Here is a 72,089-nt window from a genome sequence, read left to right as displayed (position 1 = left end):
ATCCTCCAAGTTTTGATCTATTCTTCACAGATTCCTCTTCAACATCTTTGGGAAAGTTGTCAGGTTTTTTTATATTAGACAGAGAACGAGTCAGACAATTGATCATATGAACATTAAGAGAAGTGGAAGGAAAGAATGGAAGCTCTCCCTCATTATTTTAATTTCTCACTAAAAAACCCTTCTCAATTCTGTTTATATATAGAACACAAGTGTTACATCTGGGTGTATTAATACTGATTATAGTCTGAACTGTTTAAAGAATTTTGACCCAAAGTAGAACTTTGTCTGTCATTAATTTGAGTTACTGCTACTTGTGTCAGCACTATTTAAAAAGAATCAATGAAGGTTTCTGAAGGAAAAGCCTTGTCATCTACTCCCAAATGGACTAAATTAATTAAACTCTTGGAGCCAAATCTATGACATGTTTTACTTTATTGTTATTTTTTATGGATTTGCTACTGACATTGATTGGATTGAGAGGATGAGCTTTTCTAATAGGACAAAAAGGAGATTTTATAAAGGGTTTTGTTTGTTTGTTTGTTTGTTTGATTTTAAATGTATTTGTACAAATTAACATCAAGGAGATAAACGGTAGGGCTGTCCTAGCTAAGCATGCGAAGATTGTCACACCTTCAGAAGTAAGGTGGGAGAAGATTTTTTTAAAAAATCTTTATTTTTATTTAATATATCCATTCCCAAAAGCAAAATATGTGGAGATGGCTCCTTCAAGATATATGTTAATGTGCTGAGATCAAACCCCTTTTTGACAGGCAATATGCTCCCAGACACAGGTTTTCCTCCTGCAAGGGACTGTAGCAAAAGTGTATGGAAGAAGAAGAACCATTAATTCTTTAAGTGTCACAGTTAATAGAGAGGAAAAATATCCATTAGCTTAAGCTAACCTGCATTGTAAAGCTTTAGGAAGAGATACACAAAGGCTAAGTTTAGTCAGTGAACTTAATCTCCCTAGGCTTCTTTCCATAATAAATAGAGATAGGGTAGACTGGGCTGCTGCCTGGGTGAGTTCAGATCAGTCTCACTCCCTGAGCCCCCCACTGCAGAGCGATTTCTTCCCTTGGCAGGGTGGGTGAACCTCTGGGAGGGAGGCGTCAGGGGCCATAACTGTACTGAGAGCACTCCCAGGGAATTATCCACTCTCCCAAACGATCCTGCAGCTGGTCCAGGTTTAGGCATCAGTCGGGTTGCCATCCAGTGCCTTATGTGAAGAAAAATGATCATCTTTGATGACATTGCAGCTGCACAGTGACAAGAGATGAAAGGAAGAGCTCCAGACTCGGGGGGTTCTCGTTCCCCCAGGGCAGCCCGGCTCAGGGTGCCCTTCCTGCCCTCACAGCACCTGAGCCTTCTCAGCCAGGCTGGTGGCCAGGGCCATTCCAGTCAGCCTTTTACCTCCACTCTTATGCAGGCTGTGGAGTTCAAGAGGCAAGAGGGACCTGAACTGTAACAAGTATTTCCATTATTCTTGCAAAACCATTAGCTGTTTCTAAGTTATAGGCAGTGGCAACCACTTGGCCGGCATCCAAAAGCACAGGCCTAAATCCGCACACCGTAGTGGAGTAGGATCTTGGCCTGTGACTCAGACACTTAGGCAATGCAAATAAATTAAAAACAAACTTTAATAGTGATTAATAATTGACTATATGAGAGACTTTGGATTGTATTCCAATTTACAATAAAGATTGGGCCTAATAAAGATGCTCTGGATTGCACTGATGTGCTGTAGCTTAACCAAAAAGAGGCTTCTAGCCCCTGTACAATTGTCCCAATGTTCTTACTGAAGATGCGCTTTTTTCCTGTGACTTTTTTTCAGGAAAAAGAATATTTGCAGCCATGGAATGCCTTGCAAAAGATAACAGGAAAAAAAGAAAAGAAGAAAAATGAAAAAGAATGTAAATGTCCACTTTAATTATTTCCATATCTTTCGACTAGATAGGTTTGCAGAGTTAATTGCAAAAATGATTAAGACAAATGGTATTAGTCACCATTTAAATCCTTTTTAGAATAGGAGAAATGTTGATAACAGGAACAAGCTTGTCCCAGGCCAATGCATTTTACCAATAATAGATTTACTGACTAGAAGGTAAATGAAGGAGACAAAAAATTGAAGAGCTGTTAGAGAGTGAAGTCAGAGCAGTTCTCCTAACACTTAGAAGAAATGGGAGAGAAAAATACAGGTTGAGATTTCTTGTGTTTTGACCTCTTTTTACAGAGAATGAGTTATATCTGGAAAAAATGTTTAGTTATTTTCTAATATGATGTTCATTTTCAGATGGAAGTGTATTAACAAAGCAAAGGCATCAGTGCAGGCATCCAGGTAAAGAGTAAAGGAGAAGGTATCAGTTCTCAGTTTGGAGAGGACGGAGGAACTGTTTTTCCTGGTGCAGATTCTCCTGTTGCCCATGGCGTGGAACAGCACTCCTGTTAGTTTCCTCTTGTCACTCAGGGTACAGTGACCCTCAGCTCAGGTGGCTTTGCCAACACAAAATGTCAGGTTGTTCAGGGATAAATGATCATTGCTGATATTAAAATTGTGATATCATACCAGGAAGGGAAAGACATTGCTTTTCTGATAAGATCTGGGTGGATCCTTCTCTGGAGTGTGGATCAGGGTCCTTTAGCTGGAATCTTATCTAGAAGGGAAAGACTCCAAAACTTTTCTTCAGGATCTGACCTGAGTGACCAAAGGCCAGAGTACAAGCTGTGGTGTCTCCCTGAAGATGTTTAGTGTTTCAGCATCTGTTTCTTCAACTATTTTCTCTTTTTCTACTATGAATGGGTTGGTATCTATCCAGAGAATGTTTTTAAATGATTTTTTTCAGACTTGCCAGATGTAATTTGGTCATGTTGATTTTCTCCCTAAGGCCAGTTGTAAATTGAATTATAGCAAGAAAAAAGACATTTGTAATGTTGTCAATACAGTAGGAACCTGCTTAGGTTTTCAATTTTGGTGGGGTTATTTTCTGGTTGCTTTCACAGGTTGAAAATTCCTTTGCTGATATTCACTGCTGTAAAAACTGACTTAAATGGACCCATGAGCTTCAGAGGGTTTATATCGGCTTTCCAACAACAAATCCATGTCATTAAAAATGCTAAAGAAAACAGAGATTGATATAAAGCTTCAAACATTTATTGGGTGTTTGTATGGCTGATATGGAATAATAAGTAGATTTTATTTTCCCTTCTTTTAGGCATCATGGACTGCGACTAGGGTTGGAGTTTTTTAAATTAATTTTTATGGCTTTTGGCATTTTCTAAGTAGATCAATAACATCATGAAGCTTTTAACGTTATTTCTGGGAAAGCTGCTGACACTTTCAGGACATTCCAAGGGAGGAGTTTGTGCATGACCAGGTTGTTTGTCCATTCACTGTGAATTCAGAGGGAGGAAAACCAAGACAAACTTGACATTTTTGGAGACTATTGTGCTGTTTGTCTCATAGAGAAAATAAGGTTGACATTTTAAAGCATGCAGTGAATGGTATGTAAGTAATGCTGTGCCACTGATTTACTGTGCAATCAGCCAAAGTGATCTGTTTGATTTTACAAACAACTATTTCTGGAGACATGGGCAAGGCACGATAAAATGTTCTCACAAGCTAATAGACTTTCATGTATGGATTAAAAATGTTAGGGAAGTTTTCATAGGGTTGCTAACTCTCTTTCTTCCTCAGTCCTAGATTGCCAGTTTAGGAAGACTATGGACGAGTGTGAGAAAAACTTCTTTATATATTTCTGCCTGAGGATCTAATGCCCTTCCCTGGGAAGGAAGGAGAATGGAAGCTGAAATCTCTGAAACAGCCAGCAGTGTGGGAGTCAGAACCTTGTTCATAACTGAATACATCTCCTTTTTTTCTGTAAGAATATTAAACCCAGTAAAAAATACCAAAAATATCCAGTAGAAATTAATCTAGATTAATGCCCTCAAACACAAATGTAAGGTTCTTATGGCAAAATTTTGGCTTTGCTGTGTCAGAGAATAACGGTGAAGGAAATAGAGGGGGGTTTACTGTTTTCCATTTCATGTAAATTGTCCTCATATCAGTTTGTCATAGATATTCCCACTACACTTTTGCTAGGCAGTTGTAACGTTATTAATTCTGCTCCTTTTAAATTTTTCTCCTTTTTGTCTTGGCATGGTGTTAATCCTGAGTGGAACAAAGAGAAAGTAGAAGCTGCACCACCTGTGTTACTCAGAGTACCCTTCTGTCATCTTTGTTTAACCTCTGGAAAACAGTGCATTTTTCCTGGGAAATCCACTGGTGCTAGTATTTCCAGGCTTGGGACTGTGTGTCCTTGAGAACCCTCTTCCAAAAGTCAATTTCCTTGTACATGATATGAGAACTGCTCTGAGAAGCAGTCCAGCCACAGCCCTCAACGCTTCTTACTGCAGACTGAATTCTTGACTTTGAGTAACTGCCGGTTCACTCCAGACCACGCAACTGCAGGATCACAACTCTTCACTTTCACTCTGAGAGTCACTGACACATCTGAGAATGAAAATATTTGTTAAAATACTTCCAGCTGGGATGTTTTTTATTATTAGAGGTGGGGTATTTGGAGGCATTATCAGCTTCCTCCCTCCAACCAGAGCCTTGTTTGTGAGTAAGAAGCATGAATGGGTTTGGATTCCAAACATGCTCCCGCCCGCACGTGTGGGGAATCTTAATTAAGGAGTATGCTGCCAGCCCCTATACATTTAATTTTGCTAAACATATTCCAGAAAAATCTAGTAGGTTTATAAAGATTACCATGCCATTATATCATAATAGTGGAACAGAGTTTTTACTGAACCAGAAAACAAGCAAATGAATAGAGGCAGAGAGATGACAGCCTGCTGTGAAACCAATGGATACAAATTGGTTTCCTCTAGTCACAGTTGCCTTTAACTGCTTTAGATTCTCAGCAGCTTTTCATTAAGAATCTCCATGTGCCCTTTTAAAAAAGAAAGTGCATGACTCTTATTTTTTGGAATTCAGGTACAATAAGCATAATATCAGCCTGAGATTGGTAAATTGGTAGATTTTTATTTAATGTCTTTTGGGCACTGGTTTCTCTACAGGGCTAGATGGATTTTCAACAACATATGAATAAGTTACACATGGCAGTTGTTTTTTGTGGTATTTATGCAACTTGTGATTAAGGCTAGTGGAAAGGCATTTAAAATATTTTATAAGCTTTGGTTTGTTTTGGGTTTGTCCCCATTTTTTGTTTTGTCATATAAAAAATCCCCAAGAAATACCTGCTTCAATAAACTGAAATAATTCCTGAAAGTGTTATTGTCTGAATCAATATTTATCTCCTGGGTTGTTAAAATACTGAGTATTCAGCTTGAAATATTGCATAGTTTTAAAATTTCCTTGGTTCATTGTTTTATTTTCTAAATCAGCTTTTTTCTTGGGTTTTTTTTTTTTTTTCATAGAACAAAAATCATTTGCTGATAAACACCAAGAACTTGCTTTTTCATTAGCAATCAAATGCCATATTTAAAAACATGTCTCACAAAATCATCACTGATATTCAATGCTGCTTGCAATTTGGATCTGGTCCAATTATTGTTCACTGCTATTCAAGGAAGTGGTAATGGGAAGAATTTTCAGCACAGAACCACAAATGGCAGTAATCCTGTTTTGCTGGAAATAGCTGTTACTCAGAGATTTCCCCAAAACTCTGAGGTTAATTTTTGGTTAAAGAGCCTCATACTTAGTAGCTTACCTAAATAAACTAATCCTGATGTTACTGAAATTGGACAGTAATACACAGAAGTGAATCTTTCATCCTTAGCAGGATTTATGGTATGGAAATTGCTGAACACTTCACAGTGTGCTAGTTTGTGACCTGGGGTTCAGAAGTACAAAGGAATTACAGAGATATATGATAATACAGGACAATAGTTTAATTTCTGAGGTTGTCTGAGAAGCTATAAAGTTAATATCTCATTCCTTCTTCCACCATCTACTAACCCACAAGATCAAAGTGGGTCGTGTAGTCCTGGAAATAAGGAATTGCCTAATAGCTATGGACTTCATTCCCTGAATTATCTCTACGGGAGAATAAGGCTTGAAGAGATAACGACATATGTGATAGATCAGACACAGTTCTAATCCCAAGTTTGGGCAATTAGACAAGACCTGAGCTAAGCACAGAACTCTCATCACTTTCAGCTACAGGGGTGACCTACTTTCTGTGTATTGATTCAACTCCTGAAATTCAATATTCTGTATGAACAGAATTCATGCAGAATTTGAAATGTTTTGGTCCAGGACTCCAGCTGATGTACGTCTATCTGGGTAGATCTGCTAGAGGAAGCAGCAGTTTGAATCTGACCATGTATCTTCATCTCAGCGCCTGGTATTTTGAAAGTGTGTTTAACTTAATAAGTAAGCCTTTGTGTCAAGTTTCACTCACTTGCATGGATTTCAAGGTGTTTTGGATCCTGGCCATATCAGTCAGCCCAATAAAGAAAGGAAACTCAATTCAGGGGACATTTTAAAGCATGGTGCCTAAGCACTTTGAGAGCTTATCCAAAAGCACAATAAATTGATCTCTGTTTGGGTGTATGTTTGCCTGGACTTATCACTACTGTAATTTGAACCAACATCATCAGCAATTTTCTGCAGCTGCTCTAGTTTGACAGAAACCCAGGACTGTCACTGAGATTTTACAGTAGAGCTGCTCTAGAGATCTTAATGCTTCCCTGTATTAAGATCCTTGTTATCTCTGTTAACTTTTATTTACCCCACATGTCATAATGCCCTCAGCCAGGCTAAGAGTGTGAAGGACATTGGGAGCCCACAATGCTCTTTTGTAGTCTTGCCTGGTAGGAACGTCAGGGCAAATCTTCAAAAGCAATGTTCAAAAGAGAGGCTGCTAAAGAAGCCTGAGAAATGCAAATCCTATTTAAATAAGGAAATGATGTTCTTCAGTGATCTCAATAAGACCAGCTTGAGCAAGCCAGGAATGCAAACGAAATCAAAAGACGTACAGTCTGGCTTGACTGGCAATAATACTGTATGTGTCGTGGAGAAACTGTAAATGACAAAGAGCCAGAGTACCTCAAAGTTTTGACGTGAAAGGGACCAGCAGGGTGCGATTTGGTTGAGGATACCATTGGTTCTGGGCCACTGAGATTATTTAGGAAATGAACCATCCTGCCAGAAAGGTTTGTGAGTACAAGCAAAGCAAAGTCAGAAGGGAGAAAACAATCCCTGACATTTACGCTTATGCAGCTACTGTATAAACTGAACTCATTATGCCATGATAGGGGGTTTTTGTTGGGGTTTTTTTAGGGTTTTTTTTCCAAAATATCTGTCTCTCATTCAGAATAGTTCTTTGAGGGCTGCTGCTGTATTTATCCAGGCTACTGGGCCAGATGCATGAATTCCAACTCCCTCATCAAGAGTGTATAAAACACTGAATGAGAATGGGAGGAACCAATCAAATAATGTGGGAAGAGCTGGAATTCATCCTAATTTGCTACATACCCTAGCCTAATTAATGAAGAAAGAATGGCAGAGGATCAATTGGTACAAGAGGATACCAGTGAAATGGATTAATATCTGTGAGGCAGTTTCTGCATTAATAATCCAAACACCAACAATTACAATTCCTACTGTTTATTATCTTTCACTGCTTATCTATTATATTTGTACCCATTTCTGAATGAAAGGCCTCATTGTGTTAGGCAGCATACCCGTACAGATGAAAGCAGCAGATCCTACCCAGGCATTCTGAGTTCCTGTAACGTGCAGTAAACACAGTGACTGAGCAAAACAGACACCATTGGCTTTGATATACAAGGGCTAAAGGTTCCTTTCACTTGTTATAAAAATGTTGTTACAGACCATTACGTGGGTATATAGTAATTGAAAACGACAGCATATTAAGCCATATTTCACTACCCAGTTGGTAACGATTTCTGATGATGTATTACACTCCTTAAAGTCATGTACTGGTCTAGTTTGGGGAAGGAAAAATTGTATCGGGATAACAATCTTGGTCATTATATTTTCACAATGTTTTGGTGGCACTGATCAAAATAAAACTTGCACGCTATTTCAGTTTCATTCCTGTGCAAACACTTTAGCAGGAAAGGTGTTTCTTTTGCCTAATTGAGAAAAATGTAGGAGAAACTTAAAAGATAATGAGATGCACTAGAATTTCAAAGTCTCCACCCGTACAGATTTTAAATAGTAAGTGGAATATATCATTAATGGCTATTTGAAATCCTAATAGAGTTCAAAAATATTAGAGACAAAGTCCTGGAAGCCTGTCATTTTTCCTCAGCTGAGGGCATGCTCCGTGTTCATTGGCTTGATGGTATACTAAAAACAGAAAAGAGAAATATTCTGAACTCTAATTTTAAAATATTTGATGACAAATATGCTGGGTTTTTTACATGCCATAATGCAGTTATGCCCATTATGGAGGCATTCTGATTATTATAAGTATCTTTTTAAAGATGTGTATCAATTTATTCCAATAGTAAATCCTAGATTTACTAAGATGTTCACAAGATCAATTGTGCAGCTTTCTAAGAGGAACGAGTTTTAAAGAGTTGATATCTCATACAGTGCCTGCAAAGATTAGAATAGCTTACCAGTGTACATCAAAGATTTATCCACCTTAAGCTCCTACAAGAGAAGTTATTTTTTTCACACTTGCACATGCTGTGCATGCATAAGTGAGTAATGTTAAGCTGAGATGAAGGGGAGGTGAGGTATATCTGATGCCAGCAAAGACAATATACAGATGAGTAAAAGCTATTTTGTAGCTTCTAGCTGCCATTTGCACAGTTAACAAATGTAGGTGGAAACATTTCTGGCTTAATGCAGGAATATTTATTTGGCTTTTTTATCTGTCTGCTTTCCTTGTTCACCTTAATGTAAAAATGATTGCAGGATTAGGTGACATCCTCCTTTAGATGAAAATAAGAAAATCTATAAATTAGTTTTATTCATCACTTATTTCATTGTGAAGGGATTTAAATTAAATTCATGTTAACAAAAAATATTTAAAGTGTTATTGAATACAGGGTATTTAGTATAAAATCAGTGACAGATTCATGGATTACTGCTACACTTGAGCAAATGGGGGACTTTCTCACTTTGAGAAAGAAATGCTACTTCTAAAAAGAGAAATACACTGCTGACAGCAGAGTTTGTAGAATATCTTGAGGTCAATAAGACCCATCAGGACCTTCAAGTCCAACTCCTAACCCAGCACAGGACTACCCAAGGTCCTACCATGTCCCTCAGAGAGTTGTCCAAACACCTCCTGAACTCTGGCAAGGCTTGCTGCCATCACTTAGTTGGTCCCTTCTTGTGTTTCAGTAGGTCTCTCTTTATGCTAAAGATTTTCACGAACCTCTTATAAATGGAAGGATTCCAGATGAATCCAGTGGGATAGGGCTGCATCCCAGAGAAGGCTCACTACATAGGTACTTCCAGAGCTGATTTTGTTACCTGGGGAGTGCTTTTCTCATTAAGACACCTGAGCCGCCCTCTCCTATGGAGGCCATTTCTTTGTGCTCAGCCCTCAGATAAAGGATTTCAAGGTCAGGCATTTTTCACGATAAAGTTCAATACGATGTACTGGCAGTGCCATTCTTATTGTGCTGTGAGACAATAGAAATTACAGTTCCAGGTGTCTCCATCAGAAAAATCAAGCATAACTGAGCATTTGACTGTTTTTCCCTCAGTTTCTCTGAATCAATTCTTTATTTATCCCCTTTGAAAAACAAGCTGATATCTATGGTATAAAAAAAATGCATACAAAATATTTTCTGAATTCCTGAATTCACCATTCACTGTATTTAAACTCTGGGTTACATTTTCATCGTACAGCTTTTCTGTACCCAGAAAACCCAGAAATATACTAAAGGCCACTGCTGCATGTGTTATGGAAAAAAAAGACTGTTGGTAGCTGTGTTAACAGTAGGCAACAGCTACTGCTACAGTCTGTTTCCAGATTTTAACATTGCTGGTAGGCATTAAGTTAATGGCAGTCATGGTGAAGTGTTGGCCTGTGATTTGCCACAGGACGTGACAAAGCAGATTTTTAGATAAAGGCAACATCAGAAACCAGGGTGAGAGTGGCGGAGAAAGGACTGTATTTTAGAAATCAGGTATTCATTTCTGGAAAAAGCAAATTTTAAATAAGCAGCCAAGAACAGCTGTAGAAACAGTTTCCAATATTAAAACAACTTAATCAGAAAGAAAGTAATTCTTAATACTTTTTTTTTCAAAAGCTGAGGGAAAATTGGAACCAATACTTTTGTGAACCAACCACATACCACTGATATGTGAGGAAAGAAAAATGTTGCTCATTTCCAACTTTAAGATGATTTACTACAACTAAACTAATGAAAGTCTATGTAAGCAGAAGTTTCATCTTCCATACTTTCATCCTCAGACCCCAAAACTCATCAATATTCTATACTGAGACAAGGATTCAAAATTTTTTTTATTATTCTTTTCATTGCTAACCACTTTGTGTCAGCATTAGAATAAATTATTAGCAATAACTAAGGGGTTAATAGAGTTTTGTACATCCTACTGATTTCTTAGGATAGCAGGGAATGTATCAGTTTTGGTAGAGTTACTTGCTTTCCATCTACTAGAGATGGTAAGGTATTGAGGCAGCTAACTGGAGGTTAGACACTCTGCTTAGAAAAAACATCTGATTGTACATGTCTGAACTCAAGTCATGGCTCTCAGTGTCTCTCTCCAGGCTATGGGAGAAGGCAGTCTTTGAATATAACACACTCTTGTAAAAATAAAAAATATGCACATAATAATGAAATTTATTTTCTTGTTTTAATATACAGAGGTACATCAATACCTCAGAATTATTCAGACTACCCAGTGTCAAACTTAACGTACTGAATAGAAACCTGATTTAATTTCAGTCAATGAATGGTTTAAAAGGTATTGTCACTGGTAAAGGTGAGTAAAGGTTAAATGCTGAAAATATTTTGTAGACAATAACACAGGTGAGTTGAAAACTTACAGTTATTATCTAATACTTTCTTAAGTAAATAAGCTGATACTTACTTTTGCTTAAAAGTTATTGATTTACCTATCCATCCTTGAAAAACTGAACGCAAAAGTATTTGTAGAGTAGAAACCATAATGAAGAAATTCAAAGACAGAAGAAATAGACTGATTATTTTAATCACTCTTGGCAACATAAGAACAAGACTAGAGAGTAAGATATAAAAACCCACCAAAATTTCTTTTCATCTGAATATTAAAAGAAAAGCACAAACTACAGTGTGAGTTTTCGAAGACATTATACTAATTAAACCTTAAAAAATATGTTCTTGTGTCAAAGATAATATCACAGAAGGAGAAAGCAGCTAAAGCTACACTCAAACACCTTACATTGTCTTTGTTATGCAGTCCATGTCCAAGACCATCCAGACTCAAGATCACAGCAATTAATGACACTTGCTTATTCCTGTGATTTCCTGCTGATAATTGTGGCACTCTCAAAAATAAACAATACCATTCAGCAGGATTTTAATTGAACTGGCTACAATACAGAGCTGAAAGATGTTCTCAAGGGAAGCAGTATGCATGGCTCTAAGTGAAAGCAAGCAGAAGAGGCCAGAAGCTCTTGCACCAAGACTCTGCATAGCCACAATAAAAACCTTCTGTTTTTAATAAAACCTTCTGTTTTTTAATAAAAACAATGCAACTGACTTTTCTTAGAGAAACCCACCATTCCATCGCTTTTTTAGAAGCCTGTGCTTTTTTTCACTTAGCAAGCCTTGTCTCCCCTTCATGCCTCATCCCTCATGCCTCTCACTTGGCTTTCACCTTTCAGATTCACAGCAGTGTTTGCAGATGTGCCCTTCACATATCAGGCTGTGTTCATTTTGGGAAGTAACATTCCAGTATTCTCCTGAGTTCTAATGCAGAAATGCAGGAATTCATTTAAAAACAAAAACAAAGACCTGAGTGTGAAAAGAAATTAATGTTCTTTTTTCCTGCCTTCTGTCTCTTTTCCTTTTTCTCAAATTTTTAAACTATCAGCAGGATCATATAAGTATTTATGATAAAATAGCTTAAAGGAAGAACAATACATACTCTTTTAATAATGTTTCATTTAGTCAGACTTAACCTTTTTGAAAGGGATTTTTGCTACACAGAACAAAAACAGATCTTATTCAAATCAAGGACCAAAAAAACAACAACCCACCACATTAAAAATTCACTTTATAACTATCACCAAGTCAGATGGTTTAGTCTTGATATCTTGGCACCTTTCTGCTCATTTATATTCCTCACTCCCCTACTCAAAACCTTTTGTAATTGCTAGTATCTTTTTTCTTATCAGGATAGAAGGTTGATTTGTAAAATCCTCACACATGAGAGGAGTGAGCAGAATATCAGAGCATGAGCCTGCATGTCTGCATTGGAATCAGAGGCATACAGGGAACTTTTGACTACATGGCTTTTATAGAGTACCTTTGAAACAGTTCAGCAGGAAAATACTAATTACCATGATGACCCATAAATAACATCAAGCTTAGGATTTCTGTGTTAAAAAAAGCTGCCCTGTGTAACACAGAGAGCATCTGGCACACTGAGTGGTCTGGACTACCCTGTGCAGTGATCTAAAGCACAGTGAGAATCAGGTGGAAAGGTTTATATGCTGCTGGCATGTTGTTGTCATTAACCATAGATCTCAATTTTGCTCTGCTCAGGGAAGATGTACAACATGCATAATTACTCATTGCTTATTCTGCACACTCAGAAATGTTTGAAGTTTCTGCCCTCAGCTGTCCGTGCCCAGCTAACCACTCCTGTCCTACAGTATACGTGATGGAATATAATTTCTGAGTATGTATCACTTAAATCCAAGCAAAGACAGACAGCTGAGCTTAGACCTTCATGTATCTAAAGACCTTCATTTCATCTACAGGTAAGAGATGAACAAGTGTGCATCTACATACAGACTTGCACTGCTCAATTTAAAATAATGCAGGTGCCTCCATGAACATTCTTTCTGTTAAAAGTAACTTTTTCTTCTTTAGTTTAAATGTAGCTATAATCAGGGGATGCTTGGGCAGGGGAGAATATGAGCTTGCTGCATAAAATCCAGCACTGATTTGTCTAAATATGTTGAAATTTCAAATTAAACCTATATAACTGCAAACATAGACAAGCCCCAAAATTGATGCTAAAGCCAAGATAGCTGAAACATTGAAATATTTTAGTATCCAAATTAAAATTAGTTATATCGTTTACACCTGTCAATTTAAGGAAACCAATTAAACTGTTATAATTTGAGCTTCAGTCAGAATGAGAGTTTCCACACATGGTTTTACAGTGAATTAATTAAAGGTCTGTCTGCATGGGAAATTTGACCAGAATAGCTCTCCTATAAGAATGTGTCTCTTTGAAGATACTCCCATTCCAGAAATGCCTGTTTGGTTTTGTTGTGGGGTGTGTTGTTTTATGTTGTTTTGTTTTATGCACCCTTGAATTAGGAGGAGATCTGAGCTTTCAGGTTGTTTTGAAATGCCTTACTTTACAAGAAAAGATTCCAAGCAGACAAAGCCCTTAATGCATCTAAAACCACACTGTCACTTAACTCAGTGTATAAGGCAAGGAGTGTTTTTGGCCTGTATATCTATTTTGCATATTCAGAGTTTGACCACAGAAAAATATTTCAACGGTTATTCAAAACTCCTTTGACAGAGAGGAAAGCATAATTTATCATGCTGTGCTGGCTGATTTACTGTACATGTAAGCTCTACTTATCACTTTGAATAACACTGATGGATTTAATTCCAGACCACATGAATGAGCCAGTATTTTTCTCTTTCCAGTTCAGTTGTGCAATACTGTCATGTGATAAGAGTGGTGAACTCAATAAGGCAAACTGCAGGGCACTACAAGGTCTAGAAAAATCTAGCCAATAACTTAGAGCCACTCCCTTGGGAAGAAAATTCTTGTAGTAAATTCCATGTATAATTTTGGAAGCTTTTTAGCTTCAATAGTTGCAAGGAATCTGTAGTAGAATGGGAGGATTTTGAACAGCTGTGGCTGGTTGCAAACCAACTGTGAAGGAATGTCAAATTAAAGATGATAGTCAGAAATGATAGTCTGATATCAAGAACCTTCTTCTCAAATGATAAATTCCTGCCATCAGGGAATAGTTTTTACCAGAGCTTAAGAGTGAGTCAGAATGAAGTTTCACCAAGATCAGTGTTCTGTTTCTGGCAGTGGGTAGTAGGGGATGCCTAAAAAAAGAGCACAGAAATGAGGCAAACATATGGTTTTCCCCTAGTATGTCTTGGGAATATGTTAGTATTCCTCTAACATCCAGCAGTTTGCTGCTTAGGGGCTTCCTGAACCAGAAATGATTTTGTCATATTAAATTACCTTCTCAGGATTTTTATTACACAGATGTGTCTGTTAGACCCCATGTCAACCCTTGGCCACCATCTCTGCTTTTAACCTGCCGCCTGCCTGTTCACCTGATACCCCCAGTTCTTGTGCTAGAAATGAAAGACTCCACATCTCCATCCTAATCCCTCATGGCTACAGTACATAGGCATTCAAAATCAGCACATTGGTTTACAGCCATCTAATTTAGTGTAAAATTCAAAATAATATCATAGCTATCAATTTTTTCTACCTAACCTTATGAGAGTTAACTATATAAACATCAAAAAACAACTTTGCTATATAAATGCCATATACATTTAAATTTTCTGGCACAAACTTTCCCTACTGAGCTGAAGGTTTACTTTTGTGCCTGAAGCGCAGGAACTTTGGCTTGGCTGACTCTGTAAGTGCTTGTTTAGCAGAGCCTATATCATCTTTTCTTAGGTCAGAAAAGTAGCAAGACCTCTCTCTTCTCCCTGCCCTCAGCAACACAATATATAAAGACAAATTGCTGCATTTTAGAAAAGGAAAAAAAAAAGGCACTGTCTAGAGATGGTAGAAAGCTCTAGCAAGGAACTATTCTGGGATGCAGGTCTCTTCATGGTCCAGTTGCTCTCTGGGCACCACATTGCCTAATGGAAAGTAGTAAATCCTCTTATAGCTGCTGTCTGGACTGTGTTGTCCTGTTCTTTTAGTGCCTAAGTGAGACACAGACTGTGAACTTTTCCATTTTGTCTGAGGTGGCAGGGACAATATCAGCCAGCAACTTTCTTTGAGCTGTTTGATCAAGGGAAGGAGCAAGTTTAGAAGGGCCTGTGTATATACATATGGTCTCAGATTGCTTGCTGCTCTGAACATGCCATTTCAGTCACTAGGGTTGCTTTTTTGTTGTTTTTATGTTAGTTTCCAGCTAGGTCAGTGAGCTCACCTGCCTCATCCTGCAACCAAACAATCAGTACTGATGACACAAAGGAGGAAGAAAAAATTAGAGAGGAATAAAAGGGACAGGGGAAGACTGTTGATGGATTTCATCCTGCCTGAGGCACAGACATCCTATAGTAGTTTTATTGTGATTTGAAACCTCATCTAAAAACTGCTTAGACACCATATTAACACTTGTGTGACTCTCTCTGCAGCCAGGCATGCATTTTAGCAAACCCATGGACCTGTGTAGAAGACTTTAAAAGATAGAGAAGTCAATAAACTCCAAGAAATAGCAGTGCCATTCTTATTTGCATTCAGTGCTAATTTTCTTTTCCCTACCCCAGATTTTTTTGATTTCAGCTTCCAAAAATGAAATCTGATCACACACATTTCTGCTGGACTAAGAACCAGCTACAGCCTGGTATCCTTAATTTTGTAGCTACATCAATAATCAGCTTGGCAGCTCTTGGATGGAAGATTAGCAAACTCCTGAAACACCTCAGTCTTTCATTATAACTAGTGTCATCTTCATTGCTTCTCTCTCAATCACAATGATTTGACAAGATTTTCCCTCACTGTGTGGGACATAAGGCACAGCCACTGCCTTGCAATATCTCTGCAGGGGAATACAAGCATCACATGCCTGTTTGATATTCTGGTTTTATGCACACACCAAAGCTGTTTTGCCCTGTTGGCTGCAGCATCACACAGAGCTCATGTTGAGCTGCTTTGCTACCACATCTGCTTTGCGGATTTCAGTGTTTCAAGTCCTACCCCACAGCTTGCATTCATGGCCTACCTCCTTCTTTCCTAAAGGTGTGTCTTTTCATGTGTTTCAAATTAAAAGAACTGCTCGAGGAATTGCCAAATTAGGTCACAGAAATTAATCATCCTCAGTGTTTACTATACCACCCATACATGTCATCTGCAAATTTTACTAGCAGTGACTGTTCTCAACACTACAGATAAGGATGCTATATAGCATTTGGTCAAGAACAGATTGCATTGGGACTAGCTCCATAGTATCGTGATTCATTATTATTTTCTTTTGAGATTTGTCAATTAAGTAAGATTTAATTAGAGAAAGTTTTTAATTAGAGCTGGATGGCAAATGATTTTTCCATATTGCAAAATCTTCAGGATTTAATGTTTTTGCTTCCTTTCCTGAAATAGACCAAGAGCCTGAAATTTCAAATTCATGAGGGTGAAGGAAAAAAAAAAAAAAAAAAAAAAAAAAAGAAAAAAAAAGAGAGAAAGAAGGAAGGAGAAAACTGCATGCATAAAAAACCTTCAAAGCTTGGATCATTTTTATACTTACATGGATTTTTATTTTAATAATATTTCCACTACTTTTCTGAACAGCAGCAATCAAAATTCCTGCCAAAAGAAAAAAAATCTTCCACTGAAAAAATGGTGAGATACATGAAGAAGCAGAGAGAACATCAAAATTTAAAAATAGCTAATCAAAAGCTTCTCTCCTCCTTACAAAGGCTGTAGTTTTGGCCAACTGTCACTTGCCAAACCGAGTAAGTTTTAAACTATTTAACAGAACTTCACTGAGTTTTGTATAGTGATAATTTTATTTTCAGAATGTCATGCAGGACCATATCAAATATCTGAGGAGCATCAGGGAAATTGATGCTTATTGAACTGATCAGGTACCTAATGTGTCATTTATAACCTGAAGTTCAGGACAGCAATTCACCAGAATTCAGACTATTTCTCCAAATCCTACAAGATGCCTTGAAATATTTCCTTTGTTCAATTAGTGCCAATCAAGAGTTCACTCTTTTTTCATTTCTTCCTTTGAGTTTCAACTGCTTACTTTTCAACAGAATTTTGTTTACCATTTTCTAAATCAATGTGTGGTGTTTGGGATTCCTGCTGGTAAGAATTCAGCTTTTTCTCACTCAAGGTAGAGACATACCTGTGCCTTGAAAATGTGATTTACAGAGCTAGGGCCTAATTTTCAGCTATTTCTGTCCTGAACAGGACTACTAAGTCTTGTTTTGAATTACAGCCCAGCTATTGTACCAACACTTACCTTTGACAACCATACTCCAAGTGCCATAAAATCCCCCAATATCTTGTTTTTTCTGACAAAGACAATTTTCTACACACAACACTGCCCCAGTATTATTTACATTTCCTGTGCTACTAGTCTGTAAATCTTTATGTATCCCTTATCAGTTTTTTTTGTGATTATACCCAAGATTCTGGGATTAGAATCTTAACATTACTTACTCACCTTTTTCAAAACTAGTTTAACACTTCTGTGTAGACAAGGTCTAGAACAAATTATATTGGTGTAAGCTGGTTGTAGCTAGATTTAAAAATTAATTCCAAAAACAGTCACAGCTTTGCATAAATCAAAACATTTCTCATTCTTTCCTTGAATTTCCCTCAGAAATGAAAAACACTCTCCATGCATGAGAAAACTAATTCTTGCATGCAAATTCTCCCAAGGAGAAAGTTGATTATTTCAAACAGATCCTCAAAGCAGGAGAGAATGGCTCTGGCCCAAACGTGCAGAAAACAGAGTGTGCTGCTATGTGCTGAGGACACCCTGGACACATTTCAAATGCAATTAAACCCATAGGTTTGAGATATTGTGGGCAGCACAAGAGAAACCTTCAAAGCCTTGTTTTGAAACTGTTAAAATTCAACGACAACATTTGCTGCTTTAGAGTCAATGGCACTATACCAGGAATTAATTAGTTTAGTAAAACTGAAAGAAATTCCACACCCTCTGAATACTATCTGGTTACTCTGCTGTCCCAGGACATCAGAGTGAGTGTCTTGTAGCTATGACTGTATTTACCCTCACAATATGCCTGTGAGGTAGGGAGATATCAATACCCTACTTCTACAGATGATTAAATAAAGACTGGGGAGACCTATTTCATATCCCTTAATAGACTTCCTGAGTAGTAATCTATAACATGTCTACTGTAAATACTATATATTTTATGCCTTTATGCCTTCATACAAGTTTATTTCTTTTACTCAACTCCAAATATTCTATCAGGACAGGCTCAGGAAGGAAATATTCATCATCAGAAAATTGGGATACCCCCAACTGCAGCCAGGCAAGTGCAACAGCAATATGTAGAGCAATATCAGAGCCCAGAAGTGAATTGAAGTTTATATACATTGAAACTTTCCAGGAATTGTTTATTCATGATCTGAAAGGGTGAAAACAAGGAAAGCCCCGTTTCTCCAAACAAAAATCTGGGCCAAAAGTAAATTTTCACTTTTTGAAATAGATGTATAAATTCTAGTATTCTTACTCTTCCCCAGATAAACTGGTTACCCTACCACAGTTAAAGAGCTAAACGTCAGAAAACGCCCTCAGAAACTAAGTATGTACATGCTGGGTAAGAAACCTTAAACATGGATAAAGTCTAAATGCAGAACATGGAGATTGTCATAAACAGATATATACAGCATTAACAGGTGTTTTGTGACCCTTTGTAGATGAAAAGTTTCTTCATACACAACAACCAATGTCCATGCAGAGTTTATCCATGAATATAGCTCAAATGAAAAGCGTTCCAATAAATCTAACAAAAAAAGGACAAAGAGAGAAAGAGATGAGATGCCTCTGATCCAATGAGTAGGGCCAGGTGCAGTAGCTGGCAGATAAACACCTTGTCACCTTCCTGCATGTCTTTTGCACATGACTTTTTTAGCGTGTGTTGATTGACAGAAGGGCCATGGCTGTGTACCAGTGCCTCATGAAGGCAGAGGCTCAGCCATAAGTGGGGCAGAATACAAATGAGGTGCTGTCTGGTGCACTTTGTCTAGCCCTAGATACCTGCTGTTGTGGAATGCTGCTGTCACTTCACTGAATATCTGACTGCCCACAGATTAATAGAAAATGTGGCAGAGAGCAAGGAGTTCCCATCAACAGAAATATTGAGGAAAAGGGATCTGACCTGAAAAATTTACCTGAAGGACTACTCAGAAAAACCTTACAGACAGTTAGCAGATGGTGTTGTCCTCTTAGATATGTTTTTATTTTTTCCATTGCTGTTTGTATTAGCTACACTTGCAAACCTTTTCTTCCACTTTACATGATCGTCTATTGAAATCATAACACTGAATTTGTGACACCACAATTATTTCCATGGCAACTGGCTATTGTCAAACAGAGGCACTGTGAGGATGGCAGCACAGGACTGATACGATCAGCAATTTTAGTCTGTCCATGAATTCCAAGCTGCTGGAGAGGGCACATGGTGGCAGGAAGGCCAACACAAAAAGCCATGCACTAATCAGACATGCTTGTAATGAAAGTAGGAATAATGATCTTCAATCATCTGCAGTTAATGAACACTTAATTTGTTACATCCTTCAAATAATAATACATTAAAAGAAACCCCACTTTGAAACAAGAGTAGAGAACCATAATAAAGCAAGTTTTGGGTTCCAGCCCACCATAATGAAAGCAAAGGGGAAATCACCCTTTTGTCCTTGTGTCACGTACCAATCAACATAAATTCAGCTGGAGACGGGTTTAAGCAAAAACAATTGACTTTCTGTCCATTCCAGAATGAATTCTGATCATTTAGCAAGAAAGGATCATGCTGGGATTTAATAAAATACATTTAAATGTCACATAAAAATATTGAAAGTCCACAGTTTTGGTGGTGGTTTATTGGGTTTTTTTCAATTATTACTTTTTGTTTTCTTTTCTCTTTAATGGTGGTCTCCATTACAACCATTTGATAAATAAAAAAAATAATAAAGCACAAACAGGGAGGCTTTGTATCCACCTAAATTATGAAAGTACATAATGAGAGAAGTGTAATTCCCTTGATTACAAATGTAATGAATTATCAAAAACTGTCAAATAAGATAGCAACAAGAATGACATCTTATTTCTTCTAGATATGTCATTCACATTCCAGCTCCATCTTCAAGTACCCTCTGCACCCATCCTTAGACTGATGATGATCTAAACTCCTAAAAGACAAATATGTGAGCTATGATTTATCTATTTTTGCCCTTCCAATGTTCTGTAAGCCAAACAGGGATCCTTGCTGCTGTTGTAGAGGTCGAAGGTTGTTGGTGTTTTGTTCATGGTTGTTTTTTTTTTTTGTTTGTTTTTTTTTTTTTTTTTTTTTTTTTCTGTAAACTTCTAGAAAACAGCCTGCTAATTATGCCTTGAGTACTGTATTTGGTTTGTTAACAGCAAACACTTTTATCTGGAACCTAACTGTGCTTCTGCATGGCCTTTGTGCTGTGTGACAAACAAAACTAAAAAGACACAGACACTACCTTGATAATCAAGATCCTCAGCAGCTGTAAGTGGATGTCAGAGCTGAAGTTTTGCTGTTTTACACCAGAGGAGGAGGGAGCCTTTTGACCTTTACATTTTTATTAGCAGATCTCTGTCATCCCAGTGTAATCTAAAGGCTCTTATTCTATCCCTTTGTCTTCCAGGAAACGTCTGAAATAAGCATCGTGCTCTCTGGAGACAGAGGAAAGTCTTTTCATCATCCAAAGCCCTGTCAGGTAAGTGATTATCTGCGAGTGTGTGCTTACGCTGACTTGCCTCCATCACTCACAGCAAACATGAGGACAAATGCTGATCACAACTCGCTGCGCTTTCCTGCTCCCAACTGTGGGGAACTCTGAATTTAGCTGATATTTCCAGATTAGCTGTACTCCAGTGCACAGAGCTAAGCCTCGCTAGTACGAGGTGATACTTGGAATGTTTGGAATCCTACTGATTAATTCCAGCTAGAATCTTAATGATGTTTCAGATTTTTATTTTCTCTGTCTTTGTTATCAGATAAAAGAATAAATAATTCTCTTTCCAGGCAGGACTGTGTAACCTGGATTGCCTTTTCATCATGATATTAGGCTTAATTTCCTTTTTGTTCTTTGTCTTCCCACTAATGAATTTGCAAAATATGCTTGCTAGATTTAAAAAGTAAAACAGCATTGCAGCTCTAACTCTGGTTTCCTATGAACAACATCTCCACACTAAAATGATGTGCAAAGGACCATTTGTTATTTTAAAAGCATGGCTTTTCATAAGGCTCTTGTCATAAATAGGACATTTAATATTGGATTCATTGTTAAACCAGACGGCATGTAGAGCTGGCAGCATTTTGCAGCAAGGCACACAGCCTGTTTTATCAATGAGTCCACAAACAATCAATAAAATCTTGGGAAGAAAAGCACTCCTTCTTGCCCAAATGGCAAGAGAGATTTATCACAGGAGTTTTATCTGTTAATATGACTATGCTTCTTTCATCTCAAGCAGCTACTAAAACAAAAACCCTTTCAAAAAGCCACGTTGTCAGGTGATGACAGTGGAAGTTGAAAGCATTGTTTGGAAGGTTTTATTTTGACTACACTACACTGAGAGATAGGAGTTGTGCTATAAACAACTCATTCTGAGAAATATCTCAGTGTGTCCAACTCATGGCAGCACAAGGTTCCAAAGAAAATATGACAGATTCTTAGTTGATGTAACAAGAACTATTTTCATCAAGATTTTCTTCTCAGGTGCATTCTTTTTGCAACTGGTTTCTTACAGATCCTCTTTTTCAAAAGGGCCACAGTTTATTTGTGCATCCATTATTTTGGCTATTATTTGAAGCAGTTTCAGATCCAATGGCACTCCTGTTAAAAGCATCAGAATCTGAAACATCTTTCCCCCTTTAAATCTTCAACCCTAACAGTATTTCATACTTGATTCTATTCACATGATCAAAATAAGCAAAATTCCTCAGGACAACCAAAGTGGTTTTGTCTTTAAAATCTGAAAACCGTCATGCTCTGTGACTCATTTTGATAGGGTGACACCAGAGATAAGGCAGGTAAGTGTGTGAGTTCAAGCTGACTGACACTACCTGGTTGACTGGTAAACCTGGATCCACCTGCACAGCCTGAGGACTGATGTCCTGAACTGGAGAGTCTTCACACAACTGAGGAGTGAGGACCATGTCCTTATTGTTGTGCTCCCAAAAATGAAGCTGCAGATGAAGGCAAACAAGGCTGAGCTGAAAGGAGCCGTAGAAATCATGACTGCATTCCCTCCTTGGCATGATGGGGTAGCCTTAAGGTGAGACTCACCAGCCACTGGACATTTAGCATATGATTGGAAAAGATATGCAGTGGCATTTTGCAAGGGACATCCAGTCTTGGTGGGATGTCTTTGTTTCAAAATAGACTGAAGATCCGAGGGCTGATGGAGGTTTGGCTGAAAACATGCACAGAAGCAGGCATATAAAAAACCTGAAAATGGTGTAATTCAAATATCCTCATTGGAAGGCACAAAGACATCATTTGGATAATTGTATAGGAAAAGCACTGAATTGAAGTAATGAATTGCTCAAAGATAGAAATGTTCAAAAAATTGCCATGGGAATTCCCCCTGATTTTTTGAACAAATAGATGTATTCGAAAATTCTGGATTAAAACCAAATAATTCTTTTGGCTAGAAGTTTCAATCATTTCAAATTTAAAAATGTTTGCAGTTGGTGTTTTTAACAAAGAAGCATCCTTCACTCTAGTTTTGAATTGATAATTTTCCTGTGTTTTCTTGTTCAATCAAAGAATGGAATGGATTTTTAAGATTAAGCAAAATATAAATTTTCATTTCTTCTAAAAGTCCATTCAAATCTACGCTTTTTCACGTTTTGACTAGAGACTGATAGGTTTGACTGAAATTACAGTACTCTGTAGAAATTATCACAGACTCATTTTGGCAGGATTTTTTTCTTTTCAATTTTCCTGGGAGAAGATTCTGACTGCTACTTACAGCACTGGAATTCCTTGTGCCTTTTTACTAACCCTCACCATTGACATCCTATTATTACTTATGCAAATCACTTAGCTTGCTTCTACTTTAATATCTTCTTAGTGAAATAGCAATAATTTCCTAGGTCAGAGAAGGCTTACGAAGAATATTTATTAGATACACAGAACACAGAGAGCATGGCTTCTCTGACAGTGGCACGAAATTTATACAATTATATTTGTTTCTTGGAATTATTCTTGATACGCAGCTTACTAACACGCTTGAGAATGAGACATTTACGGTGTTAAACACTACAGTATTTATTATTTGATTCACAAAGCAAACCTCTGAGTTACATCTAGTGGTTGTGTTCTCAACGTTTGAGCCCAGAGTAGTGCATGTTCACTCAAATTCATTTAGGCTTTTATATCTATACAAACTTGGTGGGTTTTTTTATGTTTGTGAGCCATATAAAACAATCTTGATTGAATTTTGGTTTAACACAAGTATAAGAAGGCACCAAAAGAGATTTTGTATAAAACTGACAACTCTTTAACTATGCTCAAGATGTATTTTTCCTTCCATTTCTGTACCTGTTGGTACAGAATAATTGCAATCCTTCCACCCTGGAGGATAAATCAGAAGATCATGACAGTACAATTGGAAGCAGTCAGGCTTCTTCCACAGATTGATATGTTTTGCTTCACTCACTCTAGTCCCCCTGCTGCTTTCCTACTTTTATCTCCAGATTTTCTTAGGCTGATTGCTTCAGACCATACACTGTGAGTGAGTGATGTCAGTGGCATGCCTCATGCATAGAAACCTTGTAGCAGCCAGTGAAACACAACTTGACAACATTCCTCAGCTTTTTCTCTACGCCCCATCTGGTGAAAGACAAAATAGTTATATTAGCCGCACCTTGAGGCTGGAAATGGCAGCAATATAATGCATGCTTTTCTGAAGACTTAAAAAACTCTGTGAACCTTTGGATAGTTTAAATCCCTTATGAAGAATACTGTTAAAAGGAATTTGTAGAACTGAACCTTCTTATTCAGCAAATCCATTTCCATGGTACGTTAAGTAACAAAACACTAAACACTATGTGTCAGGTAATCATGAGTCATCAAGTTACTGTACAATACAAAAATTACTGCTAGACAGATAACCTTTGGAAAGTGACCCCATATTCTTTTTCAGCCTTGATCAATTACAAAATAATATCCTTTAGCTTAAGCAATCTTTAAAATGATTGGGCAGGGCATGAACAGGCTATCTGATCAAAAGAAATACACTAGGCAGCAATCCTTGCTTGTTATTACTATGGATGAAGTTTATTCAGTAGTGATAAATTAGGTTGATATTGACTTTTAAATGGGTTAGCCAGTAATTGCCATTAGAAGATGAGTGTATTCCCCATAATTTCTACATTTATAAAATTCCTTTATTGCCTTTTTTTTAACCTTCTCATAATTTGCATAACACTCATCACTAATAATGGTCAGGCAACACAGTGTGAATAACTAGAAGACAGCACTAAGAGAATGGTAAGTGTGGTGAAATATATGGAGCATTTGAGTGTAGCAGTATGCTTTATAATGGAAAAGAGATGATGGATAAATTGCTTAAGATCTTCAGAATTATAATTATGAAGAATATTAATCAGATATAATTTTATTTCTCCATCAAGACAAGCAATTTGAATGAAGCTACTACAAAGTATCATATATAAAAAAAACCCTGCTTTTCCAGACCAATGAGGCTGACACAAAATCCCATTGTTACTGGGAAGTTTGCAGTTTAGTATTAAAAAGAAAAAGAAGGGGTAAATCAGTAATTGCTAAGACCTGAAGCTGCAAGAATTCAGCACTCTTGGGAAGTGTATCACAATCTGTTTGCAGGTTCTTATGTCTTGCCCAGGGTACCTGTAACTGGTAACTGTCATGGGATAGATCCTGAGATAGAGGAAGTTCTGGTCATACTCTGCACAGCAGTTTTGTGTTTGCTTACAGGCCAACATACTGCACTACTACACTCATGGGGCATTGGACAGACAGAAATTGTAAATTACATTAAATTAGGCACGTGTTAGACTGTTGGCCTATTGTATTTATCCTGTCTGTAATTATGGCCAAAATTACTTATTTCAGAAGTTGAGCAGAAGAGTCCAATTTTTTTTTCCTGATTATGAAGATGAATAAAGTTACACTTCAAGTCAGATCTGTGTTTAGCAGCCCCAGTTCATACCAAAGATAAAAACACTTCTTAATAGTCCTGCAGAGAGGATGGTTGAGCACCACTGAGTACAACACAGTCAGGGAAACTGGAAAATAGCAGGTGTATATATCAGCTTTATCCTGAACTTAATCACACAGCTGATTCACAGCAGATTGAAGCAGAAGTGGCTCTTTCAGAGGCACTGAGGATGGAAACAGCAGGAAAGTGTTTTTTAAGAGAAAGTCAAGAAAGATAACCTTTGCTGAAAAGTCACTGAAAGCAAAAAGGCACAGAGAGAGGAACAAGATGTGACAAGTTCGGATCATATGCAACTTTATAAGAAGTTAAATTGCTTTTCTATGGCATTTCATGGGCAGGAGTCACTCATTTCATGATACATGAGTGTATCTTTCTGAGCAGACGGTAGGAGATCCCAGAGAAAGAGCACTATCTGGAACTATCCCACATCTCAAACCAAAATCATCATCTGATTTCGGTGAGAAGCCTATGCTAGAACCATTTATATTTGACTGTCTTTTGTTTTTAAGTCAAGTCCACCTTGACTTGAAAGTTTAGCCCCTTGAATAATTATATATTTACATAAACAAAACTACTTTTTTTTAAAAATAGGGGAATAAAAGGCTAAATATAATGAAATATGTAATTTTAATTTTTATAAAGCACACATAACAGAAAGATAACATACAAGATACTATGAATTACCTACAAGATACTATTAATTACCAGGACTTTAGGCTAAAATTTATTCATTTCCAGTCACCTGTTGCAAACAAGGGCAATATGGTTGTTTCCTTTTTTCTGTGTCAACTAATCTGTTAAGATTTAAGTACCATGAATAGCTTGAAAAATTTGATTCCCCAACCTGGGCTAACTTACTTCACAAAATTTACTCACTAATATAATGAAATTGAATAAAAGATCACCCACCCATGTTAATACTAAGCAGCATATCAGAGCCAGACTAGAGCAGCGTCAATGTTGATTTGTGCTTAAGATAATGAAATTTGAAAGTCTAAAAATGATAAGGTTGTTTATAGCAAGTTGATCTCTGTAAAATAATTGCATCCAAGTTCCCATAAACATAAAAGAGAGATATTCTGCTGCAGCTGGTTGAAAGGATGGTTTGATTAAGGAGTATAGATAACATTTACAGCTTCAGAAAAACTTCAAAAGACTACCAGAGAAATTGGGGAATTTAAAAGACAGAATATAATTTTCCAACTTAAAAGCATTATTTTTCCTCAGACATCTAATTTAGATTATATACCAGAAGCCTATAATAAACCTCCCACAAAGAAATAATAGCACACTGCACACACTATGGTTGTTCAACACCCCATTTAAATACAATTACTGGTCCTTTGCCAGAAGCCAGGAAACATGTCTTTCCATAGCAACAGTAAGAGAAAGGTCAGGATAATATTTTTGCTGTAAAGCCTTTCCTTAAGAAGGATTTGGGATTACACTGTGGATTACATGCTTTTGAAATATGGTACTTCTAAGTTAAAATACACCTGGATCATCTCTCCCTGTCCCTTGGGATTAATTCTATTGGTTTGGAAAACTTACACCTGCCTCCTTATGTACCATTCTACCTCAGTATTTAGTTATAGAATACAGTTACTTCAATTGCTACTTTAGCAAGAGTGTAAATTAGAAGCTGCAAATGTTGCTAATTCATTGAGAGCATAGCTCAGGATGTATTTAATTAAAAGCAATGAACTGAGCTAATCTACCTAGTTAATTTCATTGGATTTGGTCTAACAAGCAACCTTTTAGATACCAGAATATTTAAAGGATAATGTATTGGGTTTTCCTACTTTTTAAAAAATCTTTTAAGAGTTTGTTTAGTACTGTTTGCGTGTTAATAAAAAGATAATAGATTCTTTCCTAGCATTGTTTTACATTCTGCTAGGAGCTACTTAGCTATTGTGTATAACTGGTAAACTATTAGCATCTGGTTTTGAGAATTAAGCTTGCAAAAACATGCAGATGAGTCACTTTGGTCATGTCAATGATTCCATTCAACTTCTGTTAAACATTTTGAATCATGGTTTCCCTCAGAAACACAATCCAGGGAGAACAAGGCTACAAGTACAATAAAACAGCTAAAATGGATCAGGTACCAGGCATCATTGACAGGTAAAAAGTCAACATATCTTTTAGCAGCTCAATAGTTTGTGGGCATGACTCTAATATTTGGGAGTTATTAACAGCCCCTTAACAAAGGCAAAATTTTCCAAAAAGGAAAAAAACTTCACTAGATTCCGTGCAAACACATGAAGAGCTGCTATTTTGTGTTGTGAAGTCACTATATTATTCAGTTTGCTTGAGAGTATAAATATTTATGGAATCATGAGCATAGTAATCTATGAATCTAATTTGTGGGGGAAACCCTTGCACATAAAAGCCTGGAACTTGTTACCAGGAAGGTTATTCTGAGTGTTCACACTCTTTCAGGAGCATACTTTGGACTGGACTTCATTGGGCTGGATTGGACAACAGGATTATCAAATCCAAGGATTATAAATATCACATATGACCCTCAGATTGGAGAAACTCAGGATTTTGCATCATAGCCTGTAGACACCCTAGTACTGGACAATGGAGCTACAGAAGAAGACTGGTGGCTTTGCTTTCTGCATTTTGGCCCCTGAGACAAGATCAGCTACAAACACAAGGTATCATTTGGAAAGGAAATGGATGTTTCAAAGAAATGTGCTGTTAATGCAAAATATAACACTTTTTATGAGAATAGTAACTCTTACATTTTCTTTATTGTCAAGAAAAAGAAGAGCACTCAGAAGAAAACAAATTGCAAAGGAGGTTTTTTTTTGCCTATGTTACACTGAATTTATTTTGTTTGACTTTTTGTTTCCATTTAAAAAACCCCAATAAAATTCTATGATTTCTCTATTTATTTAATAATTTATCTGAGATATCTTGAAGGCCAGACTGAGCTGTGGAAGGAAATCCAGGAGAAGTCTCACAAAAGAGTTCCTACTGGGTTTTTTCCTCTATGTCACAGAAGAACCCATTGACATTAACATGATGTGGAGCACAAGTGAAGCAGACTTTAGGAATAGCATATTTAATGAAAGGGAGCATTCAGAGTAAAACTGCACTATGCTTGAACCTCTTGACCTCCTTCAGAAAATCATATTATCCTGTCATTCTTTCAGGAATGAATCTTCCCCCTCACTTTTTTTTACACTTTTTGAGAGACAACAAGTATACAGGGATGCTCAGGAAATTGCTTGGCGGATTTGAAGGAGTTCCTGCGTGTAGTAGCCAAAGGACACTGGTTATCACAGCACCATTATGGTTGTAAAAGTTGTCCAAGATCATCAAGTTCAACTTCTGATTGAATACCACCAGGTCCACTAAACCATATTACAAAGCCCCACATACACTTGTTTTTTGAACACTTCAAAGGATGGTGACTCCACCACTTTCCTTGGAAGCCCATTCAATGGTTATCCACTCCTCCAGTGTTAGGAAGGGCTTGCAGATGTGATTGCCTGGTAAGAAATACTGGAGATGTAAAACCTGTGAGTGAAATAGAAATGAAGGCCAGCTCTGAGATGTGATCATGGCAGGCAGGAAGATGGTGATTAGCTGGAGATAGGCTGAGAGATAGAAAACAAAAGGACCCGAGAATGTAGCCCCTTTTCACCCTGCCAAGGCATCAGGGAAAAAGTAGATAAGAAAAGTAGTCTTTAGAGCTTAGAATATAGGATGATATGGTAATATAGTAGTTCTCATAGGCTGCATGCAAAGTTTGTAGGTTTTGTATCTCATGTCGGTTGGTCACTGTAAATTAGAATATTCAACACAAAAGGAGATATAATGTATTGTAACAAGGTCCTCCCTCTCTGACCCCTCCACTCTTCTTACCTCTCTTACCCCTCTTAGCTCTCTTAGCTCTTTTCCCTCCCTTACCTCATACCCTCTATCTCTCTCCCCCTCTCTCTTTGGGGCTTGCTGGTGGCTGAAGGCAAAGCCCTTTTTACCCACGACCCTTGTAATAAAACCACGTGTTTCTAGAATATCTCAGATCTGCAGAGTTCCTTCTCCCTGCTGTCCACGGATGCCCCTACATTCCAGTGAAGAAATTATTCCTAATATCTAACCTGAACCTCTCCTGGCATTTCTTGAGGCCATTTCCCCTTGTTCTATCCTTGGCTGCCTGGGAGAAGAGATTGACCCCACCTCACACCTCTCTCCGTTCAAGGAGTTGTAGTGGTGCCTTGGGAGGGTTGACCTGAAACTGAGACTGGACAGAGCCGGAGAATAAAGTAGGTATTTATTCAAAGGTCTCTAGGATCCACCTTGAGCAGAACAGGGCCTGACCAGGGCCACACCCAAGGCGGACCCAAAATGGTCACAAAATGACTGACATCTTACAAGGTCTTACATTTTTATAACTTTTGGTCTATTTGCATATTGGGGTTTAAGTGTCCAATTACAGCTTCAGGCTGTGAGGTCCCATCGTACTTATTTCTCTCTTCAGCCCACTGTTGTTTGTGCTTTTGGGCCTGAAAGTTGTCCTTGGTCTCCAGCAGGAAAACGATTTATTTTGTCTATCTATTCTGTGAAGAGAGCTTATCAGCACTTAATATGAGGCTCAGAACTACAGCCCTAGGCAGGCACAGAGTCTGAAAAACATGAAAGCTAAAACTTAAGGCATCATTTCCCCCCTTTAGGTCTCACCTGAGCCTCCTCATCTCTGGGCTGAGTGACCTCAGCTCTCTCAGCTGCTCCTCACGGGATCTGTGTTCCAGCCCCTTCAGCACCTCTGCTGTGCTCTGGACAGGTCTGGCTTTTAGGGGCCCGAAACTGAGCACAGGATTCCAGGTGCATTAGTCTCGGCATGGACAATAAGTCAAAGGATGTTTTCACTGACAGCACCTCAGTCTGCTGCAGCAAGGCATGGGGTGGCATGGCAGCAGATGACAGAGATTTCCCATTTGAATCCTGCTTAGTGCCCCAAAGTACTGCTGATTTGATTTGGCTGTTGTTTGGGGGCATTTATTTTTTGTTTTATAGAAATTTTGGGGAGGTATCTTATATATTAAAGATATACTAAAAGAGACTTAATTTAGGAAGACTAATAAAAAATTTTACTTTTTTTCAAATGTATTTTTAAATTAGTGCTTAATCAAAATTAATTTTCCTAATAATTCATTTTCAGTATCATTTACCAATCCAGAGAAGAGTTTTGCTATAAAAAAATTATGATTACACAACAACACTACAGGTCTAAATTCCTACTCATTATAAACAAGCATAGCTAAAGATGGTCACTGTTCACATAGGACTGGGAACAAAGGAATCTCAAAGAAAGAACAGAAGTTTGTGAGGGAATGGGGATAGCATTTTATAACTTCTATTCTGGATATCTTCAATATGTTAATCACCAAATTTACTGTCTATCAATGACTCCTCTTGTATTTTACAGTGTTTGAGTTTTAACTATACAAATCCTAAATGCTTTCAAGAGAAAAATAGTCTCTTTTTTTTTTTTTTTTTTTTTTTTTTTCAAATTTTCTCATTAATTTGTTCCTGCTCACTTTGAAGACAATAATGTCTTTGTACTCATCTCTCTCAGTTCCTCTCTGCTGTTGACAATTGTTATCTCCACAGTTCTTTCCAGGTGGCACAGAGGGAATGTTTACTAATTTCTCACTCCTACTTACTACCTTAGAAGTAGAAGAATGAAGCAGAAGCTCAGCTGATGTATCAAGTGGGCATATTGTGTGTATTTGAGTGCATCAGGACTGGGAAGATACTGTATTTATAGAGTGTATATGCAAGTCACTTGCCCCAAATCAGGCATCTTTAGTAAGTTGTAGAAAAAAACCACAAAATGTTTGTTACTTGAAAAATGTGAGTCATTGTATAAAATGAATGAATCCTATAGATATGAGATAGCATTAGGAAGAAATCTCTGCATGTTCAATAAAAAAGTTATCCATATTAAAAAAAAGTTATCTATATTTAAAAAAAAGTCTCCAAAAATCATATCTATATATCTATATATCTATATATCTATCTATATATCTATATATCTATATATCTATATATATATATGTGTGTGTGTGTGTGTGTGTGTGTGTGTGGTGTGTCCATGGCTCCAAACTTTTATGATACCTTTTAACGGGAAGTTCTAAAATAAGCTTGAGTTTGTTATTATTTTACTTTCTTTGACAGTTTTCTGGCTACATTTTATGTTACTTTTCTACTCCCTCTTTCTCTGTTTCCTGCAGCATGTATCTCATATGATGGTATCTTTTCTCACAGATTCCTTGCCCTTAGTTCAAAAGTTTCCTGGGATAGGGCAAATGTTATTATGGCATGTAGAAATGACAGTTTGATAGAGTAAGAAGTCATTTAATTCTAAATAGAGATTCTAAATCAATTCCATAAATATGAAGACTAATAATATGAGAGGTTAGATTCAATTTTAAATTAATTCCAAAATCTTCAATTTGAACTTTAAATCAGTTCAGTCTAACAGCTTGTGAAAAGCTGGATGTGCTTTTAATTTCAGTTCAATGAATGGCACTCAATATCTCCCAATCTCCCAGTCTAGTATGGGCCCATAATATTGAAATCATCTGAGAAACCTCCTTTTGCTTCCAGTGGCATTGGAATGAGGCTGAGTGCAAGATTCAAAATGAATACTTGACAGTCCTTGTTATTGTCCTCATTTTTCTGAAAAAAAAAAAAAAAAAAAAAAAAAAAAAAAAAAAAAAAGGAATTCTTTGAGTATATTAATTCATAACTCTGAAAGAAAAAAGGGAAAAAAATAGATCAAATCTGGCTTTTATAAAAGATCTAATGCTTATGCAAAGTCTCAAGCAAATCAGCAAGCTTTAACAGCAGCACACTCAAACCAGTGAGGGTTTTGCTGCAAGTTGCAGGTCTAAGGCTACACTGCTGGATCCACAGCAAATGCTGCAGCCTCAGGCTTTCTTGCTTCCACACCTGCAGAGGAAGCACAGTCCAAAGGAAGCTGCTTGCACTAAACCTGGTAGATTTGGATAGCACAAACTCATTTAAAAGAAAATTATGTCAGTAGAGGAGCATCTCCCTACCACCAGCACAGTAGCCTGTTTTGACAATGATAATTCTCCTTGTGCCCTCTTCCTCCTAATAAATTTGTGTCCCCAAGAAAATCCTTTATCCTTTATTTATTGATCAAATTTTTCTCACAAAATTTTTCCATACCAGGTATTTTTATATTTTTAATATATTTTCCCTGTTGCACAAACTTCTCTCATTTGTCACCTAATGTATGTCTAACCTTGATCAGAATTCAGTTTTTTAAGTTCTTCTGATTTTTGATTCCAAAGAAAGTATGAGGTGACTTTTTTCAGTATGTTAAGCCCTCCTGTTATCCCACCAGGAAAAACTATAAGAAAAATAAAGAAATACATATTAATCTGTCACAGTTAATAATTACAGATACTGCTATTCTTAGATGACAAAGCTCAACATTTAATTTAAAAACACACAAACAGCAACAGTCTTGTTTATTGAATGTAAAGCAAAATACTTTACAGCCCTATTCTGAAATTATTTACACATAATCATTTCTGTCTCTGATTTTGGTACAGATTTAATGAGAATGATTTTAACATGAGCTTTTCAGTGAAAGTACACAAAATTACTCTTTTATCATACAAAAATAAAGTGTGCATTTTCTAGTATTTCTAGCAGCATATTTGGCTTGGTCTATTAAAAGAAGTGAATTTTTACATGAAGATGGACCAGCAAAAATTTTCATGTTTTGTTAAGTCTATAGGCACTCTTTAGAAAACCTTTGTCTTCTGCTTGTTCATCATTGTGGACACTCTTAAAGTGCCAGGGAAAAGAACGATTTCCTGACCTCATTAGTTACCCTTTTTTCAGGATAGTGACATTTGGTCATGCAGCTGAGATCAGAGGGTTTGGAAAATAATCTCTGGATAAACAGTCTAGTCCTGTTTTCTAATTCTTCCATGCACCTCTTCTTTGTCAGCTGCTGGTGCATAGGGACAAACCTAGAGAGTTTAGTCTGTTTAATCTGCAGCTAGTGCAGAGAAATAGGAGGTTCTATAGGATGGAGGAGCTGGTCCTGAGAATTAGGTGTGCAATCTGTGATCTTCTGAATTTTACCATGAGTTTGATCCTCTAAATTCAACATCCATTGATATTTGCAGTACACTGGGTGCCCTCTGGATCTGAAATAAAGCCTGTTCATGCACTCGTTGCTGGGGAATGAGTCTCATGAAGGGATGATCAGGAGATTCACTTCAAAAGTTTGCTTCTAACCTGGACTGTGTCAATGCAGACACACTAAAAGTGAACATTCACAGACACCCAAGAAAGAGTTTGTCTTGCATAAGAAAGTAGTGGGGATAACTTTGGCATGGTCTGAAAATTAAAGTGTCCCCAAAGTTTTTATAATCTTATGTATAACATGCTGGATGGATACTGGACTCAGTTTCTGCTACTGATTTATTACCTCCATTGTCACCAGCAGTCAGTAACAAGTTCAGGGGGATGATGATGTAGTCAAATCTCTGGAAGTACTTCCCTTGCTGTGGCCATGGTTTGTCTGCTCCTTACATCTGACCTGGTATTAAAGTCATGCTAATTTGCTATTCTGAATAAGAATTACTGAAAGAAAAATAGCCCCTTATTCATTAGTTTACAATATTTCTTTTTCTCTAGTCTTGTAACATCTGTGGTGACACAAGCATATGTTATTCTGTACAGGCTGTAACTAAACTGCACACAAGCATTGAAAAGAGTTCTCACTATGACAAGTCCAGGCAGAATCAATAAAAGATGAGGGAAAACAGAGATCAACTTAATTAATCTAAGGCCTTAAATATTTGCTAAAAGTCCCTGAAAGAGGGACAGAACAAGGAATATTCAAAACTGTCTGGGTTGGGTGGACCCAAGCCAGGCAAGCTTCAAAACTGGGAGATGATATTTCCATCAGTGCTAATGCACCTTTCTTATAAGCTCATTATCCTCAGACCAACACAACTGCATTGCTCTTGGGTCTCAAGGTAATGTGTCTCCCCAGCACAGCACTATTTTTTGTGGACATGCAGCCTTGGTTTGGCACTAATCCAAGGATTTCTTCATGACGCAACATTTTCTGCTCTACTTGCAAGTCCACAATAAGCCTGTAAATGTTCTATAAAGTTCAATGTAGGGGGAGTTTGAGCCTTATCCACAAAATCATCTATCTTCTGATGATGTACTTGGTTCATTTTATGGCGCACTCAGTGTAGGACACAAATATCAGATCAGATGGTAATTTCTTACCACAGTTTCTCAATGTAATAATACCCTACAGAAAAAAAAAAAAAAAAAAAAAAAAAAGAAAAAAAAAAGAAAAAGAAAAAAAAAAGAAAAACACCTTGTGACCTTGCTCAGTTCCTTGCATATATGTTTGTAAATGAAGAAAAAAAAAAATCTCTCCATCAAAATAAAACAGCCCTAAACCAGGGAGAGTGTAGAAATGAAGCAGAGGAAAGCAGGTCCTCAAGAATTTTGATATAATAGTGGTCTTTTGCCCATGAATGTCTAGATAACTTTGGGAATAAATTTAAAAGCCAACACAGTGCTATAAATGTAGAATGTAAATGTAAGGAAGTAATAATGAAATCTCTGGCAAGACTTCACTTATGCTGTGCTCAGTAATACTTACCACATCATAAAAATCTGGTTTCTTTAAAATGTGGTGAGGAGGAAAGAGAGTTGATCCTAGTAATAAAAGTTATGAGCTGTGAAGACAAGAACAGAATTTCTCATTCTGAAACAGTCACAGAAAAAGCAAATAACTGAGACAGAAATAGTATGTGATGAAATTCACAAAAAAGAAGTATTTTAGAATTATGCAGGAGAATTTTGAGGCATTTCCTCATTTTTGCTAATTCTTCCTTATTTTATTTGCTATGATAAATAACACAACTGTCTGCTTTAAACTGAGAGAATTTTACTGAATAATGTACCTACAGACTACAGAGAGTTCCTGGGCCAGTTCTGCTTCTCACTTGCAAACTGGCGCTTAAGTATGATTTCAGATTATACAGAAATACCAAGTGGCTGAATGCTGGACTGCAAGTGAGCAAGTCACTATGAGAAACAAAACCACATTGCTCACACTGAGTGCAGAAGAGCACAGACGCTATCAGTAATGACGTCTCCTCAGAACATAAACTAAACTGAAGTCCATTTTTCTTTTTTCTTCTATGAAAGTTATTTGGGAGACAGTTGTGACAGTTTTCCATAAAACACAGGTAGGAGGCCAAATTTTGATTTCCTTGACTTTGGCATGATTATCTTATTTGAGTATGTTTTCATTCCTTCACTTTGATTATATGGCAAGACAGTAGAGAACACCTGAAAAGAGGGGGTTTATAGCACAAGTAGAAAATTTAAAAGCTATTATTAGTTAAAAAAAAAAAGAAAATTGTAAATGTCTTGTTTTGCAAAAAGGTCATATTCACTCATCTGATTGTAATTTAAAAAATCCAAACAAAATCAAAAATCTCAGACATTAAGATATGTCTGGCAAATATAATTTCTAAAGAAAGGAATCAATTATTACATCTGCCTTTTCTCTTCCCTGTCCCCTCTTCATTCCCAGTGATCTTCGTGCCCCACTTTCTCAGAATTTTGCAGGTGTTTACACTGTCCACACCTTGCAGCACCAGGAGATGCTCTTTTATATGGTAGCCAAGTTAACCTCTGGTTGGAAATATCCTCCTATTAACCATTATGGATGTTTGAGCAGCATGTCCAGAGTCACAGAGAAAAGCTGGGCAGGGAATTAAACCCCAGCCCTTTAACACTCCAACCTCATGTGCTCGCTGGGCACTTGCTGGAGGTGGGGTCTGTGCACTGCAGTTCTTTTCCACTAGGCTTGTGTCCTTGGAGTTAAGATATGCTGAGCATCATCCCAAAGGCTGTATGTTCCCAATGCTGTGTGAAAATGTAGGACTCACACACCACTGTATCCTGCATTTCACAGTCACTAGAAACCCAGGGTCTTTCTGTTGAGTGCTCCATGTGCCTGAGCAAACCTTTTAAATCAAATTCTAAAGGCAGGGGATGATTTCTTACTCAGAAATAAACAGATGTCAAGTCCATACCAGCCATTTCAATCCCTCATGTAGTGGAGGTAAATATGCATCTTGTACAGGGGGAGAGAGTACACCAAAAGTAAAATAGCATCATGGGAAAAAAAAATAGAAAAAAAAAGTCATGATGAGCTAGTTAATGAAAATACCATGGAGCCAAAAATAAAACACAGAAAAATATTATTTTAGTATGCACTGGCAGTAGTACTTAAACATAAGAATTATGTTCTCCTTACTATTTTGAAAGTAGAAGTACTGAAACCATTGTAGCAGAAACATTGTGAGGGCCTTCTTCTGTTGTAATTAATTCTAAACAAAATGGCTTTTTACTTGCCACATGATGGATTTTATTACAAAATAACCTAAACCTAGAACTCCAAATACTGATATCAGCAGAAAGTGAATTGCTAAGTAGAATAAAACTCACATATATAAGCAACCCTCATCCCCCTGCCAATGTAAATAGGGTTAGCTCCATGCAAGGCCTCCAGACTGTGTGTTATAGTACCTTGCTTATTTCTTGCCTCTTAATCCAGTGGTATTCACAAAAAGTAGTCATATTTAATGTTTATTTTAACCTTTAAACACCTCAATGCCTAAAAAGTTTATATCCTTGTTGCTACATTCCCAGAGGTAATTACAGTATGAAAATTCTTACCTTTCCTGGTTTTCTCTTCTGCTCAATTCCTTCCCTAATTTTAGATAACAGGGGCAGACTCTGCTTCTTCTTGCTCCTGCCTTGACACCAGTTCTTTCAGCACATTTATTCTTGATTTTTGTCATTGAGTTTAGTTCACTATGGCATAATTTCTGTGAGTGGATGTGTATGCAAAACTGAGCAAGCCTTTAACTGGAATGAATATGGGGTCTGCCTCCTGATTTACTCATCAGGGTTTTTTTGAGTTCCATGAATCCTGAATATCTAACCTGGCAGGTCTCCTGTGTGAAGAGGACAGTAACACATTGACCATGGACTGTATAAGAAGTTGTACAGTTATAAGCCCCATGACGGAGTGAATGGGTTTTTATCAGTATAGTGAGGTTGTGGATTCTGCCTGAAAACTGAGGAGAGAGAGGGAGTGGGTAGAATTTTCCTACTTGCAGCATTCAGCTGTTGGGGAGAAAGTGCAATATTTCAAGAACAGAAGGTGTGGGTGCTACTTCAGAAGTACAGCTGTGAGGAGGAACCATGCTGTGAAATACTTATATTAAGATATCTCATGCAAATGATACACATAGGTCCAGTGTCTGAGAAACACTGTAGATGTGATTATGTAGAAAACCATGTGAATTGACTCCTTACAGACAAGTCCCAAATGAACAGCCAATTTCATGTAAATTGAGACTATGACATCACCTTTGTATATGAGTAGTATTTCTTAATATGGAAAGTAGTATTTTAATGTTCCAACAGATTAATAACTTTATAGATACAGTACAAGCTTCCCAGTTGTCTTCTTTCAATGAACAGTCTTCTGTCATGTCCATGTTCCCACTCAACGGCAGGCATACAAATGAATGCACCCACTGAAAACACAAAGTAGTTACTTGAAATAGCTTGAAATCACAAATCTGTTCTTTTGTACTATCTAAAGATGTTCCCTCTGAAATGAAAAAGGTCTGAAATGCCACCACTCCTTGATATTCTAGGGACTGGGAATGCTATTTTACCTACAATTCTTTGCAAACTGCAAGACTTTCAGTGACAATATGTTAGCCCCACTCCTGTGGCTGTCTGCACTTCTAAGACTCACTGCCAAAATATGAAAACTATTATATGGATTCAAGAACAGATATTTCTCCACATGAACATAGAATTTCCTAGACATACAAGCAAAATCTGCCTCAGTGCCATCATTGTCCATAACTTTGCTATAAAATGTAATAACAAATTTGTATAATAAATAATTAATATTACTCTCTGACGTTTGATATAAAGGATGGGTTTCCAGTTACATCACTGATGTACTATTTTCTTTTTCATGTCTCAAGTTTATTCCAGTTTCTAATGCAATTGGAAGAAATCACAGTAATTTTAGCTAGGTTTCCATTTCAAGCCTGCCTGAGCTCCCTGTACTTAAATTCAATGCCAGCTTTTCCCCACAAATATATGCTGTTAAAGAAGAGAGCTAAAATTCACAGAGCTGTCAAGTAAGATATCCATTAAGATAGTAAGATGCCAGTGTTCAAACTTCGACGTTACAGCATTAAATCTCAAAGGAATTCACTTTGTTAATGAGAAACAAGACAGGAAGGAGTGCATGATGCAGGGGGTGGGAGACAGGATAAGAATATGGAACAATATGACGGCAAAATAGAAAGCACAGATTGAGGTACCACAAGGAATCTGAATTCCTCAACTAAGACTTGTCAATGAGATTTTTAGCATATGATATGCAGTTTTAATTAAATTATGGCCCAGAGTCAGAGAAGAAAGCCAAAAGCACAGGTTTTTATTTCATTTTTAGAACAGAGATCTTATCTTCAACAGTATTTCATGAACTTCTAATTAAATATGGATTTATGGTTTTAGAGTACCTGGAAATGCAGCATGACTTTTAGGATTCATGCTTTGCTGGACTCAGAGAAGTGCTGTCAAGGAGCGAAATTCCAGCCCTTCTTCACAGATTCCAATAGATGTGAGCAAGGTTTTATGGAAAAAGCTTAGCTTGAATAGTGTCTGCAAAAAAATGTTACTATACTTCCGAGCAACAAAAAAAAGTGTCAGTTTGTGAGCAATCATATGCAACAAAATTTTACTTGTGCTTCTATAGTAGCAGGGTGGAGTTTTATACAAACCTAATGACTTCTGAGTACTACCAGAAGTGCTATTTCAATCTGATGGTTATTTTTTTGCTGTGCCTGCCAAATCTACATTTTTTGGCAACTCTAATTGCACTTCTTCACACCCTATCACATTATTTCAAACAAGTACATTATCTCTTCTATTTAAAAAGTATAATATTCCTTTTCCAATTAAAAAAAAATCTGTAAACAGTTTTACTCATGGTAATGATTTATTATTTAATATATTTCAATTAAGTTTAGAGTGTAGGCTGTGAAGGCTGGGTGCAAATGAATATCAGCACCTGTTTTATTGTGTTCACATAAGAAGAGAATGTGAAAAAAATTAATAAATTGTGTTAGCTGAGGTTCTTTTGATATTACAGTGGGCACATAACTTCTTGAAGGTCAGTTCTCCTAAAAATTCTTTAAAATTCTCACAGGATGAAGGGTTGTGGTGCTCTAGTTAGCAAAGCACTGCTTGTAATAACTGGAGATATATATACATATACACATATATGTACAAACCATCAAATTCAGGAAGCGAGACTCTAACACAAAACCTTCCAAGACAGATTTACTGAGTAAAACTCAGGATAAAATTGCTGTCTTAGAACTGATTTGTGCTTGGTTAGGAGGAATGTCTGGTGCATGTGTAGGATATACTTATAGAATCATCAGAAATATGGGAGTTTCTAACTGGGAGCATTGTGCTGAAATTATTTGTCAACAGGAAGTATGGCTGTTAAGGTAAGTTAGAAATGGTTCTTAGTTTTTCAACAGTTTCTAAGATGCACAGTATATGACTTCTTAATTTCATACAATTCTGCAGAAACGGCTATGATATCAGAACCTTAAAATAAAAACAATAATAACAATTTAAAAATTAAAGTAACAAGACTCAGCCCAATAAAAATACATTTATATTCATGGAGTACACTGATGTCTCTCTGCCTGTATTCTCTTTGTGAAAAGAAAAACAGTTCAAAATAGTGTTCCTCAAAGAAGGATCGTGGTACAAATTCACCAACTCCCAAACTACACCATCACAAGTAAGAGGAGAATCAGTTTTGATGCTCTACTGCAGCTTGTTTTCATTGATTCTTGGAATTTAATCACATTTCAGCTGTTGTTTCTGTGAGATGATTTCAAAACTCATTGAATTAAATTGTATTATACCAAGAGACTGATTTTTTTTTTCACTGCAACTGCACTCAAAACCCAATTTTTGTGTCTTAGAAAGATAGAAGTATTTTCTGGTGTCATCTAGTTTAAACGGGTTTTTTGAATGCTCCTTTGAAAATTAAGTCTGTAAACCTGTTTTGAAATTCAGAATCCATCAAAGTCCCTCTTCTGTGAAGTTGCTGTTTCTCCTTGAAGCTTTCCATCCTCAGCTAAAAGGTTTCCATTTGACTTTCTTTAACAAGTACCTTACAACCACTACTATTTTGCAGAAACACTTTGATTTTTGAAAGTGAAAATTTAGCTTTTATTACTAATCAGGCAAAAATTTTTTAATGTAAGCATTAGAACACACTCTATTAGAGGCTTCCCAAACAAATTGGGACCTTATCCTACACATTCAGTCAACGGAATCCGCAGTGGCTTGTGGCTTGAACAACAAATACAAAACTCTCTGTAAATTGTACAGATACAGTCTTCAAAATGCAGGTTAAGAGTTTCAAAGAAAAATAGCTAGAAAGAATTTTTCTAAATACAGAGCAGTAAAAAGTGCAGAAATCCTCCACCATTAATCATTATGTATTTATGAAATAAATTTATAGCTATATTTCTACTCAGGAATTTCCAGCCAACATCAGAGATATGCTATGTTCCTTCAGTAGTTATGCATCTGAAGTTAACATTTAAACTCACATTCACACATTTGTCAGAACAGAAGCCTTAGGCCTCTAGAACAGGTCTGGTCTGGGAATGATATTTGAAAAAAAATTACTGAAGAAAGTGAAAAGTTTTTCCATCTAATTGTCCCCAGCCTTTCTTCTGACAGTTGGGTAATTTATGTTCTTTTGTTCTTTAGAAAATCTCTTCAGTCACCAAAGTGTAGACCTTGACAGCCACAAGTGGTCAAGATCAAACCTCTCAAACTCCTTGCCAGTGATCTGTCTTTACTGAGTCTATATATGAGACCATTGTAATGTTAGTCTTAACCATTTTCAGACTTCAAAAATATCTAATGAGTTAGGAGTGCGAGCATGGCCAATTACTCAATGTACTCATTGGATCAACCACATAGGGGCATTAGCCTGAAATATCCCCATGGATTGCAATTATCTTCTCTTATGCTAATTCCCATGGAAAACGTCCTTGCAAGTTTTCCCTTTGTCCTCTCCTTCATTTCCTGGGTCCATCTCATTTAATGGTGCAGGTGAACATCTAAGGGAACTGATGCTTTTGGTGACAATAATGTCTCAGACAAGCAGAGGTCAAAATTTCCAGTACTTTGTGCAAAATGCTAAAATCCTTTGCATTTCCTACAAGTGAGACCACACAAGCATATATAATTACATTATTCAGATTGACAATGAAAAATTAATTTAAACCGCTGTGCTCTCAGCCATGCAATTTTAGAGTAGTCTAATTTTTCTAGGAACTATCCCTAAGGCAAGGCTTATATTGCCTAGAAAGAAAAGAGGTTTAAAATATATCAAAAATTTTCAATCCTCTTTATCTGCTATTTCTCCTCCCTAAGAAATTTCATGCCCTCAAAGGCTTTTCCAAACCATATAACCTGATGTTAAGAGTTTAGTGTATTTAGTCAGGAAATAAAAATTATGTCATTTGATTTATACAATCAATTGTAACCCAAAGCACAGTTCTAGTATTCACTGTTCAATCATCAATAATGATTCATGAGAAAGTAAGAGGATAATACTCGGAATAAAAATTTGTTCTGTAAAGTACAAGTACAAAGGTAATTCCAGAACTCTATAAGCTGATTGCACTTATTCTACAGACAAAAAAGAACATTTTCAAGTCTTGTCATTAATAGTACAAAAAAGTCCATTTTGAATATTCTTTAAAATTTTCCCCTCCAGTTTCATATATGATAGTCTTTCTCAACACAGAATTTTTCTATTCTTAAAGAAAAGATCTTTTATTTTAAATTCTGCTTTAATAAAAATCTAAAAATAAGCATATTTATTTCTGCAAGCTCAGTACTTCAAAATACAGCATGTAAATGACAAGCCAAATGTTCTTAGTGTAGTCAGAGTTCATATGGTTTTTTTGTTTGGTGTTTTGGGTTTTTTGTTTTTGTGGGGTTTTTTTGTTTGTTTGTTGGGTTTTTTTGCTTGTTTGTTTTGTGGTTTTGTTGTTTTTTTTTTTTTTTTTTTTTTGTGATGTATTGGAAATGCTTGTGGAATCTTACAGCATTTAAGAATATCTTTTGTTTTGCTTAACAGGAAAGCACATAAGCCCTTATTAAAGATGATTTATCACTAAAATAACAATAGCTGTTGATTTTTTTTTTCTTGGGCTGCTCTTTTTTTTTCTTGTTAAAGAACATTCAAAAGCAGATGAAAAAATAGTAATGAGAAGTGCACTGGTAAGATGCTTTTGAAGTTGTTGAAAGTTTTTTGTATGAACAGTACTCAGCCATTCACTGCTTCTTAGCAAAGTATTTCTCTGATGTATAAATCAAATCTAAGAAAAGTGAAACACATATTCTAGCATGGAGCATGTCAGTTGAGATGCAAGATGTGTAATTTTGGCTTTTATTGGTGTGCACATGCACACATGTAAGCACATTTTTGCTTTGCTCACTTAGTTGACGTATTAGTCCACTGATCATCTCACTAGAAGGGGGCATTTGTCTGTCATTTCCCAAAATATTTAATACAAGAGGAATTCCTAACACACCCAATTTTATCTCCTCTATTTTGTCTGAGGGTAAAGGGGAGGGCTGGCTTGCAGATAAGATCTCATGAATCTCTCTGAGAACTGAGAACAAAGTCAGATATATTGTATTTCCTAACCTTAGAGCCCCTGGGATGAATGTCCTCCTGTACAGCACAGCAATGATTCACTTGTGCTTCAACCTCTTGGCCACAGCTACACCCCAGGTACTGAAGAAACTGTAGAGTGAGGCAACAGCTTTAAGCAAACAGCACCAGGACGTTTATTATCTGTGCTCTTGGTGATTCAGCAGAGAATAAATGCCTTGCTGCCTGTGAGCCACCCAGGGCACATCACCCTTTGTGTTACTTGGAGGAGTGACTTTGGGAGCCATGAGCTTACTCTGTGCATTGACAATTTTTGCTGTGACAGAGCTGCAGTCCCAGCAGTCTCAGAAGGTCTTCCTTTGCCAGTTTATATCCCAAATAACCTTGAAAGGTACAGATACTGCACCCTGGGACAGATGACTTCTCCATGAGCCCATGTCTGACAAACACCAAGCTGTTGCATATCCACTGAAAAACCAAGGGCAACCAAAACAGCTGAGCAGCTCTTAAGGAACTTTGTAAAAAGTTTTCACCTAAAGCCTATCACATACTCTTACCACATTTGACTACAAGTATTTATGAATACAGGAGACTTCATCTCAACTATGTACTTTTTATTTGCTGAAGTCGCTTTTCTAAGAGTGGGTCTGTGACCTAGCTTTCAAGTGACTATATTTAGGGAATTATAGAACTAGTTAGGAAATATACTTCACCATGATTAGCTCTAAAATGCAGTGACTGTGGCACTTCAAATATCAAGAAAAATCCTGCTGCAGAATTCCTTTTTAAATTAGAATATATTGAAAGATACTTCATTGATATTCTCTAAGATAATAAAAAACTAGTACAGGAAAAGGATTCATGGGTTGAGGAAATGCCATATCCCTGAAAATAATATTTCTTCATTTGAGCATACATGGAACAATTTGAGTTTTGACCACTTTTGGTGCTTAACCTATCTGTCCTAAGGCAGGACGGAAAGGTGTTTCAAAAATACTGGAATTCTCATGGCATGACATCCTTTATTTTATTTTAATAATTATAAAAAATCTTAGAGTCTAAATTTTTTTTCCAAAAATATGAGTTTTGTAGCAACCTGTGAAAAACGCCTCCTCTCCAATGTTTCTTCACACAGGAATGAAATGAAAATATTGTGATAGAAGAATTGCCGTATTTTGGTTTCGTAAGCATCATTAACTCCACCTTAATTTTAGAAACCTGATGTTTGTTTTGGAAAAGTAAAATGTTCGAACTTTAACAGGTTGCAAAAGTATTCTTTATCTTGCATTCTTGATTTATCTAGGGTATCCATCTGCATTTCTTGTTCCTGACATTTACGTTATAATTGAAACTCATCTAATTGACTGTAGTTATTCCAAGGACATTTCCTGTAGTTTCGTTCAGTGAAACATGAGCTCCTGAGCTTACTTTAGTGATTAATTTGTGCAATTAGTGTTTGTTTGCTGGAGAAAAAAAAATTCAAATTTTTTTCCTGTTGGCCACTGGTCAAAGCAACAATTTTCTTTGAAAGTAAATCACAATAGTGGTATATTCTCTGGAGAATTGTAAAAAGCACAATATATAGTTTCTGCCATCCAAACATATCTCAACAACACTAACGAGTTTGACTGCTTTTGAAGGACTCAAATCTTTTGTCATGCTGTGTGGTATAACTAAATTACGACTTAAGATAACAGGAATAAAGAAAAGCTCTCCTGTTTGCTGCATTGCTTTCTTCCCCGGTTTGTGCAAAATCAGACTCCTAAAGAATTTATCTTAGATAACTTAGTCCCAATTCACCCTATGACTAAAGAAAGGATTGCCTCAGACCTTAAAGACATTGATCACATCAAGGCTCATGTTGTAGGAGGAATTCCCCCATGAAAGAGCAACAGCTCACTGTACTGAGCTCAGATCTAGAACACCATTTTTGGGTGTAGCTTCTGAAGAAACAGTTGTTTGAGCCTCATGCCTGGCATTCTACAGTCTGCAGTGCTTTTGCTCAAGGAATGAGTGTGTCTCTTTAGAGTGTTCCTCTCAGTGTTCCTGAGAGGAACAATCAGTAAAAGATCCGAGAAACTCCAAAAGGAAAATGGAAAAGCTATGATTTGTAAATGAATTTGTTGTAATCTTCTTGTGTTAGAGACAGGACTCACACAATTATTTCAGCTGAAATTGATGCAGCTTTGGAGGGTTACAACTTTCCCCCCTTAACGTCGATCTTCAGAGGAGCAAATATCTCTGTGTATGGGATATGGCATGCCTTAAAACCCAGATCTGAAACCTTGGGTTTCAAAATAATGGTCCTGGAGGCTGAAAATATTTAGACATGTAATGGTAGTTTACTAAAGAGTGTTTTGGAAGTGATAGAAAAATTGTTTGCCTTCTACACCACCCTCTTCTTAAGTAAAAGGGAAAAAATCACCTGAAGAATAGGCTATGTTCTGCAGTTTTGCAGTTTTGTTTGTGCTAACTTTTTGGTGCAGCAATTGGAGCTCATCACCTTGGTAAACAAGCAAACAGTCTGCTGGGCTGACCTGTGTAGCAGCTCCTGAGTTTTCTTTCTTAGTTTGGGTGTCTGACTTACAGGAAGAAGAGCTGTCTACTTCACAAAAATAAAAGATTAACAGGTACCTATTGGAATGTGATCTCTTCAGAACTAAACACTAATAGAGGTTGAAGTTAATTATGCATTTAACTTCTGGTTAATGTCTAACCAGCCAGGGTACTGGGTGTACTCTTGTCATTACAACAAAATATACAGGGTGACTCACCTAAGCAATGGATTAGCCCTATCTTAGGTCTACATAAAGGTTTGCTATTTCATGCTAAGGAAATATGAGCTGTCAAGAAAGGTAAATGATCCATACACCTCATTCTATTGACAAGCATTGAAGTAATTTTGGTGTTCGCAAACTCTTTGAGAATTAGATATGATGGTCTTGAAATAAAACCTGACAAAAATAATTTCATGTAGGAGCAGCTATCCTAATACTCTTTCTTGAGATATCTCTTTAGTTCCTTCATAATTTCCACTTGGACTTTACTTGATTAAACTTAGCTTTTTCTGCCTCTCTTGCTAAGCCAGCTCTCACACAACTCAGATGTTCCTGATTCTTCAGAATGGATAAACTGCTTTTGTCACTGTATGAGCTAAATAAATCTGCAGAACATGAGTATGAAAGGACACTGAACTCCATTCTCTATTCTTATGAACTGAAATATTGGATTCTCAAGAGATCATCTTTATTTTTAAATTTGCATGATCACTGGTTAATTAAAGTCCTTCATTGCAGAGTTGTTATTGCTGCTTAGGCATTTGGGATATAGCTGTGCTATTTCTTTTGCCATTAAATTCCGCTTTGAGATTGGTGTTCACAATGTTTGAATGGTCCTTTCAAAATCCAAAAAAAAAAGTACTTTACTAATCCCCAAATTTTCTAAATGTCTCATTCAAATCCCTCAGGGGTATGCCTTCTCCTTAGTCGTTGCTTTGTGACCCATGATTTAACTCCTTTTCCTTTTAAAGTACCATTTTTCAGAGGATCATGAGGGATATTAGTTGATTAAACTTCACATAACTAGCTGTGTTGCAGGTGCTATTACACTTATGGACCTCAACTTACTGCTGGGTCATTTCAATTCTCTGGGTTAAACTAATGAGAAAATACTGTAAACATCAATTTTTGTGTTTGGTTGGTTGGTTGGTTTTGGAAGTTTTTTTTGTTTGTTTTTTCCCTTCTTGTAAAAAATAACCTTAACGATACTTAGACAATGATAGCTGGAAGATCATCAGATATTAAGACTTTTGTAAATAACTCATATATGTTTTCCAATATGGGTATAAGAACTCAGTTAAGAACAATAAGTTGAAGCAAAACCATTTCTGCTTTTCTAAAAAAAAGGGAAAAAGTAACTACCAATTGCAGAAAGCTGAGCATATTTTGCCTTGTACACAAGCAATTTGAAGATTAAATTTTGATATAAGTCTTTTTTTCTGTTCTATATCAGACTATTTTTTGTTTCTGCATGTTTGTTTCAGCAAAACATGAGTCAATATTTAATATAAAAGCCTGACAGTATTGGTATCAGTATTATAAATGTTTGTCTAATGCATTAGGCAAACTATTGCAGGATTTGGTTTCATGTCATATAAGGCGAGAATAACAGTGCTTGTTCGAGACTTTGATCTTATCCTTATCAACATTAGCTCTTTCTGCTTCTCAGAGAATCTGCTGCACAGAAAAGCTGCACAAGCTGCTTCTTGGAAAATGTAGAAAACCTTTCAGAGGTTGGGAGAAAAGGTAATACATGTTTCTGAGCTGTGTTGAAATATCTCCTACGCCTTTTCTCCTCCCTTTACTATGAGGATGTTTTAACCCTCCCAGGTGGTGGGAAATATTTGGAAGGGGAGTTTCTTTGTATACTTAGCAATGTGGGAAAGCTATGAGAGGGGTGTTCCCTGAAAGAAGTGACTCATCCCTTGTGTTGAATACAGGCTTTGTTTACTGAGGAACTACTGAAATAAATACATTTTTATTTAGGCATAAAACTTTCATTATATGTACCTTAAATTAAAAAATCACAAAACTGCTTGAAACAATATACCTCCTAGTTTCAGAAGTGCTCCCCAGTTGTTTTGCACTTTGCCAAACAGAACCCTTGTTTATGCAGGCTCTGGATGTATTGGCACTTATCCCAAATCTTAGCAAAATTTACAATCCTTCTCTGATAACAAAATTCTGAACATTCCTCTTCTTTGCTGGTGGTTAAGGGAGATATCTCTCATTCTGCCCAGCCAGTTAATAGTTAGAGATTTTTTCTAAACTCCCAGGGATGGAATCACTGGTATCTCTGGTTAGCCAGATGATGCTGGATCTCCAGTGTGTTCTCTGATTTGCAGGACTGAATCTAAAGAGCTTTTTGCTTTGTAATGCCAAGGTTGAGTGTTTCCAGGTAAGCACTTTCACTGTTATCGAAAATGCTCCATTTTATTTAAAATGTAAGACAGCTTGCGGGAGACGTCTCTCTCCAGTTTCTAAGCTATTAAGGTTCTCCCTCGGTCCAATAATTATTTCATTACTCCATACAAGAGGAAACAGAGTTTGACAAAAGAGTCTTTTTTCTCTCTCCAGTGACTATAAAAGGAGTTTAATCCTTTGCCTTTGTCTTCTTAATTCTTCCTGAATTAGTCACCTAATTTAGACGATGTGAATATTTTGTGTGTTATTGTGGGCTGAAAATTCCAGCTGGTGTCCAAACACCTGAATGTTGGTGTTGTAATTTGGATTTAAGGGCCTGCATGATATCTAAGCAGTACACATAAGGGTGTTTCCACAAGAAATTCTTTATTTAGATAAAATTACTGTGACTAAGACTAATGCAAACCAAAATATCTTAACAAAGATCAATCTACATGTTTTAAATTTTTTGTAGGGTTTGTACTGTGTGGGACACATACTAAAAATAATCTCACATATCTTCAGCTGTCTTTACATTTCTTTGAGTATACATACCAGGATACATATCTTTAGGTGTGTGTCCAGTCAGAGAACTTTTTCTTTAGCAAATAGATAAAGCTCTAGTGATTTTGCTACCCAGCTTAAGACAGGTACCTAAAACAACTAGAATAGATTACACTGAAATTCTTTTGTCCATTGACCACTCGAGAACCTGAGAGAGTTCAGAAAATTAACGAAGCAAGATTTATATTACACTATAAACCAAGGTTAAGTGAGATGTCTCTTACTGCATATTATAGTTTGGAGGTCGCAGTTCCACTATTTAAATTTTGAATACGATCAATATACATCCTATAAAAACCAACTGATTTCACAGAGGCCAACCTGAAGTGAAAGAGCTTGCTGTCTTATAAACATGGGTTACTAGATCTCAAAAATATCAAAGGCAGTAGAACAGTTTAAATAGACAGGAGCAAATTTGTCTATGACTGTCGCAGTGATGGTCTGTGAGGAGAACAGTTTGTAAGGCTAAAAGTGTGTGCAATGGAAGAGTGATTCTATATAATTTGCAGCTGCAAGCTTAATTAAATTCAGATAAATGATTTAATATTTACAGTGAAGTTACATATGAAATGCAAGAACAGTGAAAATATTTTAAGTTCTGTCCTGATCTGAATAAGCTATCCAGAATCATGTAGGTCCCAAAGGGAAAATCTGAACAGCGATATTCAATTCCATAATTTAATTTACTAAAAATTTCTTGGAAGGAACACACTGAAATTATGAGACTAATTTTTAATATGCTGGCATAATAAGCAATAAATTGACTTGATAAAGAAATCTCTTGCCTCCCTATTTTTAAGCTAGAAATCAGTTGTTTGCTTCCCATTTGTTAAGCTTAAGTAAAAGCACTATAAGTGTTCATCTCATCTAAGTAGACTGATATTTTCCAGGTCAAACAGGTTCCATCACACTGTCATTGGTTCAACCTTCTCCTAAGACTCCATTTTAAGGGAATCAGCCTTAAAGGAACTTATTCTGAACTGAAAGCCTAATTTTGTTTCCCTCACTTGTAGCCTAACAGTTCCATCAGAGCCGTAACTTTGCCCCTTTTATGGCCTTTGTGAATAGATTGTTGTTCCCTGGCCACCAAAGACACAATCTAACTTTTTTCAAGCTTCTAGAAAAACACCACAATGCAATATTGAGAGTTCCTCCTTTTGCACAGGAAACCCCATTAATAGCTTGGTTCACATATTAAAGTCAGAGTCACAGCATGTCAAATCCTTTATCAGTCACACATCAATTCCCCTCTGAAATCCTCAATTACATAGCTCAGAGCACAATCCAACAAGAGAAGCTCTGTAATCAGATGCAGTGAATGTTTACTGGAATATATGTGTGCGTGTGTGTATTTATATACTTATATACGTATGCTAATTTTAATATTTCCATTATAAACAACAACAACTTGCCCTATGCCTATTTATAATGATCACAAAATGTTCAGAGATTCAGTTAATAACACATTAGCACTTGGCCAGCTGGAGAATTTGTGAAGGCTGCCAATTACTTAGAATTCTTCTAATAAACAATAGTTTCTCCCCCTCTTGAAATATATGGAAATGGGCTATTGTTTAAGTGCTGCTGTACTGAAATGGCACCTGGGCTTGCTATAACGTGGAACACTGCATTCCAAGAGAGAAACAAAGCTACATGGAACTCCATGTCCCAACCTATTTTGTGCAGAGTCTATGAATCTATCCAAGAAAAAAGAAAGGGGAGAGGGGGAAATGTGACAGGGCAACTATCTTCACCGCTTTTATTTGGACCATGTTTACCTTTTACTTACTTAACCCATAGTACCAAAGAATTGAGCAGGGTTTGTGAAACAATGAAAATGTTATTTTTTAAAACCATTATTCATGGGATCTACAGATACATTAATATAAGAACTTGCCCTGAGGGCTCAGCAACCTCTGTGCTAACAACTTAACACATTCCTGGGGTCACTCAGTTTATTCCTTTCAGTCACCCCTTTTTTCCAGTTTCCCTTCTGTTGTATTCAGTAATTGAGAAATCCATAGATTTTGATTCTGCAAGCTGTGAGCTGGCAAACAGGATTTTAGTCCTAAAATTCCTCATAAATCTCTCCTAAATTCATGAAACAGTCAGTTTTATAGGCAGTAGAAAGGCAAGTTATGGCAAACCAAAATGCTTATGCTGTGGTATGAAGAGCAAAGCAGAACTTTAAATATATTTATTCAGGTGAGTAAAGGATTATTTTTCTTTAGTTCTCGCTGCAGTAGAAATTTCAAATTTCTATTCTGTGTCAGCAAGTAGTTTTGACTGGGGGAGAACCTCAACTTTCCCATTACTCCATTAAGATTTATGATCACATCTAATTGAAAGACACATCCTTAAGGACAAATACAGTGGGCAGAAACTTCAAAAATCAGTATATTGGTCTGAGTTCTTCTCTAGCTGTCTACAAGTAAACACATAGCACAACAAACCCCCACTTTATAAAATACATATTAAACTTCTTCAGGCATAAATCCATTCAGACACACTGATACTCAGTTGCGTAACCAGTACTGTGGTACACAAGACTGAAAGGTCATGTAAAGGATTTATGCAAAATTATTTCTCCAATGTACAGAGTTTTTAGGATTTGGATTTTGGTTGAGCATGTGTGCATGTAAGATGTTTATGTTCCTGATGTCCTTGTAGTGAGAGCTCAGGTTCTGATTTAATTTCTACTACAAGAGTTCAAGTAGAGTTTGGGCAATACTTTCAGGCATGTGGTGGCCTTCTTGGGGCTGCCCTGTGCAGGGCCAGGATTTGGACTTTGATAATCCTTGTGGATCTCTTCCAGCTCAGGATATTCTATGATGTCTTTGGAATTGCTCCAGAAGAAGCTTTTGACATAAGCCCACCTCTACAACACGTTACTTAAATCGAATGTATCTTCTTGCAAGACATATCTGAAGATTTTTTGGGGCTTCTAGAAAACCCTTCTCAGCATTTTAACCACGTTCAGAGGCACCCATTATGTTCACTGCATGCGACTGGCACATTAGATGATCATGACAGAATTTCTTTCTCCAATCTCCAAAAAACCAAACAAAAACCCTCCACATTCTCCAGAGGTACTATAACATGCCAATTTTTTTTTTCCTGGAAAAAAACGTAAGCCTGATCAAGGCCATTTAAAGAGATTAGAGTTAAATGATTTACGTGCCGTAATAAAAAAGTCTGCTACAGTTAGCGTTCAGATCTGTTTATCTGCAAGGCTTTCCCATAAATGTCTTTTGCCAAAAAGTACTGGAATGACCTCCAAGACAGGGTGCTTAACTTGACTGTACTCTTGCTTCTATTTTAATTAGACTTTAAATGGTAAATATTTACTAATTGCCCTCTGGGTAAATAATTAAGAAGTCTTGATCTGTTTTGCTAGAGTTCATCTGGCAACACTTGCAGATCACAATCTTGACAGGTTTACCTTAATTAAATGTCCTCTTCCTGTATCATTTTTAGAAGCAGAAGTTTCTAAGATGTGCAGATTAGAAGTGTGTGGAAGGAGTAAACCCAGCAGGGCCTCAAACCTGCCTGCCTCTCCACATTGCCAGCTCCAGTGGGAGTCTGATTTCAGGTATCCCTGTTTATTGTACTCATAGACTCCTCATCACATTGCAGTGGCCACCACTGGGATTCTCACATTAACTGCCTCAGTGGCCTCAGTTAGGGATGTCAGGGAATATTGCAGGATGATGGCCAGGGAGCTGGGGACCACATGGGACTCCCAGCCCCGTTCAGGAGCAGTGTGGCCAAGGGACACTGGGGACATGCCCAGCCCTGGCACTTGGCACCTCCCTGAGCACCAGGAGGGACCAGGCTGGGGGTGAGCTGAGGGACCATCAGCAGGGACTGACAGCCTGGGGGACTGACATGGGTCCTGTGTCATGGCAGGGGGTCTGTTCTCAAGGAACTGGGCAAGGACAGGGGTGCCTGTGGCGCCCTCAACCCTGATAAATCCACAGCAAAGCTGTGTTATCACACATGACAGCCACCTGTAACCTGCTGGTTCTCATCTTCCTGCAGCCTGTCCATGTCTGGGCAGATTTTTCCTGTGATGGGCATGATCAGATTCTACATGAAAATCAAATCTCTCACCAAGTGCAGAGTCTTTTCAGGCTGTCAGGAGAAGCAGATCTCCTCAAAGGAAAGACCATAGTAAATTTTTGTCTCAGTGCTATATATTTTAGGAGCAGCAGCAGCAGCTGAACGACAAAAAAAATTAAACCAAAGCGTACTTTAAAGGAGTAAATAAATGCCTAAAACAGCTAGTAGTTGGTCACTGTGCTTGTTCAATTATTCAATGAAAAGGCATAGTTGGACTGTAGGTAGTTTAATGAAATTATTTGCTCAACAAGAATTTTGTTTTGAAAGGGAATTGTGAGGTTGATTAAAGTTCAGGATAGAAGTAAATTCTTTTAATGTCAGGTTAAATCAATAAGACTTTCACATCTGGAATATTACAATAATTTTATTTGTAGTCTTCCATAAAATTTTGAGTGCCAGTTTATTAGATGTACAAAGAAGAATAAAAAATAAGGATTGTTTTGTTTAAAGAACAAACCAACAGAAAGTAAAAGAAGATAGAGATATGCAATGACTAATTGGAGAATGTTACTGAGGAAGTATTATAACTCTTGTCAGGTCTTATTTTATGGAATTTCAAAGCAATTAGTTATTAACATATAATGAGAACAACCATAAAACATAAAAGATTGCATTAAAAGCCCATCTACCTGATGTTTCATGGCATACCACAGATATAATAATAATAATACAATAATATTCTAGAATTTGCAGAAAATAAGCTCTCCTGGTGTTTAAACTACCTTTTAAATCTGTAGCATGGAACTGTTTACAGTCAGTTATGAATGTAATGGATGCATGGATGCTAGTAGAGAGTGATCCAAGCTAACAGAAAGTTGTATATCACTTTAGTGACTTAGGGCATTTCACAAAGCATTTGAAGTTCTAAGATTCTTTTCTCCTTGGATCATGCCTATTTTTTCTTTGGTAAAGTATTAAATGAAAAAAAAAAAAAAAAAAAAAAAAAAAGAGGGGGAAAAGTATCAAAGAAAGCTATGCCAGTTACATAGCTCTTTAATTTTATCCTACACTTATAAATAATATAAAATCATAGTAACTGTATGTTATACTTCACGGATTTCTTTTTTGCCCCAGAACAGAAGCACTAGACAACATCTGATATATCCCAGTATGAAAGACATGCTATTAAATTATCAGTATCTGCAGTGGAATCCAGCGACAATGAAAAGAAAGACAAGAAAAAAGATGACAAGCTTTGTCAGGGCTTCTCTAGTGACAAGGGCTTTCTTTCCCTGATGAGATGAAGACATTAAAAATATGCTAGTGAAGACATTTGCAGCATGATTTTATTAATACAGTGAAATGATTGATCAGAGAACAGAATAATGTGCTAAAGTATATTAGAGTCAAGAAAAATTTTTATGATCATTTCCCATCCCAATATGTGTTAAATGCAGATGGAAATAAAACCTATATTAAAATACTGACAAAATTGTTCCAGTATAACTTATCTTCTCTATGGCAGCTTCTGATCATTTTGGTGTTGGGATTTGGGGGCCAAGGGTGTTAGAGTTTTCTTTCCTAGAAGCATAAAAGAACTAGCAAACAAAACCAGTTTGATTGGCAAAAATACATAGAAGGGGATAATTTCTCCCTTGACACATTCACAATTTAGGCAGACATCTGGGCAGGAGAAAAAGAAAGGAGGCACTAAAGAGGGTCACAAAACAGGTCAGTGGCAAATCTGTGAAGAGAAGCCAAGCATCATGTCATCAGCCCTAAGGCCTCTAGGCAAGAACAGCTTACTTGGGAAATTTCAATGATACCTACATGCTTTTTATCAAAATCCACTCAACTGAAATAATATTTTGCTCTAATTCTCTTAGGCCAATCAGGCATGTCAAGATAGTTCTTGGCTTGAAACTGTAATACAGTGCTGCAGCTGCCTCCAAAAAACACCAGAAAAAATGTGTGGGTGTTGGGAAGAGTGGGGGCTTTTAGAGTTCTCCTGTGGGAATATGAAAGATGTTGCATGACTGCAGCTCCTCCCTTGACTGCTGATCCACACTGGAATCTGATCTTTGAGCAACTCTGCTTGCAGCCACCCTGCCTTTAATTATTCATTCCCCTCCCAGGGATTTTAAAGTCTTGATTTAGACAGGTGATCATGCAATCAATAGCCAAAGGAACACAACTGTGGCAACCCAGGCAGAGTTTGGGTTAGTTTTCATTAAACAAACCATTGCATGCCTTGTGGCAGGGAAATGGGACTTTTTTCTTTATTGGACTTCCTCCAATACTTCTAAATGGCTCAAGACAAAAACTTGCAGCTCAGAGTGCGTGGGAAATTTGTGTTGAAGTCAGCGTGTGATTTGCATAAGATTGTTATATGACCCAATAAGTGTGCAATCTACTTGTGTTCTGGTTTTAATTAGGTATGGATAGCCTGTTTCCAAAATAAAGAGCAGTTCCAGTGACAGATGTCTTTATCCATCCAGAGCAAAGCTCAAGCCAAGTTTTCAAATATGTTTTATGTCTTCGCTTTTACCTTTTGGATTTCTTGCTAGTCAAAAATAGTAGTGCCATATTATATGTGTTGTGTACTTCCAGCTGTGTCCCAAAGGGTGAACATGAAGGCAGGAGAAAGTCTGTTTATAATTTTTCTGATTGATTTTTTGATTCAATAAATAGGTTACCTGGTAACCTGATATGCATTCTTTAAGCCTTGATCTATTAACCTGCTTTACTTACTCCTACAAAATGATAGCAGTTTACAAGAAAATTGTTGTATTTCCTCAAGATATTGTAATAGAAGATCGCATTCCAAGTCTTAAACTCAAGACGCTACTGATGCTGTTGTTATAGCACACAAATCAATACATATTTTCAGTTATTATTCATCAGTTGTTTCTTATGCAATAATTTTATAGAGAATGTGGTTTACAGACCAATCTTATTACACATAAGTTCAAAATGTATTGTAATTTATATGTGATTTGTTTCTCTTGTTAAAAAACAGTTTCAATAACCAAAAGTTTCAATAAAAGTGGGATATTTATATCTTCATGGATATTGTAGAAATATTTATTTTCTCTCTTACCTTGCTTGTTTTGAAGTTGACATAGTTAAAGGTACTAGAAAAGGAATTATAGATTGAGCAGTAATGTCAGTAACAGTCTACATTATTTTAATTAAAATGATGCTGCTTCTTTTATTTTCAAGGACCTCAGAGTAATACATGCTTTTTATATATTTACATTTTGACAGTACTGTTCTCATCAAAGCCTGTGTTGATATTTTCTTTGATGTCAAAAAGTGCAGTGTTTGTTTTCAAGATTCCCAAAACATTAGGCATGTGGCAGAGAGAGAGGTGAACAAGGAAGAGCTGGTTTAAGTAGATAGATTTACAATCAGAAGATGGGAAGGGCATCATGAGAATATTTTCCTGTACAAAAATTGCCTATTACAGAGGCTTAAAAATGAATGTAAGAACAAGGTGAGCACTGGGTAATCCTCTTTTCCTCCATTCCTGCAATTCCTGGGAATCAGCAGCTAAATGTCTTCTTGACCCAAAGACTTTATCTACATTCTTATTTTAATATTCACTAATGGATGTGTTCAGCACTAAATTGTGCAGTTCATTCTTGAACACATTACGCTGTTCTCCATGATAATAATCTGTAGCAACACACTCCACCATGCAGTAATGCAGCAGGTTGTACTCTTTTTCTGTGTGTGTGTGGGAGGGAGGGTTATTTTGAAGAGTCATATCTTGGGAAAAAGAACCCTTGCAATGGAACTATAATTTCTACCTCTGGAACTTACCTTTATATCATAATTTTTTTCCCATTTTATAAGATTTGAAGAAAAAAGTGGGACAAAACATGAAATGGTGTGTATTTGGTCTGGCTGAGACAGAGCTCCTTTCCTCACACCAGCCCTCACAGTGCTGGGTATTGGCAGCCAGAAAGGTGCTGAGAACACCCCAGTGAGCTGCTACTGCTGAGCAGTGCTTCCACACTGCTTCCACACTGTCTCCACACTGCTTCCACACTGCTTCCACACTGCTTCCACAGCATCAGGGCTGCCTCTCCAGCATCCCTGATCACCAACAGCCTGGGGATGGGAAGACCTTAGGAGGGGACTCAGCCAGGGGAGCTGACCCGAGCTGACCACAGGGATATTCCAACCCATATGACATCTGCCCAGCAATAAATGCTATTAGAAGGGAGGAGGCTCAGGGAGTATTTGTTATTATATTTGTATTCTGGTGAAACAGCTACCTGTACAGAACCCCTACTTCCTGAAAATGGCTGGACATCATCTGCTGATGGGAAGTAGAGAATAAATATTTTGTTTTCTATGCTTCCACTCACAGCTTTTAAATTTGCTTGTTTAAATTGCATTTATCTAGACCCATAAGTTTTTCTCCATCTTTTCTACCCCCACCCCCATCCTGCTGAGAAGGGGAGTGATAGAGTGGCATCGTGGGCACCTGGTATCCAGGCATGGTAAACCCATCACACAATGACACAGCCTTATTGTAGCTTCTGTCATGAATAATAAAAATAGGAAAAGCTGTCTCATAGTTCAAAACTGTCAGGTAAAACCAGAAAAAGACAAACCATACCAGCAGCATATGTGCTCAAACACGATCTTATGTAAGTCTTAAGTGAGTTCTATTCAGTAAAGCAGCTAATAGGAGATAATATGGCAGTCCATTGCCTTTGACAACGTAAATTACCTCTCAGTTCACTGATGAGAAAGAACTTAAGATACATTCCTGCCATAATAGTGTACAATTAGAATAATTTTTAAGTCAATTGTTACTGCTCAGAGACACCTCAAAAAGACCATCTTTATTTTTCACCATGATCCAACCCATATTCCTTTTTGACCTGTTTTGCAGATGTGGAAGAAAATCAAAAGATTGAAATCCTTGTTTCCTATCTAATTAAGTCAGGCAGAGGTCTTTCTGCTGTTTAGACAATTGAATGCTCTCTTAGTGGGTGAAGGTGTCAGAAGAAAGTGACCATCTAAATTTTCTTTTAATTCTTTGAATTAAAATAACATTCTTTGAATGTTCACTTCTGACAAAATCCAAAGCAACTTCACTAAAGTATCTTGAAAATACAATCCCATCTTTTGTGCATATATATCTATTTCTAATGCTCAAGTCTTGATATTTTAATATACCATTCTTGAGCAAAATCCTCCTTTGAGTTTCTCAGTTGCTTTCCATCTGTTTGCAAGATGGATGCACTTCTATGGTGTTCTCTATTTGTAGAAGGTAAAGCTGATTGAGCTGATAGAATTTAGCAACCTAAATGATAAGTAGCATAGACATATTTCTCATTTTTAATAAAAGAGTAGCAGAGAAAAAATTAGTTACAGATTAAATTTTCTGTAAGTTGTTCTTTATTTCTTCTATTGATACCAAATGTGTTAATTAGTCATAAATTTACCTCTCAGAGAACATGTCAAAAACTAAAACACTGATAGCGTGAACAAATTTAGCCTAAACTTTTATCCTAATAGCCCTATTTAATACAAATTTGAGGTTAGAACAAATGGCACCATCCTACAGATGTAGCTCTAAAACAGTATGTGGTTTATGCTGAGCCATTAGAGCTATTAAAGCACATTAACATTAAGTAGTGTAATAACATGAACTATGCCTCCTGCATTACTGAAATGTCTCTCTCCTTAGTATTTTTATTGTGGAATTCTGTATGATTTATTACTGTGCACCTGAGATAATTTCAGTATTGCACAATTGATTATTTTGGTCTTGATTGGGTTAGTCAAAAGTCTCTGAAGGAAATTTGGGTTGATTAAATAGTTATGTCATGCTGAACAGGTGAGTTCATCCAAATTATGGAAGCACCGACTACCATTTTACCAGACTGCAATCAGAATAGATACTCTATTATTGCTGCACTGAGTGCTTTTAGATGAATAATTTGGAAAAAAAAAATAATAGAATACTTGTAAGTGATTAACTTCTTTGCCTCACATGTTTTTTTGTGGTTTGTTTTTTCAGTTGCTTTTTTTAATAGATGTCATGACTTATGCCAATATAATTGAGTGACAGAGTGAAATTAACGAAAAACAAGTGAGTTGATATAATTTCCCTAAAGGAGCTTAGCAGAGAAGTGACAGCATTAAAATAAGATTTTCCTGTTTCAGTCCAATCTCTCTTCAGCGCAGTATCTGTTGTTTTCAGTGCTGCATCCAACCCTCTTGTAGTTGAGATTTATAATAAAGTTGAAAAGTTGAAATTTTGCCTTTTATTTGGAACTTTATTATTGGTAATTTTTCCTGAAGGATTTATGTCTCAGATAAAACACTGATAACAGTATACCACACCTGACCAATGGAAAATCTTTTCACCTGTAAAAGTATTAGTGTTTTCCTCTTCCTTAAATAATGAAATAAAGTCCAGCTCTAGCAACAATGTAGAGTGTATATTCTTATTTCATCATAGAATGATTAAATTTAAAAATTGGATAAGACTCAGTTACTTTCCCTTTCAGGGCTGGGCTGCACCCAAAAACCAGAGAGCAAAATGATTCTCAGCCATCTGACATTCAGTGTTGAGGATAAAACTCGCCATGAAAGATTTCTTTTTAAAAGTCTAGAAATAATGTTCCTTCTAATATATCCTAGGATACCTTTCCAGCTTTGGGTGCACACTGCACACTGTTGATTTATTGAGACCACAAGGGGAAATAGACTTCCCTATGTCCGGACTTCGATCACTTAAAGACAGCAGAAGAACTGTGTTTTAATGATGAACACATTACAAGAAGGAGCTATACTTTATCTACCTCTTCTGTTTGTCGAGAGGGAATTTCCTCTCTCTAATTCACAGGGTGAGCAAGTTCCTTGCAATGCTGTTGTTTACATTGAATTCATTAATTCAGTCACCAAGACTTGTATTAAAACTCCAATGCTCTAAATATATTAGATTTGTATCATACCTTAAAGATATGAATAGTTGAGTATAGTATTAGAGAGAAAAGAAAATTTAATTAAAAAAGAGCTTACCAGTAATAGATAATGACAGTTTTTTTCTGATTAAAAAAAAGGAAGAAAAACTTCAAAACAAAACAAACAAACAAACAAACAAACCCTAAAAACAACAGAAAAAAAAAAAAAAAAAAAAAAAAAAAAAAAAAAAAAAAAAAAAAAAAAAAACCAGTTGCTCCTTTACGCAATGAATGAAATGGTTCAAATGGTTCTCTTCTACCAAAACTTTCGTCAATGATTCAGATGTGTCACATAGAAAACTATTGATGGATCTGAAGAACACACAATATAAAGAAGAATTGTAATATAGATGGGAAAATAAGAAAAAAAGAAAAGGCAGTGGGTACTGTTGAAAAGGGAAGCATAAAGCTGGAGAGTAGAGGCTGAGTCCCTCAAGGATCAAATTTTGGTTTCTTCAATTATTTCACATAAATGTTAAAAACATCCTGAGGAAAGTCAATAGTGCCATAAAGCTGGGAGCAGTTTTAGCACCAGTGAGAACCAAGACTATAGTTGCAGAACATGCCAGACAACCCTGAACACACATGCAAAATGCTAGGTCATGCACTTGGCAGGATTTTATGCTACTTCCTATAAGCTGAATATAAATGACAAAGAGGACAGGTTAATGACAAGATGTGGCTATAAAATACAACATAGCTATGAAAGATGCAAATGCAGAATTGTCTCTAGGATGACACTAGGAAGCTTTTAAGGCATCTATAGGGTGGGGGAACTATTCCCTTTTATGGCTACATAAAGAAAAATATTAATGCTAATTTTAAAACATTTTGGGACACCTCACCTGAACTACTGTTTTTCTCTTCTGTTATGCATAGAATATATGTGTAAGAATAAAGAGCTCCATTTGAATATTGTACTTATGGTCTGCTACTGCTGTTTGATCAGAGCTGAAAAATGTCTACAAGATAACTAACATAGCCTAACCTACCTGATTATGTACAGAAAAAAAAGCACACTTTTTATCTTGTGTTTTAGAGGTGATATGCAAATAAAGAATAGTAAGAGTTGCTGGTGCAACAGGAAGTAGAAATAAGTACGGATATATTTTTATGGTAGAAACAAGAATGAGATCCACATCCACCACAGCAACTTACCAACCAATGACTCCTTAGCTGCACAGAAGTAATAAGGAATTCAAGTGAAGCTTTCTGCTGGAGCTATAAAATATGACCTGCAACAAGGTTATTCTGCTTAATAGCTGCTTAATACTTCAATTCCCTGGCTGCCCATTCCTGGAAGACAGCAGGAACCAATGCCAGTGATCTCACAGTGTTCCCAGCCAAGCTCCATCTCACTAGTCAGAGCTGGTTCTCTGTGAACAGGCTTGGAATATCTTCTCTCCAAAGGTTTCTGAGGAATGTGGGGCAGGAGAGTGGTGATAAAGGCACACAGTCTTAAAGCCAGGAAGTCTTGTGTTCTTTGGGACATAATATGGTGAACAGAAATACATAAATGTCACCTGGTACATAGCTAAGCTATCCCTGAGCAGAGGTGTTACTGAGTGCAAGTGTGACTCTAACTGGCTAATTAATAAAAGAGAAAAAAATAGCTTTGTGCGTTCTGACTTGTTTCAGTCATAGAAAGGATAGCATGTGACAAAGATGCACGTGTAAGAAGAGCAGCTTCCAACCTGCTATTTGAAGTTAAGTGGAGTAATGCCTAAAACAAACTACTAAAGTGCATAAGAGTTGGAGTGTTAAACCAGGCTTTAGAATTTTAATAACGTAATAAACATAATAAATGTAATAAACCGATTCATAAGGGATTGATAACAACATGTGAAGAGGACTTTGCATCTTCCTTATTTGAACTAGTGAATTACTTGACCTTTCTACATATCACCTGCTGTCTATATATTCCTTATCTGTGCTTGCTTCCTCTTCCTTATTCTATTAATAACCAAACTAAATGACAGCTCTGGTGTACAATCAAATCTGTTGTTAAAAGGATCTTATTGAAAACCTTGTTGATGCAAAGTACCTTCTGTGGAAGGCTGAACACCTAACTTTTCAATGACTAAACATAACTCTTACCCTTAATGCCTGTCAAGGATGTTTGTATTCTGGAAATAGCAAAGAAAACAATGAAAGGAAAGAGGAGGTGAAGAGAAATACCATTTAGGTCACCGCAATACTGTTTTAGAATGGTGTATAGGTATATAAATATATTTTTACTTTTCATTTTTCCAATATAGTCTAACATTTAAGCAGTTTTAACTTTTTCTTGGATGCAGTGGAGCACTGCATCATATTGTTATCCTCTGAATGCCAGCAGAAGGAAAAGAACAAAGTAATGAATATCTGACAACAGCTACACTTAGTTTTAATGAGCAACCCAAACCCTATGAAATAGTAAAAAGCCTCGTAAAACAAACAAATAAACAAACAGAAATCCATAATTTCAAAGTATTCTGGTTTGAGCTGTTCCACATCATGCTAAAAAGATTCCTGTGCTGTCCTGACCTCACCAGCCTGCAAATCACTGAATGTACTCCATGATAATTTTTTGTAGACTTTGAAGAAGGATGATTCTTGGTCCACGGATTTAAATTTCATCATCTATTATAAGTTTTGTTCACTCTCCAGGTTCATCTTAACCACTTTTCAGAGTAATCTGGCCCACTAACCTCACCCACAGCCAACCCAAAGTTAATCAAACTCCATTATTTACTGCAGCAGTAGGTGGGGGTTTGGGCAGCAGATGGAATTAGCAATATAGCAAGACCTTATGTCCCTTCTATTTTCTAGTTACACCTGGGGCAGGGGTTGAAACCAAGGAATACAGGACATGATCTGGGCTGTCTCACAGCAAATTGGCCTCAGTAATGGGGCAAGGGGTAACCTTACAACTATGCAGCCCAACAAAATATTGACAAGGCTGAATACTATTAACTGTTGAATTTTTTTGTTGTCTTGCAACTGCAGCATAAGACACTGCCTAGACAAAGTTTCAATGCCTAAAAACCAGTAATGAAGAAAAAAAGAGCAGGAAAAATAGTTTTCTTGCAGTTGTAGAAGCTGTCCTTTATACTTTGCAGACTGCCAAATCTGGCAAATTTACCTTAAAGTAAATGTCTTTAATATCTGCACAAACTGCAATAAATACAAGTGAGATGTTGTTGGAGAAGGAGGAAAAGCACATTTGCCAAGTATTTCATTTTCTCCCCATCCACTCTTCATAAGTGAAAAAAGCTAATATCTTGAAAGCTTATGAGCTGAATGTCTGTATCCCATCATGAATACTGTTATTGATTCTGCTCAGTAGCAAAGTGAGTGAGGCAAAGCAAGTAAAGCAAAGCAAGGATTGGAATGTAAAACAGGTGAAATAGCTTTTGACATCTACTTCACAGTTTATTTTACACTGCTTTAAAAGTAGCTGGTTTTCCAATGCCATTAGTGCTGTTTGGATGAATGGGCATTACAACAGCAGATGGAATTCTCTGATGACAAATACAAGGTAATGAACATGGAAAGAAATAATTTGAACTGCTTACACACATTACTAGGTTTTAAATTAATTGTAAGCAATTACTCAGGAAAAAAATAGGGATCACAGTTGAAATTTCTGGCCAATGAACTACAGGTACTTTTTTAAAAAAGTAAGTAAAATATTGATACATATCAGAAATTCAATAGAAAATTATTTATCTACTTGAGTTTGTGTTTTGTTGTTCCTAGTCACCATGCTATTTGTGAATTTTTTATGCAAAGTCATTAATATTAAGCAATATCTGTGAAGTTTCTGATGTTTATCGTGCCTGGGCTTCAGGGGTTTATGTGTGTTTATGTTAATGCTTATTCACGTGCACATTATCCTTCTCTCACAGTGATTTTACAATGAAACAAGGGATAAAAATATCAGTCTTTGGTTAATATGCCATATGGTGTGATGGTACCATATAACATGGGCGTATGTCTGAGTTTTATTTGACTGGTATATGTTTACACAAAAAAATAAATAGTTTTCCTAGGCAGCAAACCTGTTGCAGGAGATAACCTGGTTACCCACATTTTACCAGAAATTAATAAATGATAGACTGCTGATAGATTTAGGGCAGCATACACTATCAAAATAACTTTGTTGCATTTTAAATGCATCAGTTCTCTTTTATTTAGAACTCACATCACTTTCTTTTTCTTGGTATTCCTTCACATATAAGAATTACTAATTTTGTGCTTAGGCTGTGCTTATGTTTCTGAAAATTTCCTGCCAATTGAATCCCATTAACTTTCACAACATTGCTTCCAGTGTATGACAGTGTAACTTGCATCAACATCAGTTCTTAAATTCAACTGACATCATTACTCTGAATTAAAGACAATTAGGGAAACTCCAGTAGAACTGTTTTTCTAGCAGAAATTACTCTGAAATAGATTAATATGAATGTTCACTCCTTTGACTAATTTTCTATAATACTTTACTACTTTAAATATTTACAATTTAAATATTGTTTGAAATAAGTATCTATTTGAACCCAAAACAAAGTTTCAAGAAAAATACTTCTCAGGCAATTTTGTCCTGGGGATGAGGAAAAATGACACTCTGAGTTGAGCAGCTCTGAAATCAACCATGGAAAATACTCTTTGTTCTCTCTCTATTTTTCTTTGTAAGTTTTGTGTACAAAAAGCTAGAGATTTAAATTACACATTTGTTCTTGGTTTTGACTTTAAGGGCAAAAAGCAACTAAATGTCTATAATTTTTCAAAAGAGGTAGCCAAAAGAAGACTTAAAAGAAGCTATACTGCAGATATAGTGTGTATTGCAGAGTACAGTATTTTCACATTTGGAAAATATGAAGTAATATATTTGTTGCAACTCAAGAAGTTTCCTTTTAAAGAAAGTCTTGAATTTTCTTGAGCTACCTTAAATTATCAGTCTAGTAAAACAGTCTCTATGGAGATATTCATGTCACAGCATTCTCTGCCTTTGTGTTTCCCTATACTTTAAATAATATGATTTAGGGTTTTATGTGTTTAATAAAAAAAAGGAAGGGAACATTTATTAAATGAAGATAACTCAATATGGATGTAGGACTGAAAAGGACATTCTGTGTCATCAAGTCCAGTTCCTAGTTATACAATTATGTTCATAATGGTAAATAAAATATAAACAGTTCTTGGTTGCTGACACCACATGACAATGAATCATTCATGTATATTTCATCCTTTTTCTTACTCTCCAAAATAGAGTGCTTTAGAGGAATTCTCCCCAGTTGATGCAAACTCACTGACTGTCCTAGGAAATATTAAAGAATTGCTAGAAGGTCCTTGCCAAAGAAATGCTTGGGATAACTTTTAGAGTGTAGACAACTGAGCTCCCATGCTCAAGAGTGTTTCCTCACTAGTGTAGGTATAATTAATACCTTTATAAATCAACATAAACGTATTAGAACTGCTCATTGTTTTTGCTCTTCTTAAGTCTGTTGTGAGGCTATTCTAGAAATCTGCTTCCTCAGTGAATAAAAATCTATGTCTAATCTCCATTATAAATTTATTCACATCTAGAGTATATATTTTAGTTCTTTTTAACTATGCTATAAATAGTATGTCAGACTATAATCCTTTTTATCAAACTCCTGATTTATGTGAAGTAAAAGGAAAAAGGTAACAAATTCAGAGTCAAGATGTTCTGAATTAAATATTTGACCAAGGTTTCTGCCAACTTTTCCTATAAATCTACTCTAGCAATAGTGAAAAGGTTGTTTTGTATCATAATGATCAAGCAGAGTACATTATTGAACCCTGTGGTCTTTGTTTGGACTTGTGGACCCTAAGGACACAATGAAGAATGATGAAGTTATGTTAACAGTTTAACAAGGAAATCTATTTAGTAAATCTTCTCAAGCAACAGTTTCACAATGAATTATCATCCTCTTTTATTTTGAATGGCTTTGGACTCAAAATTATTGATCATGAGTGTATAGAGGATTTATAAGGATTTCAAAGTCATAGCACTGAGTGACTGATTCTTAGCCTGAGTGTTCATTGCTCATTAGAATATCCCAATTAACATCAGTGGGAAGTTGATGTGATTAAATGCCCCTCGGTATGTAGAATCCTGTGTGGTGCAACTTTGCCAGGAATTCATTACAGTCAATTTAAAGTAGTATGAAAAATACACAAACCCTCAACCCAAAAAGAAATGTTTTATTAATACAAATTTACAACATTAATGTAAATTTAATGCAAACTGATCATAATTTGGTGAAACAGCTTATCCTCCCCAGTATATTGCATAAATCTATCAGCCTCTACCAAAAAACCCACTTTTTTGGTATGTGTTCTGGCTGTTCCATCTTCTGTAATATGACAAAAAGCCGAATAGGGCATATGTGCATATTCATGCTCATCTATGGACCTTTATTGGTGTCTGGGTTAAGAACTTAAGTGCACAAAACTGACAGTTAATCAGTCTGTTCTGCTGTGAGTAGGAATCACGGCTCAAAAGGTTATAGACATAAACCCCATAACCACAGCAAATGAGTCTTCTCATCCAAAGACAACTCCAATTTTCATTGTATCATTCAACACAAACTCCATACACCAATACGTGACTTTTTGATATAAGTAAAAAAAAAAAAAACAAACCCCAAAACAAACATATCTTCAATCTGTTTTTCTTGTCCAAAGGAAAATCTTTCCATTTTACTCCAATATTACATTTTTACTTCATTATACAGTCATAAAGAAAGAACAGATAATGAAAGATTAAATTGTCCAAAGAGCTGGAAATTACACTAACTACTGAGACCCTCACCCAATACCACTGGAATTCCAAAAGTCCTTACTAGCTGCAGGAAAAGGTGACAGCAAAACTGACTGGGTGCCTTACAGTACAAAATAAGGTCAAGAGAGTGGATATTCAGGTTCTTTTTTCCCTACACACCAATGGTTCATGTTGCCATTATTCATATGGCTGCTGGTTATTATTTCTGCTTGCTTTCCTTCTGCATCTCTCTCCTGCTGTGTTATATTAGAAAACTGAAGTGCCTGCTGAGCTCTCACAAGGCTTTCATTCTCTGGATTTCACCTCAAACAAACAAACAAAAGAATAAAAGTTCTTTTCATGGCGTTGTGGGGATCATAGTAGCTACAGCTGGTTAACTTTTTTTTTTTTTTTTTTTTTCTCTAGGATCTGCTAAAGACCTGTGGATCACAATTTTTGGAAAAGGAGAAAAACATGTTATTTCCATTTTTAAAGGGTTCTGGTGGTTTTGTTTTGAAGAATTTTCATTTTTATCACAATGTAGCTTTTATGATTAAAAAGTATTATTTGATCAAGTGCAAATTAGTGAAGTTTAGCACAGTTTCTACAACTAATGCATGATATTTCACAGACAGACAAGTAGAAGCTTTCCAAAATTTCCTGGAGATGTTGGAAAAGCTATTGCAGCAATTGAAAGCTGATGAAATTTTACTGTATGAAAATTGCCCTTCTTATTTACCATCCTTTAAAACTACAAACACAGCTGTGTCAAACATTTTAAAATAATGACCTTTTTGAGACCTTTTCTTTCTCAGTGGTTGGGGATGGCAGGTATTCCAAGGGGTCAGTTTGATTTAGTGAGTGATGTGCCTATAAAGGAAGTTCTCATTCTGGTATAAAGTATCCAAACTTTGCCCACAGAACCCAGACTACTGACCCTGTACCAGCCAATGGCACTTTGACACTAAATAGGGTTCATTTGATGAAATGTGCTGCTCTGAACTGATCAGCCCATGATCTTTACAGTCTGCAGAGATCCAGTCAATACACTCAGTGCAGTCCCAGGTGCAATTCATCTCCTAGGTAAATATCTGTCTGAAATAGCTCAGGTGAATCACATCCCTGAGACATCTATTTCTCTCCTTTGACTCTTAAGAGAGATTTAGGTCACTGGCTCTGCTGTTAACCTCTGCATCATGGGTGTTGAAAGGCTGGTGAGCCAAAATCCAGCCAATGTTCTCTAGATAAATGACCTTACACTCTGTGTCCTTTCTTGTGGTTAAAAAAGTAGCTGGGATAAATGTCCATGCATCTAACAGAAAACTGTTACTCCTTGATGGCTGCAAAACTGCTGTTTGTCTGGCTTTCAGAGAATAAAGACAATTCTTATTACAGTGGGCATCACGCAGCCACTCTGGGTAGCAATTCATGCTTGACCTTACTTTGAATTTGTTCTGATTATCGGTGTATTTTATGGGCATCATGAACTCTATGTTCATGATCGTAGATTTTATGAATTCAAGCAATTGAGTGATATGATAAAGCTGAGCAAAATGCAAGTCCAGTGAGAAGCTTCCTTCCCACATGCACTTGACCTTCAGGAGAAAGTATGTCCAGTACAAGAACCAGAAGTTAGAAATAATGTGAGTGGTCAGAGAATAACCTGATTTTCAAGGCTCCTGAGCACAAAATTCTTTGATTCTATAAGGGAAAAATGCAGAAAATCAAATTAAGATGTTTTTAAAATCTGTAAAATGTGTTTCCACAGTCACTGAAATGCCATAATCATATAGCTGTTGGCTGACATGATTACAGAACGTAGTCAGGATTGTTTGCCTAGTTTAATTATATAGTTCCCACATGAGTTCTTTTACATAAAAACTTAATTCTTCACTTCATCTACTCCAATACTCCTCTCTAGATATCTCTTTTGAGAGATATTTATCTTAACATTTTTCGGAGACAAACTGTTTCACATTCTGTACTGAATAACGTTTAATGCCTTTGAAGCGTTTCCCATTCTGGAAAAATTGAAAGAACAGAGAATAATGTCTCAATAATGGCCTGCACATAGAGGACCAGAAAAGGGGAAAAAAAAAAAAAAGAAACCTTGGAAGAAATGGATGAACCAAGTGTTACCACCAATGTGAAAAATCACTACATTAAGGACTGTTTTTCACAGTTCTTTCTTGCCGTGATTTGATCTCACTGCTAAAATTTCTTGTATATATATTTTATTATATTAAGTTCTCAAGTCCAGGTTGGATGGGGCTCTGAGCAATCTGATCTAGTCACAGCTGTCCCTGCTTGTGGCAGGGTGTTGAAACCAGAAGGTCTTTAAGGCCTCTTCCAAAGAAAACTCTTCTGTGATTCTATGATCAGTCTCATTGCAGCATAGTGAATTATTCACCTGAGATTACCTGTTGGGCAGTGTGATTTGTCACCTGTGATTCTAGTTTTCCTTATTAGCTCTACTGATTCAATGTAGATACAAGAAATGGCACAAAACTACTACAGAATAAATCTCAAATATCATATTGTTGCCCTAGGTCCTTCATGAGTTTACGCCTCACCTGCAAACTCTCCTATCCTTTAATATATTTCAAATTAATTTCTGATATGCAACCATCAAACACTAAAGATGTGCAGAGATGTGATTGTAAAATATATTGGTTTGGGGTAGCAAAAAAAGCGTGTGAAATACTTTTCAAGTAATTTGTGATTTTCTAATTTCATCTTTCTCACCCCTGCTACCTTTCATTTTGATTCACTTGTATCCTTCTATTTTTTGTTCGTGTCTTTGTCCCTGACACCTTTAATCTCCATCATGCTCTCTCTGAGCTCTTACTCATTGCATTTCTACTCAGAGTGAACTTCAGAGTATCTTACAAATCCCTCAAGAGATTTTTGTCAATGACGATCTGGTAGAATGTTAATAACAAAAACACAGCAGGCATGACCAGAATTAAGGAAACGTTTCAAAAAAATAAATCACAAGTGATGATATTTGAAGACTTTAAAATGAAAGTTAATTAGGCATGTCAGAGACAGGGTTGTGTCTTGTAAGGGGAGGATGTTTGTTTCCCTTTAAACGGTTCTGAGGGTTTTGGAATCCTAACCAGAGGCTGGATTTTGGCTCTTACCTCCTTACTTTGTGTAGTGGGGTATCAGATGTGATTTACCCTGCGCCTGCAGGGGTAGAAACAGTCAGTATGGTAGGGTGGTCTGATCCAGATAATTTGGTTTAGTTTTAATGTGACCAAATTAAATTCTTGCTTTGCTTCAACTGAGTTTCCCTTAGATTACTTTGCTAAATGCACTCGGATGTCTTTTGAACTTAAATTAAGGCTCAACTATCTGTTTTATATGAAAAAAAGGTCATAAAACACATAATTGCTGCAATGAAGTTGCATCGCTGCTCTTTGGGATTTACATCAACAACTTTGTCTGATTTGTTTAGGCATACAGTGCTGAAATGACAGTATATATCTCAGGAGAAATAACTTGAGATAAAATGATCCTAATGTGTAAGAGATGAAAAGAAATAGGACAGTTAATTATCTATACACAGTCTGGGGCATTGGACTCTTTAAAGGGAGGACTCAGTTTCACCTGACAGCATCATGCCTCTAGAGTATATGTTGATTTTTTTTTCAACATCTTTTATTCAATAATCTCAAAAATCATTGTTAGCTTTAAAAAGAAATCTTAAAGCATCTACAATGTAATGAATATTAGAGATAGCCAGATATTATAATTTATATTAAAGAGAGTATATCAGAAATATACAGTGGACAGGCCCTCCACCTGCCCCCTGTTAGAGTGCCGTATTTTCTGTGCAAAGAACAAACCAAACAGGAAGAATTGGTTGGATTCATCAAAAATCAAAAATGAGTCTTTGAGGCTCTTGCTATTGCTGAAACTTGTAATAGAGTACCATTTCTAGGAGGAAAAAATATATTTTTTGATATTTTTTTGTGTTTCAGGATTTATCTTTATTCAGCTCAAACATGTTTTCTTCCGTCTCTCTTCTCCTTCCTAACTCTCATGGCCAAAAATCCAGAGACTGAGAAGAGGGAGGTGGGACTGTGAAATAAATGAAAGAAAAAGAGAAGTGCTAACAGTTGAGAATAAAAGAGTAAGATGCCATTTCCTTCCTCAATAACATTACCTTGGCTACTCCTAGGATATTTCAATGACCCAGATATAAAATTCTTGTTGTTTTTTCCATAGTGGCAAAGCAAAAAACTGAATAAGGCAAAAGTTTCACTGTTACTTATCAATTTTCACTCTTAAAATTCACCTAATTTATTCACTGAAAATGATTTCACTGTTCTACACATCACCTTGTTTTTCCAGTTGTTGCTGAAGCTGGCCATTCCTTTTCTTCCTTTAAACATCCACGAAGCAAGCCATCTTGCATTCGATGGTCTACTTGCTCACAGCCTCAAAGAAGGAATAATTGGAGCATTATTTTGAGATTAAAATAAAATATTGACTGAGACCTTGTAAAGACAGGTATGTTACAGATTGCCTGATACTCCTGATTGACACTACAAGACATAGTTGTTCATAGCATCTCTCCAGCAAGACTTTGGATGTCACCTTTCTGGTACAAAGTCCTGGTAAAAATAGGAGAGGTAGTTAAGCAGAAAAAGGTTGTCCAAAGATACAGCTGAGCCCTCACCCTTGAGTGTTTTCAAGGTCCTGAACAATCTGATCTCCTGTCAGACCCTGCCTCGAGTAGTGGGTTATACTGGAGACCAGCTGAGGTCCCTCCACACCTGGGCTATTCACTCATCCAAGGAGCATTTCCAGGAGCTGCTCTAACCTTGTTTAGCAGATCCCAGGGCACCCTGTGGCATCACAGAGCCATGAGGGACACAGGCTGGGGCCATGCCAAAGGAGGCTGAGAGAAAAACAAGCACACAAATTCTACAAACTGAATATGGAAAATAAAGGAGAAGAGGAGCTAATGGAGCAGAGAAGGACATTAGTAATCCCCTTGCCAACACAGCCCTCCAATGTTTCCTCTGAAGGACAAGGGCTTAGGACATAACACTGCATAATGAGAATAACTGGAAGTCAAGTTGGGTACTTTTCAGACTCAAACAATAAAATTAACTCTTCTTCTTCTGTAAGCACATGTGAGAAATATTCAGCTTCCAAGAACACTTGGTCATACAAGGACAAGCCAAGAGTAAAAATGAAGACAGATTTTGACTCATTTTGTGAGTGAGAAAGAATTGCAGATATGGTGCTGCAGTAACAATACTACTATCCCTTCTCAAAGATAAATCCAGATTCCTCACATATTTTTCATATTTTCATGCATAAAAACATGTTGATTTTTTTCTGCATAGAATGTTTTTCTTTTCACCTTTTGTTAGAACTGTGGGCTGTGCTGGTGAAATCCCAGGCCAACAGGAATCCTCAGGTCTCTATAGGCAGGGAAACCAGAGGGAAGCCTTCTGCCAGCAGCTGTCCAGGTGTTACCCTGTCATGCTTTGG

At 36.7% G+C, this 72,089-nt stretch overlaps 2 long non-coding RNA genes across 3 annotated transcripts; one reads left to right on the top strand and one right to left on the bottom strand.

Moving 5' to 3' along the window:
• Positions 1 to 16,350: 16,350 nt before the first annotated feature.
• Positions 16,351 to 37,360, bottom strand: LOC310914072. Its single transcript, XR_014590961.1, has 3 exons — positions 37,143 to 37,360; positions 35,050 to 35,125; positions 16,351 to 16,720 (listed from the first exon to the last, which is right to left on the bottom strand). It is a non-coding gene; the product is annotated as an uncharacterized lncRNA (long non-coding RNA).
• Positions 37,361 to 45,993: 8,633 nt separating this feature from the next.
• On the top strand, positions 45,994 to 67,840 carry LOC310914627. Of its 2 annotated transcripts, none has more exons than XR_014591055.1 (3): positions 45,994 to 46,085; positions 47,458 to 47,534; positions 67,005 to 67,840. It is a non-coding gene; the product is annotated as an uncharacterized lncRNA (long non-coding RNA). The 2 variants fall into 2 exon arrangements; XR_014591056.1 differs by lacking the exon at positions 67,005 to 67,840 and adding an exon at positions 51,571 to 51,853.
• Positions 67,841 to 72,089: the final 4,249 nt, after the last annotated feature.

The sequence above is a fragment of the Zosterops lateralis genome (genome assembly GCF_965231275.1).
Source record: "Zosterops lateralis genome assembly, chromosome: 1".
In the NCBI taxonomy this organism is placed as follows: domain Eukaryota; kingdom Metazoa; phylum Chordata; class Aves; order Passeriformes; family Zosteropidae; genus Zosterops; species Zosterops lateralis.
The sequence above is the reverse complement of the archived record's forward strand: the minus strand, read 5'-3'. Positions and strand labels throughout refer to the sequence as shown.